This window comes from Telmatherina bonti, assembly GCF_933228915.1.
Source record: "Telmatherina bonti genome assembly, chromosome: 2".
In the NCBI taxonomy this organism is placed as follows: Eukaryota; Metazoa; Chordata; class Actinopteri; order Atheriniformes; family Telmatherinidae; genus Telmatherina; species Telmatherina bonti.
In genome coordinates this window covers 17670169-17738613 of record NC_136620.1, presented here as the reverse complement: position 1 = coordinate 17738613, position 68445 = coordinate 17670169, and the positions used below count along the sequence as shown (strand labels likewise).

Sequence of the window (68445 nt, the reverse complement as noted above, 5' to 3'; positions counted from 1 at the left end):
AGGCAGCTAATCAGTGGAGGGAAAAAAATTATTCTGAAGTAAAAAAATTATTCAGTCATAAAAATAAAACAGATTTTTGTAGGCCTTAATCTGCAGTTGTACTGTTTTTATATAAATTTTTATTTTCAGGCTGCTGTTGTGTCTTTCATGATATATGACAGGTTGTAGCCTTGATAAACAATTGTTTCAACTAAAAAATTAAAATAAAGGTTTTATATTGAAGATTTACCTAAAATATACCATTTTTAAGATGACTATTGTTGTTGCTAATTTCCTCATTGAAATTGCATTGTGACAACCAACCACAAAGTGTGTACGAACCAAGCCCACAATGGGAATGGTTGTCACAAAAGCAGTAATGTATTTGGCAGTTATATCTTTGAAACAGATTTACAATGAGAAATGTAAAGTCCTTTCATTTTGACACTTTAGGCTACGTTGTACATTAAAATGGATCCAGCTGTTGTTACAAGTTTGAAATTAAAGTAAAAATTATGACAACTTACACTGTTCTGCCCACTTACATTTTTAAATTATTATATGTCTAAGTACTTATTACATAATATCTCCTAGATAGACAAACACAAAGACAGACAGTGATGGAAAGACAATTCAAAGCAAAGTAGATAAAAACATATTTACCTTTAGGGCAAATCGTTGCCAACCACTTGGACGTTCATACACCTCTCCACCTCTGTGATAGGTCTCTGTATCTCTCAGGTTGGTAAAATCATAATCAAACCTCTGGTCAAAGAATTCATCTTCATTAATGATGTGATTTTTTGTTGTTCTTGTATCAGATCCAGGAAAATTCAGTGAACAGCTGGCTCTTCCACCTTGCAGTACAGTTCTTAGGTGGGCAAAGTTGTAGCTTGACACCTGGCTTTAAAAGAAACAGGAGATACTTTCAAAGCACAATATTATCAGCTCACTTTCTCATCAGATTTCCACAGAGAGAGACCAAACAAGTTTGCATAAATCTAATCTTTGATCACAATGTATAATAATAATAATAATAATAATAATAATAATAATAATAATAATAATAATAATAATAATAATAATTACCTGGTCTCATCTGCATCCAAGACTGTGGAGATTAAATTCTTGAGCAACAGACGCAGCGGTGATAATCCTCCAACAACAGAACCTCCTGAGCTGCATTTTTGATAAGATGTTACACTGGCATTACAAAGTGTGCTCAGGGCTTCCAATGCGATATCTCTGTCAACCATTGTGAAGCTTATCAGCATTCCACAGCAGGAAGTATATTTATGTTATAGGTGTGGAATGAAACACCTCCCCACCTTTTATCTACTATCTGCTGTCTGATCTTTGACTCATCCCATCGTGGGATTTTTTTTTTTTTTTTTTTTTTTTTTTTTGTCTTTTCCAGCATTTAAGCAGGCAAAATGATTTTCTGGATGCTGTGCTCTGCTGGGCACATTTACTTTGCCAAGGGAAACATTATAGATATAATAATGCTGATAGATATAATGCTCCCCTTGATATTCTGGATTCTTCTTTTATCTTTCTATTTATTTTGCATCATTTTTTGCGTTATAAAGTTTGTACTGCTGGACCTATTGAACAGATTTTTAATTTTTTTTTTTTTACAGTGGATTAAAGAACAGAAAAGGAAAAAGTTTCATTCATATGACCCGTCCTTGAAACTGTTTAGATTTAAAAAAAAGGCTGAGCTGCAGAAATGGACAGACTCTAGGCTTAATTTGGTGACAGTACTAGTTTAGATTTAGATGTTTTATATTGAGTCTTTTTTTACTTCTCAAGCAACTTTTATAGAATATCCCACTGACCAAACGTAACTCTGTCCAAAAGAGGCTACCTAAATAAAGAAGTCAACCACACACACTCTCTCTCCTTCATTACATGAATGAAGAAGGAAGTAACGCTTCTTGTAAATAAATTAATAAAACCAGTTCCGCAGCATCAGCCTTCCAGAGAAATGTTCTGACTTTCCCTTTCATTTCTCACATGAAGCATTTATCTGTTTCATGCTGGGAGTATAAAGTAATATTTACATCAGGATTCATTATAAACACATAAAGTTATAATTAAAGTCATAGAATCAGAGCCTAGATCTATATTTCACCACTACATGGTCAAAAAATGTAACTGCACTTGAAATGACTTTATTTTGATACACAAAACATAAACTCTTTTATACAGTTCATGAATGCAATCAAATGAAATAAAAATACTTTATTAGTTTCAAAGAGAAATTGTGATTTCCATTCATTGTCAAAAGACAAACAAAAATTAATATGAGAGGGAATATCTGATTTGCACTTTTTAAATAAACGAGTGAGTTTGTGTATTTTTGCACTGTTAAATTTCCTTCAGCAGAAAGCCATCATGGCGGATGGCCCATTCCACCATCTCCCACTCATCATTTGCTGATGTACAGGCTGGGATGGGAACCAACCAGTATCTGCTTATTAAACATTATGGCTTTTTTTTTTTAAATTGCTGTCGTGTCCTGTCTTTTCAAAAGCTGTGTGATGATCTGGCTGCTGTCATGTGCTGACTCAAACTTAAAGATACACTACAGAACTTTTGCCATTTTCGAAATCAAAGTGAAACTTCTGCTGCAAAAGTTGTACAGGTTTCTAAGCCTCGGGACGGTAGCAGCGGCTTTAGAAATGTATATTATAGATGTCACTGTGTCATCGAACAAGTCTGAGATGCAAAGTTTTAAGGTCAGACAGTTACGTAATGGGTCTTTAAGCAAATGAAACGTAGTGAATGTTTCACCTTAATACTTGCTTATGGTTATTTCCTTTCCTTGTTGTAAAATTGCATTATTGCTAAATTACATGTCAAAGGTTAACCTGACTGGAGGAACAACAGAAGAGTGAAAATGAGTAGAAGAGAGAAGAAGAAAGTGAAGACAACTAAAAGGAAACAAATGACAGAAAGCAACAGAAAGAACTCAATCAAAACCTGATCAGAAAAGCCAGACAACCAGCTGCTGTAGAGAAATTTCTCAGAAACTAAACAAACATACCACAGATAATAATCAGGAGAACATTCAAGAAGACAAACAACAGTCTGAACAATGACAACACCCAGGGCCTCACAGGTGCAAAACCTGTCAGGAGTCATGCATTCACCAATACAACTCCTATACTGTACACATGTGCTCACATGCCTGCACACAAAGTGGTTAGTCATCAAGTTATTCTGTAGACAGTGGACTGACATTCACATACAACTATTGCTACCCATCCAGTTGTTTTTTCCACTGCTCTCATCAAAACACTCAAAACAGAAGTCAGTACAGGACTCCAATAGTCAATCTCAGTTTTGTAGCCAACCTGGGGGGTGTTTTCTACAAAGGACCCACCATGTATTCCATGCAGTAAAAACACCGAGCACCTGTAAGAACTGAATGACAAGCCACAAAGTCCCAACCGGCTTATCAGGTTTCAGCTCTCCATGTGAAGCATCTGAAGGAGGGTTAGGCTTGGGAGAATCTGTTGTAAATTGGAAACATGGGACTTTTTCTTCAACAGAAAACTCCTGGCATAAGAAGTGGTGGTGAAGACTAATCCAGACGTTGGATTACAGGTTTTGTGAGATAAAAATGAAACAAAAGCAAAGGACCATGTTCAGGACAACATTTGTTTGTTGATCTGATGTGGTGGAAAACCTCCTACTGGAAAATTCAGCACATTAAAACAACAATAAGCTCAAAGCTAAATTTAACAAACTTTTTGGACAAACATAAGTCTTTTTCCAACCTGAGAAGACATGCGTCCCCTCAGCTTTGTATCTCTTTGGAACAACATGTGATCAGCTTTTCTCTAAACTAATTCTGACAAAACATCTTTTCTGCTCAAGACTCCCAGACTCCAACCTGGAAAGTCATCTGTAAGCTGCAAAATCATCTTTTCTAGCTGACCTCAGATCCCTGGGTAAAGAGAAGCAGCTCCATTCAAAATATGGATATGCTGGAGGCAGAAGCTGTTTGCATTCTCAGCACTTTTATCTACTTTCTGTTTCTGCTTGATGCAATTTACAAAGTTGTTTACAGGAAACAAGTTTTTCTTTCACTTTTGCAATAAAAGTTAATTAAAATGACACCAAATATATTTACAAGTAATATTTACAATTTTTTAAATGTTAATTAAATTTAGATTTAACATATGGATGATCACAGTGTATTTAATGGTAGATTTTCCAGTTTTATTTAACATTTTACTCGAACCCAACAACATGAAGCCTTCACAAGAGGCTTGTTGTTGTGTACTCCTGACAGTTCTTCAGGTTGGTCCAAAGTGGAGCTGGATCCTGATGCAGCTCTATTGTGACTTGAAGTCCAGGACCAAATCAGAGGTTTAAAAAGGTGGAAACATTCATTTTTCTCCCAATGAGGGAAGTAAATAGTCTAGTACTACTTGCCATTCTAGACTCCTCAAAAACACAGACAGTAACTTAAACTGTTAGAAAAAAGGTAAATGGCCATTAGGATGTCCCGCCTCCCCCAAGGGTTTAATTCTGAGACCCAACCCGAAGTTTACAAAAAACCTACCAAACATGAACATCATCAATATGTAGATCAGTTTTAGTCAAACTGGGGGTCGGCACCCCGTGTCAAAATTGGTGGTGGTGAACTACCCAAAAAGACATTATCCTCATTATTTATGAAGATTCTATTTTTCCAGCCTCACATTTAGGGGATGACTCATCTGATATATCACACCATTAACCACTCAGTTGATGTGTGTGTGTGTGTGGGGGGGGGTGCAAACACTAACCTATGTCATCTTGGGGTTATGGCTCAAAAAGTTGTAAAACTGCTGTCGTATTGTTCTAGACGCCATGTTGGGCTCTATTTCATTAGAAATTCATTTATATTTAGAATTGAAAAAAAGAAAATAGTGGAATCAGAAAGATTTTTTCTCTGTTGGAAATTAAAACTTTATTTTCAGCTGCTCTTAAGTAAGGTAGGAAGCTTTTATTTTGAAATACATTGTCTTGCATTTGTACATTGATAGTGACGATTGTTTCTATGTATCTATTATTTAGTTAGTTGCATTTGTACTTAACTGTTTTTTCCATGTCATGTACAGCAGTTTGATCGTTATGTACATGAAATGTCCATCCATCCATCCATCCATCTATCCATCCATCCATCCATCTTAACCGCTTGGTCCAATTCAAGGCTGTAGGAAGCTGGAGCGTATCCCAGCAACCACTGAGGAGGAGGTAAGGTACACCCTGGAAAGGCCACCAGTCCATCACAGCGTAAACACAAAAGGACAAACAACCATTCACACTCACTCCTCGGGACAATTTAGAGTAACCAATTAGCCTAACATGCATGTCTTTGGACGGTGGGAGGAAGCCAGAGTACCTGGACAGAATCCACACTTACATGAAGAGAACAACAATCTCCACACATAAAGGCGACTGATCAAACCGCCTCCATGAAGTGTGTTCCACAAATAAACTTGCCTTGGCCTTTTTCAACCAAAATAGGGGTCCCCTCTGCTGGTTGTTGTACAGAATGCAGGTTCAGTGCACTGATAAATGTGTATACTGTACAGACACTCATATAAGCTCTTCCTCATCTACTGTCATTATATACTCGGCATGCGATGGAGATGTGTGACTCCATCACCAAGTATTGTTTTAGAGTTTATGCAGAAGGTATATGATGACAATGAGTAAGCACAGTGATCAATTGTTTATTGAAAATGTACAAAATCAAATGTTGATAGGTATTTGTGAAGGGTTACAGGCCATCCTTCCTCTGTGAAAAGAATTTTAATTAGTATTGTTTGATTGGAAAACTTTTTATACATTTGTTTTTTGTTATAGTTTCAATTGTGTAAATCTAAATGCTCAACAGCTAAAGTTACTACTTACCTCTTGTCTTCTTGGCAGAGCCTGTGTGTATACACACACACACACACACACACACACACGTATATATATATATATATATATATATGTGTGTGTGTTTGTGTGTGTGTGTATGTATATATATATATATATATATATATATATATATATATATATATATATATATATATATATATATATATATATATATATATATATACATATATATATATATTAATATATATATATATATATATATACATATATATATATATATATATATATATATATATATATATATATTTATATATATATGTATATATTTATATATATATATATATATATATATATATATATATATATATATATATATATATATATATATATATATATATATATATATATAGATATATATAGATATATATATATATACATATATATATATATAGATGGATATATATACATATAGATATATATATATATATATATATATATATATATATATATATATATTCTGTCTAATCATTTCATCTCACAATGAACCGTCTCCTACAGTGCAGAATTGTAACATCTGTCTCACTTCAATGATTTAAAAGCCGGACGAAATCCAACTTGACTGTTCAGTTTGATGTCGCTTTGAAAAAGACCAAATGTGTGTCATCCAGCACTACATATGAAAGTCAGCTTTAAAAGATATAAATATGTGATGTTCAGACTGTCTTAAAAAATAAATCATTAGTAGATTATGGGCAATTCAGACAGTCAGATCTGAACAACTTTTGCCTGAAATGCTAACAATGCTTCCATCTTCCTCGCTGGCATTTAATGAGATGCAAAACTTTAGCTCTAGCTGCCCACTCATGTAAGGAGGTGTTCTGGGATTAAAGGGGCCGAAACATTGGGAAAGGGTGACCCCTGGCTGACACTATGAAGCCTGAAGAATAGGCACTGACAGGGGTAGAGATGTCCAGCGGGTCAAACACACTCAGTAAAAAGACAACCGAACTAACAAAGTGCTTCATACAGCAGAGGCTGCTGGAATGTTTGATTTTCTGTTCTTGCTCCCCTAGGCCAGCAATTACTCTCTCTGAACATCATCAAAATAAACTGCTCAAAAAAATAAAGAGAACACTAAAATAACCCTTCGTAGAGCTGAATAAATGAAATATTTTTATTAAATAATTTGTTCTTTCCATAGTTGAATGTGCTCACAACAAAATCACACAAAAATTATCAATGAAATGTATTAACCCATGGAGGTCTGGATTTGGAGTTATACTCAAAATGAAAGTGGAGAAACACATTTCAGGCTGATCCAACTTTGATGTAATGTCCTTTAAACAAGTCAAAATGAGGCTCAGTAGTGTGTATGGCCTCCATGTGCCTGTATAACCTCCCTACAATGCCTGGGCATGCTCCTGATGAGGCGGCGGATGTTCTCCTGAGGGATCTCCTCCCAGACCTGGACTAAAGCATCCACCAGCTCCTGGACAGTCTGTGGTGCAACTTGGCGTTGGCAGATGGAGCGAGACATGATGTCCCAGATGTGCTCAATTGGATTCAGGTCCAGTCCATAACATCAATGCCTTCGTGTTGCAGGAACTGCTGACACACTCCAGCCACATGAGGTCTAGCATTGTCTTGTATTAGGAGGAACCCAGGGCCAACCGCACCAGCATATGGTCCCACAAGGGGTCTGAGGATCTCATCTTGGTACCTAATGGCAGTCAGGCCACCTCTGGCGAGCACATGGAGGGCTGTGTGGCCCTCCAAAGAAATGCCACCCCACACCATTACTGACCCACTGCCAAAGCGGTCATGCTGGATGATGTTTTAGGCAACAGAACGTTCTCCACGGCGTCTCCAGACTGTCACGTCAGTCACATGTGTTCAGTGTGAACCTGCTTTCATCTGTCAAGAGCACAGGGCGCCAGTGGTGAATTTGCCAATCTTGATGTTCTCTGGCAAAAATTCAAACGTCCTGCACGGTGTTGGGCTGTAAGTACAACCCCCACCTGTGGACGTCATGCCCTCATACCACCCTCATGGAGTCTGTTTCTGACTGTTTGAACAGGCACATGCACATTTGTGGCCTGCTGGAGCTCATTTTGCAGGGCTCTGGCAGTGCTCCTCCTGTTCCTCCTTGCACAAAGAAGGAGGTAGCAGTCCTGCTGCTGGGTTGTTGCCCTGGCAAGGCCTCCTCCACATCTCGTGATGTACTGGCCTGTCTCCTGGTAGTGCCTCCATACCACTAGAGTGAAAGCACCGTCAGCATTCAAAAGCGATTTGTCTTTTCCATTTGCACATGTGAACATGTGAAACTGAATGTCAATCAGTGTTGCTTTTTAAGTGGCCAGTTCGATTTCACAGAAGTGTGGTTGACTTGGAGTTATATTGTGTTGTTTAGGTGTTTCCTTTATTTTCTGAGCAGTGTGTGTGTGTGTGTGTGTGTGTGTGTGTGTGTGTGTGTGTGTGTGTGTGTGTGTGTGTGTACATACATATATATATATATATATATATATATATATATATATATATATATATATATATATATATATATATATATATATATATATATATATATACACTGCTAAAAATTTAAAGGAAAAAATGGAATAGACAACAGGTGGAAATTACAAGACACACCCAATAAAGGAGTGGTTCCACTCACTGAAATAAAGAGAACATTAACAATGTGTGTCTTGACCATAACTGCTTTGTAGTGGCCACACCTTTCTTTAAAAAAAAAAAAAAAAAAAAAAAAAGCTATTACAATTGGTGAGAATTAAATGACTTTGGACATTTTTAAACTATTTACTATCAAAATCTACGTCTTGATAGGCCTATGCATAAAATGCTATTAAATAAAATACAAAAATTCAAATTCAAATATTTTTTTATTAAAAATTTAAATATTTTATTATTATATTTAGAAGAAAAAGTAGCCTCAATGAAAAGAAAATGTCCTTAATGTCACTGTTTAAAATTCTCTTAGTGCTCTCAAAGTAGAGTACCCAATATAACCCGAGACCAGAATTTCACAAAATCACACTTTCGAACTGTTAGGTGAGAAGATAAAATCTCAATAAATTACCAAACCTATTTTTGCATCAACACTACCATCCAACATTAATTTGTTTAATAAAATAATAATAATAACAATAATAAACAAAGATTTGTGTTATAACTGAGCACTGGTATCTGTTAAACAAGGGTTTGAGCCTAAATCAAACAGAACAGACTACCAGAAGATTGAGAAATAGGGCATGCTCCAAATATCAATAATAAGAAACACATTAGTTTTTTCTTTTCTATATGAGTCATCAGAGTTCATATTATAACAGATTGTGACATATTACATTTAACTGTCATCTTAAGATTGTCACCATGTTCAGAAAACCAGTAGAGCTCAGATTAAAGTATCCTGTTACTGTAGCATGTCGTGGAACATGTCAGAATCTCATGACGCATCTCATTTGGCTGCAGAAGCTAACTTTAGGGACATAGAACTTCACCTCTCTGGCGGGGAAGGAGGCTGACCTGGTGTGCAAAATTGAGGAATATGCCCACAGCTGCAGGTTAACTAGCAGCTGTGGGGTAGCCTTCCTGTGGCTTCAGGTAGGAGAATGGATCCTGTCTGTTGCTTATGCTTTTGCATCGAACAGCAGTTCAGAGTACCCACCCTCTCTGAAGTGTTTGGATAGAGTGTTGGAGAGCACTCCCTCTGTGGAATCCTTCATTCTGCTGGGAGACTCCATGGGCACTGACAGTGAGACCTGGAGGGGGTGTGATTTGGAGGAATGCATGCCGCATATCTTGGACAGTCTGGTGTAGAGAAGGGCGTAGCTGCCACCTGATCACCACTTAGTGTTGAGTTAGAATATTCTGATCAGACCTGGTAGGCCCAAATGCATTGTGAGGGTCTGCTGGGAACGTCTTTAGGAGTCTTCTGTTAGAGGGAGCTTCGACTATGTGTCAGAGGAGGTGAGCAATATTGCGTCCTAGCAAACTATGTTCCATGCTTCTGTGATTGGGACGGCCACCCGGAGCTGTGGTCATAAAGTTGGTGGCAGGGATTTCAGAACCCATTGGGGGATACTAGCAGTGAGGGATGCCGTCAAGCTAAAGAAGGAGCCCTATCAGGCCCTTTGGGCTGTGGGACTCTGGAGGCAGCTGACAGATATTGGCAGACTAAGCAAAATGTGGCTTTGGGAGTCATTGTGGCAAAAACTCAGGAATGAGAGGAATGTGAAGAGGCCATGGAGAATGCTTTGAGGATATTCTGGTCCACCATCTAGTGGCTCTGAATTGGGAAACAGTGCTTCATCAACGCTATGTACAGTGAGGATGTAGGGCTGCTGATCTTGACAAGGGATGTTGTTGGTCAGTGAAAAGAATACCTCAATGACTTCTCAATCCCACCAACAATTCTTCCGATGATAAAGCAGAGCCAGGGGACTTAGGATGGGTTCTCTTATCTCCAGAGCTGAGATTGCTAAGTTGATTCAAGTTCTGACCCTCCGGGGGCTTTGCCTTTTGGCTCAGCTATTTATTTCCCACAAAACCCCAGGGCTTTGCCTTTTTACCACTTGTCCATGGTCTGGTTGCAGGGGCAGCTGCCCAAGCAGGGAAGCCAAGACTTTCTTCTCTTCCACCACATTCACTGTATTGTCCCGGGGGAGGTATTTCCATGCCAGCTGAGAGATAATCCCTTCATTTCCCATGGTCTCCTCCCAGAGAGACAAACCCTGAACATATCTCCAGGAAGCATCCTGACCAGATGCCTGAGCCACCTCGTCTGGTTCTTCTCGACATGGAGGAGCACTATTACGCTGAGCCTCTCCTGGATGGCTGAGCCCCTCACTCTATCTCTAAGGGAGAGCCCAGCCACCCTACGGAAGAAAATCATTTTACCTGTTTGTATTTGTGATCCCATTCTTTTGTCATCACCCACAGGTTGTAACCATAGATGAGGAATGCAGATCCACTGGTAAACAGTGTTAGGATTCACCAACAAGATAAAGGAAGCTATAATGAGATCATGCTGCACAGATGTATGCAACTAGAACTCCCTGAGAGAAAATGTTTGTAAGGCGGAAGTCCTCCAACACTAATCAATACCTCATCAACTATGTGGTCTCATCTAAATTAGATCTAGTAACACTTTCCTGGAAGATCAGCCTATCAAACAGTCTATCAAGTGCAAAGTGACCCATTAATTTAAAGGCAGCTTAAGACACATCTTTTTAATCTTGCTTTTACTTCTTTTTTTGTTTCTATGTTTTTTCTAAGGTTTCTAAGGTTTTATGTTGTTTTAAAGTTTTTCTGTTTTGTTGTTAAGTGTTTTGTGATTTTTATCTGAAAGGCGCTACATAAATAAATATTTACTTACTTACTTACTTAATTTGAGCAAGTTGTGTTGTACCAGGGACGCATGGAAAACCTGCTGGACTGTGGCCCTTGTGGGTTACATGCATTCTTCTATAGTTATCATATTCTCCCAATAGAGACACAAGTTATCCACTGGCTCCATCTAACAATAGCTTTTGGTCGAGCAAATTTTTTCTGTCATCAGTGTTTAAGCCATTAGACTGCTGAGAAAACAGGAAAGTGGGCTGGATGGTGTTGAAGGCACTGGAGAAATAAAAAAAAAAAAAGAAAAATCCTCCATTTAAAGAATGTTATTGAATTTTTTTAACACCTATCACTTCATCACAACTAAGCTACTTTAAGGTCCTTTAAAAAAATTATGTATCGTGTTTCCTGTACCTTTAAGTTATTAGAATTAATCAGGATTTAAAAGAAACAGTTAAAGTTCCAATTAATGTAATATATTGAAAATCTCAGTGTAACCATGTAGTGTCTTTCTACACTACATGGTTAAAAATGTAACTGAGCTTGAAATAACCTAATTTTGGTCCATGAAACATCAGCTCCGGAAACCTACATCAATTAGAATTATACATTTAATGAGTGGAATTAAATTAAATTAAAAATGTATTTCATCAATCCCAAAGGAAATGGAAATTTACAATCATTGTCAAAAACAGAAATGACAAAAAAAAAGAAAGAAAAAAACCCTTCACCTCAAACAAGAATGGAAAGCAATACAAAGTGATTCTGCAGAATCGGATCAGACCCAAGTATAGACAGAAGCACAACAATGAGAGATACTGGTTGGTTCCAATCCCAGCTTGAACGTCAGATAGAGATGCTCAGGAGATGGTGGAACGGGCCATCCGCCCTTGTGGTCTTGGTTTCCCACTGGTAGACTTCTTTCAGCAGAAGACCAAAAGGGTGGATGGCCTGTTCCACCATCTCCTGCGCATCTCTATCTGACGTTCAAGCTGGGATTGGAACCAACCAGTATCTCTCATTGTTGTGCTTCTGTCTGTACTTGGGTCTGATCCGATTCTGCAGAATCACTTTGTATTGCTTTCCATTCTTGTTTGAGGTGAAGGTTTTTGCATAAAGCATTGCTTCCCGGATGTGTGGAGTAGAATAAATCCCTCTGCCATATGCCTCTCGTGGACCTGGCTGTCAAACAAAACAAAAGGAAGAAAGAATTCCTGGTTATTTATTTAGGTCTGAGTACTATCCAAAGACCCTTGCTCCATTATACAGCACTTCTATGAACCATTACAGCAATAGCATTTCCAAGCCACAGTGCCAATCCATCATTCTGGATGAAGCTTCTTTTAAATACATAATCAAAAGAGGGCATATTATGGGGAAAAAATCATAACAGGTACAGTAATGCAGACTAATTTTAGAGCACACATTATAAGAGTTCAGAGTTCGTTGTCCTGAAACAACTTTGAGAATAACGTTCCATAAACTGTTGGTTTGTGTCACTTTTGTGAAAGATTTAGTTAAGATTCACCTAAAATGTCTTAAATGAGTTTGAAATTAAGTTATTAGTTTGATAGCCTCATTTCTATAACTTCTTGGCAAACGGTGTTGTCACTGTGCAACGGTCAAGGATTTCAGGGATTCTCAGAAAAATAAAAAAATTGTGACTGAAAAGAGAATGAATTCACGGAAATTAGCATGTGTTACACATAGTCATGTTAGCCTTTATTAAATATCCTTTTAATAAATACATTTATTTAATTTTTTTTAACAAAAGATATTCTCCTCATCTAAAATTAAGTGAAATCACTAATACCAAAAGGTATATTAATAGGCACTAGAATCTAAGCAATGAAATATATTACAAAGAAAGTACTGATAGAAACTGACAGCAGTTCCCAATAGTAAAGGGATTCAATTAACACTGAAAATAAAGTATTTATAATTTAACCTTGTAATATCCTTCAATGATGCCTTCAGCTCCTCTCTTTGATGTTCCATGGTAGGACACGGGCCCCTTGCCTCGCACCGACTGTGCAGTACGGAACCTGTTCCCCAGCCAAGCATTTGACTCGTACTTATCCAGAACCTGGGAAAGGCAACTTTAATCTGATATAGCATGATTTTATGTAAAAGTAAAGGCAACCAAAAATAGGATCAAAACAAAAAAACAAAGTTTAAATAAACAAGGAATATAGCTAAATATTTACTCAGGAAACTTCTGATTTTAGCAGATACATGTGAAAGTACTTATTTTAATTATTTCATGTATATATTCAAGACTGACAGACAGATAGATAGATAGATAGATAGATAGATAGATAGATAGATAGATAGATAGATAGATAGATAGATAGATAGATAGATAGATAGATAGATAGATAGATAGATAGATAGATAGTGCTACATCCGAAACCTGTGGGCCAACATCCTTCCCAGTTGGACCCATTTAACATGTTCCATGGTGTTACACTGACCCAAGTCCAACAAGCGCTTGATCAAATTGAAACTTTAGTGACAGCACTGCAACAGGTCTTAAACAGCAAAAACATTATACATTATACAGTATAATAATAATAATAATAACAATAATAATAATAATAATAATAATAATAATAATAATAATAATAATAATAATAATAATAATAAGACTTACTGGTCTCATATGCATCCAAAACTGTGGTGATCAATTTCTTGAGCAACAGACACTGCAGTGATGTTCCTCCAACAACAGAACCTCCTGATCTGCGCTTTTGATAAGATGTTATACTGGCATTACAAAGTGTGCACAGGGGTTCCAATGCAATATCTCTGTTAACCGTTATGAAGAATCCTAAAAGTTGTCTGAAGTGTGTCTGAGGAAGGTTTCGACTTTCTTGACTTGTTTCTGCTTTCAATATGGAAACAAAACTCAAGGAAGTCATGCTTTTATATTTCACTGAAGGTTGAATCAACAAACAAAACCTGTCAGGTTACATTTTGGATCTGTGCATGTAGGCTAGGTGTGGGCGGGACTTTTTGTTTTAATTTAACAAGCAATCATCAGCATTACACAGCAGCAGTATATTTATGTTATAGGTGTGGTATGCCCCTCTCTGAGCCGTCATCTTACCGTGGTGGAGGGGTTTGTGCGTCCCGAAGATCCTAGCAGCTATGTTGTCGGGGGCTTTATGCCCCTGGTAGGGTCACCCATGGCAAACAGGTGTCTAGGGGAGGGACCAGACCAAGCACGGCTCAACCCCTATGATGACAACTGGGCATAAATGTTCCCTTGCCCGGACGCGGGTTACCGGGACCCCCCTCTGGAGCCAGACCTGGAGGTGGGGTATGAGAGCGAGCGTCTTGTGACCGGGCCTTCGCCCATGGGGCCCAGTCAGGCTCAGCCCGAAAGGGTTACATGGGCCCCACCTCCCATGGGCTCACCATCTGCGGGAGGAGCCATAGGGGTTGGGTGCAGTGTGAGCTGGGTGGCAGCAAGGGCCAGGGACCCGGCTGCAGAAGCTGGCTCTAGGGACGTGGAATGTCACCTCTCTGGTGGGGAAGGAGCCTGAGCTTGTGCGCGAGGTTGAGCGGTTCCGGCTAGATATAGTTGGACTCACCTCGACGCATGGCTTGGGCTCTGGAACCAGTACCCTCGAGAGGGGCTGGACTTTCTTCCACTCTGGAGTTGCTCATGGTGAGAGGCGCCGAGCAGGTGTGGGCATTCTCATCGGCCCCCAGCTTGGTGCCTGCACGTTGGGGTTTACCCCGGTGGATGAAAGGGTAGTTTCCCTCCACCTTCGGGTGGGGGGACGGGTCCTGACTGTTGTCTGTGCTTATGCACCGAACAGCAGTTCAGAGTACCCACCCTTTCTGGAGTCCTTGGAGGGAGTGCTGGAGGGTGCTCCTTTTGGGGACTCCATAGTGCTGCTGGGGGACTTCAATGCTCACGTGGGCAATGACAGTGAGACCTGGAGAGGAGTGATTGGGAGGCATGCACCCCCCCCGAACCAAAATGGTGTTTTGTTATTGGATTTCTGTGCTCGTCATGGATTGTCCATAACGAACACCATGTTCCAACATAAGAGTGTCCACCTGGCATCAGGATTCCCTGGGCCGCAGTTCGATGATCGATTTTGTAGTCGTATCGTCGGACCTGCGGCCACATGCCTTGGACACTCGGGTGAAGAGGGGGGTGGAGCTGTCAACTGATCACCACCTGGTGGTGAGTTGGCTCAGATGGTGGGGGAGGAAGCCGACCAGATCTGGCAGACCCAAACATGTTGTGAGGGTCTGCTGGGAACGTTTGGCTGAGTCCCCCGTCACTCCCACCTTCAACAGAGCTTCAACCATGTCCCGAGTGAGGCGGGGGACATTGAGTCCGAATGGGCTGTGTTCCGTGCCTCTATTGCTGAGGCGGCCAGCCGGAGCTGTGGCCGTAAGGTCGTTGGTGCCTGTCGTGGTGGCAATCCCAGGACTCGTTGGTGGACACCAGCAGTGAGGGATGCTGTCAAGCTGAAGAAGAAGTCCTACAGGCCTTCTTGGCCTGTGGGACTCCAGAGGCAGCTGATGGGTACCGACAGGCTAAGCGGCATGCGGCTTCGGCTGTCGCCAAGGCAAAAACTCGGGCATGGGAGGAGTTCGGTGAGGCCATGGAGAAAGACTTCCAGGCGGCTTCGAGGCGATTCTGGTCCACCATCCGGCGGCTCAGGAGGGGGAAGCAGTGCTCCATCAACACTGTGTACAGTGGAGATGGATAGCTGCTGACCTCAACTCGGGACGCTCTGGATGCTGTGGGGCTGTCCTGGCTGACACGCCATTGCAGCATCGCGTGGACATCGGGGGCAGTGCCACTGGATTGGCAGACTGGGGTGGTGGTCCCCTTTTTAAGAAGGGGGACTGGAGGGTGTGTTCCAATTACAGGGGAATCACACTCCTCAGCCTCCCTGGTAAGGTCTATTCAGGGGTCCTGGAGAGGAGGGTCCGCCGGATAGTCAAATCTCGGATTGAGGAGGAGCAGTGCGGTTTTCAACCTGCCCGTGGAACAGTGGACCAGCTCTATACCCTCTTTGGGGTCCTGGAGGGGGCATGGGAGTTTGCCCAACCAGTCTACAAGTGCTTTGTGGACCTGGAGAAGGCGTTCGACCATGTCCCCCGGGGGCTCCTGTGGGGGGTACTCCGGGAGTATGGGGTACCGGACCCTCTTGTGCGAGCTGTCCGGTCCCCGTACGACAGGTGTCAGAGCTTGGTCCGCATTGCCGGTAGTAAGACGGATTCGTTTCCGGTGAGGATTGGACTCCGCCAAGGCTGCCCTTTATCACCGATTCTGTTCACAACTTATATGGACAGAATTTCTAGGCGCAGCCGAGGTGTTGAGGGGATCCGGCTCGGTGGCCTCAGAATTGGGTCTCTGCTTTTTGCGGATGACGTGGTCCTGTTGGCTTCATCTGGTTGTGATCTCCAGCTCTCACTTGAGCGATTCGCTGCCGAGTGTGAAGCGGCCGGGATGGGAATCAGCACCTCCAAATCTGAGACCATGGTCCTCAGCCGGAATAGGGTGGATTGCCCTCTCTGGGTCGGGAGTCAGGTCCTGCCTCAAGTGGAGGAGTTTAAATATCTCAGGGTCTTGTTCATGAGTGAGGGAAGGATGGAGCACGAGATCGACAGACGGATCAGTGCGGCGTCTGCAGTAATGCGGACTCTGCACCAGTCTGTCATGGTGAAGAAGGAGCTGAGCCAGAAGGCGAAGCTCTCGATTTACCAGTCAATCTACGTTCCTACCCTCACCTATGGTCATGAGCTGTGGGTCGTGACCGAAAGAACAAGATCTCATATACAGGCGGCTGAAATGAGTTTCCTCCGCAGGGTGGCTGGGCTCTCCCTTAGAGATAGGGTAAGGAGCTCGGTCATCCGAGAGGGGCTCAGAGTAGAGCCGCTGCTCCTCCGCATCGAGAGGAACCAGTTGAGGTGGCTCGGGCATCTGGTTAGGATGCCTCCTGGACGCCTCCCTGGTGAGGTGATCCGGGCACGTCCCTCTGGGAGGAGACCCCGGGGAAGACCCAGGACACGCTGGAGGGATTATATCTCTCGGCTGGGCTGGGAACGCCTCGGGATCCCCCCCGCAGAGTTGGCAAATGTGGCTGGGGAGAGGGAAGTCTGGGCTTCCCTGCTTAGGCTGCTGCCCCCACGACCCGACCCCGGATAAGAGGCACGAAGACGAGACGAGATGAGATGAGACGAGGTGTGGAATGAACACCTATTATCTATCTACTGTCTGTAGTAAATGCATCTTCCTTGAAAAGCAATCTAGATAAAATAAGGCTGAGCTGCACAAGTGGACAGACTTGAGACAGTACTAGTTTAAATTTTGACGTTTTATAATAAGTCTGTCCTTCTTTAGAGACTTTCATGGAATATCCCACTGACCAAACTTAACTGTAGCACTCTGAGCAGGGGCAGAACTCTGGAGACCTCTCGCCAGCAACATCTGTACATGGTCAATAAATTGAATAGAAAACAGTTGAGTTATAGATTTATTTCTCATCGGACAAATTCCACGACAATGCGTAATTATAAGGGGGCATATTATGGAAAAGATAATGGTGTAGTAAATCAGTGTTTCTTGAGCGACTTTAATAGAATTCCCTGCTGCTGGCCACACTTAACTCTGTCCATAAGAGACTACCTTAACATGGGATGCCTCCCATCTGCTGTGTAGGGCCTTTCATGTTCTTGCATTAATGGTTAGGTAGACAGGCAAACCACATCTTGTGTATTGAAATGTTGCATCATTCTCTTTTTTTCTTTGACAATCAACGTGTCTCATATATTTTGTGTGTTAGAGACAAATAAACCAATGACAACATGTCCAAAGTTTAATTTCCATGCAGCTATAAAACATGATGAATGAACCAAAACATAGGCTGTGCAACCCTTTTATGTAAAGAAAAAAAGGAAGTACAGTAATGTTTCTTGTAAGTAAATGAATAAATCCAGTTCTGCAGCATCAGCTTTCCAGATAAATGATCTGACGTTCTGTTTCATTTCTCACATGAAGCCTGTATGTGTTTCTTGCTTTTTTATGCAGAATGTTGGAAAAAAAAAAGAGCCCATTAAAGAACACAGTTTGATATAAAATTGAAATTATTACATGAAACACTTGAATCACCAACACATTTGGTCGGTTGACAGATTTCTTGCCACACTGTAACTCTTCTTCATACAGTTCCATTTGACTAGCTTTTGATGCACTGATCAGACAAACGGTGCTCTCATTTTGCTTTATTGTGCCTCATGTCATCATCTTTTCATTCATCCATTAATTTGGTCTTGTTGAATATCGGGGTCTGTAGTAAATGCATCTCAGGCTGAGCTGCACAAGTGGACAGACTTGAAACTTAATTTAGTGACAGTACCTGTTTAAATTTTGACATTTTACAATAAGTCTGTCCTTCTTTAGAGACTTTCATGGAATATCCCACTGACCAAATTTAACTCTGTAAGAGACTACCTTAACAAAGGAGTTAAAATGTTGCACCATTCTCCCTTTACTCTCAGTCCCTAACTGCTTTGGTAATCAACGTCTCTCATTTTTTGTGTTTAATAGATCATTTTAACCAATGAATGTGTCCAATGTTTAATTTCCATGCAGCTATAAGACACAACAAATGAAACAAAACATGGTCTGTGCCCCTCTTTTATGTGAAGGAAGAAGGAAGTACAGTAATGTTTCTTGTAAGTAAATAAATAAATCCAGTTCTGCAGCATCAGCCTTCCACAGAAATGATTGGACTTTTTGTTTCATTTCTCACATGAAGCATTTATCGGTTTCTTGCCAGAGTATAAAGTGTAACTACATCAGGATTTATAATAAATACATAATGTTCTAATTAGTCATACAATCTGAGTCTTAGATTTATATTCACGACTACATGTTTTAAAAACATGATTTCAGCAGAGGGCCGTAAGGGTGGATGGCCCGTTTCACCATCTCCTGCTCATCTTTATCTGACATATAAGCCAGAAGTGGATCCAACCAGTATTTCTCATTGTTCTGCTTCTGACTGAACTCAGAGCTGATTCTGCAGAATCACTTTGTATTGCTTTCCATTCTTGTGTGAGGGGAATGTTTTTGCATAAAGCATTGCTTCAGAGATGAATGAAATAGAATAAATCCCTCTGCTTAATGCTTCGCGTGGACCTGGCTGTTAAACAAAACAAAAAGAAGAAAAAATTCCTGGTTATTTATTTTGGACTCATTGATATCCAATGACTTAAAGACCGGGATGAAAAGAAAGGAATTGAGCCCTAAATTGAAAACTGCACGCAAAAAAGGTGACATAGCCTACTTCAGATATGACAAACTGGTCATTCGACCTCGGACCAGCACCCCAAGACAAAACCCCCCCCCAGAAATTAAATGACGGCATGTTTTCCCTGATTGTATGATAATGACATCCAAATACAAGCATTTTAAGAAAGGATTTAGTATTGCACATATCAACATAAATAGTTTAAGAAACAAAACAAATGAAATATCTGACCTGTTACTCGAACATAAGCTTAATGTACTTGCTATCTCTGAGACTCATTTGGACTCATCCTTTGAAGATATGGAACTAAACATAAAAGGTTATAACATCTACAGAAAGGACAGAGATAAATATGGTCGCGGAGTAGCTTTTTATGTTCAGGATCATTTACCGGTGAAAACATGCACAGATATGATGCAGTATAGTATTGAAATTCTGTGGTTACAAGTTCATCTACCTCACAAGAACCCTATTCTACTAGGTTGCGGTTACAGACCACCAAATTCTAATAGTGAATATGTAGATAAAATCTGTGAAATGTTAGATAAAAATACAATCGTGGGTTTGGATATCTGTCTGATGGGAGATTTTAACATAAACTGGTTTACTCAAAATTGTCCATTGAAGAATAAGATGCAAACAGTAACAAATGCATGTGAACTTATGCAAATTATAAATGAGCCAACAAGGATATGTGTAAGACAAGATGGTACAAGAACAGATACATGTATTGATCATTTTTTCACAAATTCATCTGAGACATGTTATAGGATGTCATCTATTCCAGTTGGCTGTCGTGACCATAATCTGATCAAAGTAATGAGAAACATTAAAGTAGGTAAACCAGGCCCCACAATCCTTTTAAAGAGATCGTACACGTTCTTCAATACTGATTCTTTAATTAATGATGTGAGGAAAATATATTGGGCTGAAGTGTTTACAGCAAGAACTAAGTTCAATGATTTAATTTTACCCGTGGTAGATAAATATGCACCTTTGAGGAAGTTTACTGTCAGGAAGTCAACAACACCCTGGTTGGATAAAGAAATAAAAGAAGCAATAAAGAGGAGAGACCAAATGAAAAAAAAAACACGATTATAACTGGAAATAGAGAAGACTGGGATCACTACAGGAAAGCAAAGAACACTGTGACTAAATGAAATAGAAAAAGGAAAGAGTTATTATGAGAATAGAGTGAAAGAGGCGGGACATGATGCTAAAAAAAATGTGGAATATAGTAAATGATTTGAATGGTAGGAAAAATAAAATGTATCCACTATTTTTAGAGAATTTAGAGAATAATTATTTCATAACCACATTAGGAAAAGAGGAGAAAATATGCTTAACCTAAGTAATGAAATATCTTACCTATTAATAGTGAATGAAATAATGAAGGGGAAAAGGTCCAGTTTCAAATTGGAAAGTGTCAACTCAATGAAGGTAAAGGAATATTTGAAAAATTGCAAAGATAAACCACCGGGTGTTGATGGGCTGGACAGTAGGCTTCTTAAATTGGTTGCAGATTAAATTTCTCCAGCAATTAACCAAATAATTCATTTTCCTGGCTTGCGGACAAACAGACATTGTCTGTTTGTCCGCAAGCCAGGAAAATGGCAAAAATAATCCCATTACCAAAAAATAAGAAAGCCTCTTTCTCTAGCTCAAATAGTCGTCCTATAAGTCTATTACCTGTGCTAGGGAAAATAATAGAGACCATAGTATATGAACAAGTCATTAACTATCTAGCAACCAATAACATAATCTGTCACTCTCAGCATGCGCACAGAAAAACTCACTCTACAACAACAGCGCTAAGAAGTATGGCCGATGACTGGCTTACAAGTATTGAAATGAAGAAGCTGGTAGGGATTGTTTTCTTAGACTTCTCAGCTGCGTTTCATTTGATTGACCACCATCTACTACTTGAAAAACTTGCCTGTTATGGCTTTGAACAATCTGCACTTACGTGGTTTTACAGTTATCTAACATACCGAACACAAACAGTATACTTTAATGGCTGTTTTTCAGAAAATCTAATTGTACAATGTGGTGTACCCCAAGGGAGCTGTCTAGGTCCTCTTTTATTCTCAATTTTCACATATGATTTACCTTACTTACTCGAAAGAGCTAAGATAGTTATGTATGCAGATGACTCAACCAAATATATATCAGCAAGAACAAAAATGAATTAGAAAGTATTATGAAAAAAGAACTAATAGGAGTGGTTAAATGGGTGAAAGCAAATAAGGTGGTATTAAATATACTTTAAAAACACAGCACGATTGTAGGGTCGATGCGTAAGTTAAAAAGTAACCTTGTTTTAAACATTAACATCAACAATTCTCCCATTAACAATGTGCAGGAGACCAAACTTCTGTGAATGACAGTTGATAACAAATTATCATGGAGAAAACACATAAATAGTATGATTCCAAAAATGGGTAGGGGTATCTCAATTATAAGAAGACAGGCAACTTTTATGACGCAAAACATGCTCAAAACCAAAATTCATAATTGATAATTGATAATGTGGATAGAGGTGTACTAGAAGATTTGTATTATAGATAGTCAAATATATAGGTTGATATCCAATCGTAAGTAAGCATATTTTTGGTAAATTAATAGTTTACATGATAGGATGTAATATGAATGGACATTACATGCATGCATTTACTTCTGAATAAAAAGGATGTACAGAGATGATTTTGAATATGTAAATACCTTGTATTCCAGGATTGAACTGAAATGTTGATGTATTGTCTAACCTTTTACAAGTTTTTGTTTTTGTTATTATAATTGTGCCAGACCCCAGGAAGAATATCTGTAGCTTGCTACAACTAAAATGGATCCTTAATAAACTAAACTAAACTAAACTTATGCTCTATTATACAGCACTTCTATTAAACCAATAAACAATGCTAGTTTCAAGCCACAGTGTCAATGCATCATTCTGGATGAAGCTTCTTTTAAATACTGTGGTGGAATTTATGCGTAGAGTGTAGTTTTAATATGTTACGCATTTATTAAGTTCCTTTTAGGAAGTACAAGATATATATTCTGCATAGTTATAGTTCAGTAAGCTTGCTTTAGTAGATTCATGCATAAAACTAAGTGTTCTGTTCAAGGCCTGTTTCAACTTCGACTGTTATCTTCAAGCTAGCAGTTGTTTTGACTAGTGCTGCCAGGGGAAGGTTGTTTGTGTATGCCTGAAGATCGCTGTAGCACTCTGAGCAGGGGCAGAGCTCTGGAGACCTCTCACCCGCAACATCTGTACATGGTCAATAAATTGAACAGAAAACAGTTGAGTTATAGATTTATTTCTCATCGGATAAATTCCATGACAATGCGTAATTATAAGGGGGCATATTATGGAAAAGATAATGGTGTAGTAAATCAGTGTTTCTTGAGCGACTTTCATAGAATACCCTGCTGCTGGCCACACTTAACTCTGTCCATAAGAGACTACCTTAACATGGGATGCCTCCCATCTGCTGTGTAGGGCCTTTCATGTTCTTGCATTAATGGTTAGGTAGACAGGGCAAACCACATCTTGTGTATTGAAATGTTGCATCATTCTCTTTTTTTCTTTGACAATCAACATGTCTCATATATTTTGTGTGTTAGAGACAAATAAACCAATGACAACATGTCCAAAGTTTAATTTCCATGCAGCTATAAAACATGATGAATGAACCAAAACATAGGCTGTGCAACCCTTTTATGTAAAGAAAAAAAGGAAGTACAGTAATGTTTCTTGTAAGTAAATGAATAAATCCAGTTCTGCAGCATCAGCTTTCCAGATAAATGATCTGACGTTCTGTTTCATTTCTCACATGAAGCATGTATGTGTTTCTTGCTTTTTTATGCAGAATGTTGGAAAAAAAAAAGAGCCCATTAAAGAACACAGTTTGATATAAAATTGAAATTATTACATGAAACACTTGAATCACCAACACATTTGGTCGGTTGACAGATTTCTTGCCACACTGTAACTCTTCTTCATACAGTTCCATTTGACTAGCTTTTGATGCACTGATCAGACAAACGGTGCTCTCATTTTGCTTTATTGTGCCTCATGTCATCATCTTTTCATTCATCCATTAATTTGGTCTTGTTGAATATCGGGGTCTGTAGTAAATGCATCTCAGGCTGAGCTGCACAAGTGGACAGACTTGGAACTTAATTTAGTGACAGTACCTGTTTAAATTTTGACGTTTTACAATAAGTCTGTCCTTCTTTAGAGACTTTCATGGAATATCCCACTGACCAAATTTAACTCTGTAAGAGACTACCTTAACAAAGGAGTTAAAATGTTGCACCATTCTCCCTTTACTCTCAGTCCCTAACTGCTTTGGTAATCAACGTCTCTCATTTTTTGTGTTTAATAGATCATTTTAACCAATGAATGTGTCCAGTGTTTAATTTCCATGCAGCTATAAGACACAACAAATGAAACAAAACATGGTCTGTGCCCCTCTTTTATGTGAAGGAAGAAGGAAGTACAGTAATGTTTCTTGTAAGTAAATGAATAAATCCAGTTCTGCAGCATCAGCTTTCCAGATAAATGATCTGACGTTCTGTTTCATTTCTCACATGAAGCATGTATGTGTTTCTTGCTTTTTTATGCAGAATGTTGGGAAAAAAAAGAGCCCATTAAAGAACACAGTTTGATATAAAATTGAAATTATTACATGAAACACTTGAATCACCAACACATTTGGTCGGTTGACAGATTTCTTGCCACACTGTAACTCTTCTTCATACAGTTCCATTTGACTAGCTTTTGATGCACTGATCAGACAAACGGTGCTCTCATTTTGCTTTATTGTGCCTCATGTCATCATCTTTTCATTCATCCATTAATTTGGTCTTGTTGAATATCGGGGTCTGTAGTAAATGCATCTCAGGCTGAGCTGCACAAGTGGACAGACTTGAAACTTAATTTAGTGACAGTACCTGTTTAAATTTTGACGTTTTACAATAAGTCTGTCCTTCTTTAGAGACTTTCATGGAATATCCCACTGACCAAATTTAACTCTGTAAGAGACTACCTTAACAAAGGAGTTAAAATGTTGCATCATTCTCCCTTTACTCTCAGTCCCTAACTGCTTTGGTAATCAACGTCTCTCATTTTTTGTGTTTAATAGATCATTTTAACCAATGAATGTGTCCAATGTTTAATTTCCATGCAGCTACAAGACACAACGAATTAAACAAAACATGGTCTGTGCCCCTCTTTTATGTGAAGGAAGAAGGAAGTACAGTAATGTTTCTTGTAAGTAAATAAATAAATCCAGTTCTGCAGCATCAGCCTTCCACAGAAATGATTGGACTTTTTGTTTCATTTCTCACATGAAGCATTTATCGGTTTCTTGCCAGAGTATAAAGTGTAACTACATCAGGATTTATAATAAATACTTTGTAGATTAAAAATAAAACAAAATAATGTACAAAACTTTTTTTTGCTCGGTTTTTTGTTTTTTTTGTTTTTTTTCAATTAGGAAAAAGCAGGTGACAGACCATCATTTTGCTGCTATAATGTCCAAGAAGACAAGTAAATAGGTCAACAAAAACAATAAAAATGACAAAAAATTTATAATGGATTATTTTTATTCATTTAAAAAATATATATACTTTAACAAAAAAAATATTTTAAAATTGTGAAGCAAAAAAATCCCAATATTAGATTTTTCGATTCGATTTTCCCACCCCTAACCACTACATGATAAAAAAAAAATGTAATTGCACTTGAAATGACCACAATTTGATACATACATCCTCTTATTAAAAATTGAGTTATTGCTAAATTAGTGGTTAATGGTTAACCTGACTGGAGGAACAACAGATGGGTGAAAATGAATAGAGGAGAGAAGAAGAAAATGAACACAACAGAAAGGAAACGGATGACTTAAAGCAACAGAAACAACTCAATCAAAACCTGATCAGAAAAGCCAGACAACCAGCTGCTGTGAGAAATTTCTCATAAACGAAATAAAGGAAAAACCACAGATAATAATCAGAGAACATTCAAGAAGACAAACAACAGTCTGAACAATGACAACAACTAGGGCCTCACAGGTGCAAAACCTGTCAGGAGTCACACATTCACCACCCCAACTAATACTGTACACATGTGCTCACATGCCTCCACGCAAAGTGGTTGGTAATCGAATAGTCTAGTACGACTTGCCATTCTAGACTCCTTAGAAATATTGTAACACAGACAGATTTAACTTTAAACTGTATAAAAAAAAGGTAAATGGCCATTAGGATGTCCCGCCTCCCCCATTTTCTGAGACCTGTCCTGAAGTTTACATGAAACCTATCAAACATGATCATCAACATGCAGATCAGTTTTAGTCAAACTGGGGGTTGGCATCCCTGTGGGGGTCATCAGATCATTTTAGGGGTTTGCCATATATTTGTAAAAAAAAAAACAAAAACAAAAAAAGAAGAAGCATTCAGCCTCCAATTAGAAAATAAATTTGAGATTTTTACCAAGGCTGTCAAAATTGCACCAGTAATGGACAGAAAAATCTGTGAAATTAGCATCTAATTTTTAACTCATGCCACATTAAAAATCTGAATTCGGCATCATTTTATTGAGAGAAGCTTATTTTGGGGATGTAGGTGCCTTGTCATGGTGGCGAACTACCCAAAATCACATTATCTTCATCATTTATGAAGATTCTGCTATTTTTCCAGCCTCACATTTAGGGGATGAATGCAGGATGACTCATCTGATATATCACACCATTAACCACTCAGTTGATGTGTGGGGGTGGGGGGTGCAAACACTAACCTATGTCATCTTGGGGTCGTGGCTCAAAAAGTTTGAAAACTGCTGATGTACATTGTTGTAGACGCCATGTAGGGCTCTATTTCCTTATAAATTCATATATATTCAGAATTGTAAAAAAAGGAAATCGTGGAGTCATAATTTTGTCAGAAAGATTTTTTTTTCTGTTGGAAATTAAAACTTTATTTGCAGCTGCTGTTGACTAAGGTAGGAAGCTTTTATTTTGAAATACATTTTCTTGCACATTAATAGTGATGATTGTTTCTATGTATCTATTATTTAGTTAGTTGCATTTATACTTAACTGTTTTTACCATTTTATGTAAAGCATTTTTAGTTGCTATGTACATGAAATGTCCATCAATCCATCCATCCATCCATCTTAACCGCTTGGTCCAACTCAAGGCTATAGGAAGCTAGAGCATATCCCAGCAATCACTGGGCAGGAGGCAGGGTACACCCTGGAAAAGCCACCAATCCATCACAGCGTAAACACAAAAGGACAAACAACTATTCACACTCACTCCTCGGGACAATTTAGAGTAACCAATTAGCCTAACATGCATGTCTTTGGACGGTGGGAGGAAGCCAGAGTACCTGGACAGAATCCACACTTACATGAAGAGAACAACAATCTCCACACATAAAGGCGACTGATCAAACCGCCTCCATGAAGTGTGTTCCACAAATAAACTTGCCTTGGCCTTTTTCAACCAAAATAGGGGTCCCCTCTGCTGGTTGTTGTACAGAATGCAGGTTCAATGCACTGATAAATGTGTTTGTATACTGTACAGACACTCATATAAGCTCTTCCTCATCTACTCTCGTTATATAATCGGCACTCTATGTGGGAGTAATTTCTACACCATAATCACAATAGTCCGAGATTTAACAGAGAAAAAGGGGATATACAAACAATTTGGGAAGTAAAATGAAACTGCAGACTAGAAGCAGAACACAAATGAGGCTTTACAGCAACCAAGGGCCAGCAGAGACTTTACTTCCACAGAGTGCTCCAGAGGATCAGAATCAGCAGCTCTCTTACTGCATCTCTGTGTTATTCATGCTGCTCAGCTGCAAAGAAAAAGGTTCTGAAAACAGTCGTGAAGGATGCATTTATGCCAGGATAGTCTGGGGGAGTTGGATTTGTTTAGGCAGGTAATTCATAAATCAAATCAAAGATACTTTATTCATCCCCGAGGGGAAATTCAGAGTTCAAGCCAGCTCGTCCAAGGTTTGACATCAAGACATGTAACATTAATGACAAAAGAGTAATACAGAACCAAGCTTAAGCTTAGGCCCTGCCGCAGCCAGTTTACCGGCGCCGCCTTATAACAGATAAGAACAGAGATACATTAGGATAAAATGTTTCTTTCTTTGGTTTGGTTTCACTCTGAGCTTTACTCAGAACAGCCACCTGGATGGTTACAGTTACAACTGCTTAGGGGCAGTATTTCCCCAAATGACCACAGAGCAACAAGAAAGAAGATAAAATCCAGCATTTTGATTGGCTAGGACTGAAAGTGACTAAATCCCCACAAGTATATAGTAGAGCAACACACGCATTTCTGGTTTTACTTCAGTGTTCAAATCCGACTCAGTTTTCAGAAGAACCTGTCGATCTATCAAGCATTATACTCTATGGCAATTTCTCTTTTGGTTCACCGGACGGCCCGTTTGCTTTCAGACTGCATGCAAACTACACCAGAGTTTGAATGTCAATTCACCCAAAAACGAACCATAAACTCCATGGAAATACATTTGGGTTAGATTAAATCAGATCAAACAGCACCAGTGTGAACATGTTTTAAATCTTAAGAAAAAGATTATCTGATCCATCTTAGACCACTATCTTACCAAATGACAAAATAACATTAAAGGTGTGTGTGAGGGTTACAGTGGTGCAGTGGCTTGTCCAGTGGAGCGGTTTATCCAGTAACTGGTGGTTTGAATCTCTATGGCAAGTCGTTTGTGTATTTATTACATATCTCACTTCCCCTAACAACAGATCGCTGAAGTCTTGGGCACAAAGCCTCGTGCTGGATCGTATGGAGGTGGCCAGTGACTGGTTGCCTCAAGTCCTTCAGTCTGTCCCATTGGAGTTGTGGCCACACATGGAGCATGTTATCACCAAGCAGCCTGAATGATCAATGGATTCAATTTAATGCTTTTTGTGTGTTTTGAAATCTAATAAAGTAAACCTTATAAATAATCTAATAAAGTTTTGAAATCTAAATCTTTTCTAAATCTAATCTACTAATTACAGCATAGAAATTTCTTCAAATACCAAGACAGTTATTAAAGGATAGCAACCAAAATAAATAAATGTTTTCAACCGAGTGGATCCAGTTGCAGCGATGACTGCTCTGCAGGTAACATTATGAACATGTGTGCTGTCTTCTTCCATGTGTCTTTATGCCTCCTAAATGGTGCTTGAACATCAATAAGTCAGTCAGAGGATTCTCACTTTACATACAGATGTTTTTCTGCAGATGCTACACAGCAAAAATGATTCAACAAATATATGTATGTGAACCTATTGCAAAGAGAGATGTCCAGCACCTCCTTGAACTGCTACCCTCAGGTAGAGGTTACAGCAAGTTGCCAAATCACGGACCCCAAGGCACAGCCAGAAATTTGAGGTTGACGAATCAGACCAATCAAAAACCAACAGTTGTGACATCACCACCACCACAACGATGAAATATGAAAAAAAACAAAACAAAAAAAAAAAAAGGTCTCCAAGCAGAAATTGTAGAATTTGTTCCATTTATAAAGAAGGTTTATTTAATTTTTATCTTTTACATTGTATGGCCACTGTGGTCCTTTATTGTTCAGCAAGTAGATGAGATGGGAGGTCGGAGACGCTGAACCTGGACTGACGGCTGCTGTGCTAGATGAAATAATGAGACTTGACTCTTGTCCACAAAAAAAAATCCCAGGAAGAAATTAAGCGCACATTAACTGGGAATTCTAAGTGTTGAAACTGCAGATCCAGCTGTGTCCTCCAGTTATACAGCAGTGTAACAGCTGTACCAATATAACTAGTGGAGGTGTGTTTTAGTGGAAATAGATGTGGTAGTAAGTTGATGTGGACGAAAATGAGAAAAATGCAGCTTATATACGTCATTGTTCATAAAAACAGGCCTAAGCGTTCATATTTTTGCAAACTGCAGCACATAAAAACACAAGTGATGAATGTTTACACTAATAAAACATTTATTAAGACAATAAAAACATAAATGGAGACAAAATTACATTCAGACATGGAAAACTAAAGTAGTCTGATTATTTCTACCACTTAGAACATAATACTTTGCTTCAGTAATTAAATCACTGATAACGAATCAATAATTTAAAAGGTTATTTTTGAGTTTTTGATGAATAAAACGGGACTTTTGATTTCACAGAACTGCAGAGACCCAGGACTTCAGGAGGATGTGGATCAGAAAGACAGGTTGATGAGCGGAGCGTTGTTCTCTCTCTTATCATCTGGACTCCATTTGATCAGAGGGGAGCTCAGGTCAATCAGCTGCTACAATCACATAAAGCAGTTAAATGTACTGGTATATGTAAAGATAAATACATACATACTGTATATATACACTGCTAAAAAAAAAAAAAAAAAAAAAAATCAAAAGGAACCCAAACACATCTTATATATTGAGGAATGAAATATTTCAGTTGAAAATCTTGATTTTACAGTGAAATTATAATAATCAAAAACCAGTGAATCCAGAATTATACTAAAATTAAAGTGGAAAGATCAGATCATAGGCTGATCTGCTGAGAGATCTTCCCCCAGACCTGGATCAGAGCATCAGTCAACCTCTGGATAGTCTGTGGTGCGATGGAACGAGACATGATGTCCCAGAGGTGCTTCATGTCTGGTGAACCATCTACAGCATTAATGCTTTCATAATGCAGGAACTGTTGACACACTCCATGCATCAGAGGGAACCCAGGTCTCACTGCAGCGGCATTTTGGTTTGACAGTGGGTCTGAGGATCTCGTCCCAGTATTGGCAGTCAGGGTACTGTTGGCCAACATGTGCATGTCTGTGTAACCCTCCAAGGGTATGCCTCCCCCTAGGCCGCTTAGACCTAGTAATTATTCTATGTTCCTTTATTTATTTTTTGTTACATTTCAAATGAACATTTTTATTAGATCCAACACATCTATTTTTACCTCAGCCAAGGTGCAGGTCATGGATTTGTCAGCGTTAGTTTGTTATCTGTCTGTTAGCAATGAACTGATCTCGACTCTATTTTCAGAAAATGTCAGAAATTAAATAAAGAAAAAGTTAGAAGATTTGGGGGCGACTGGATCTCTGCCTGGATTCAAGATAAATAAAAAGATCCGTTACTGTGAGGAAATAAACACACTAATGACTAAATTAGCCCCAACTCAAAATAATGCCCCCAACCTCTGGCAAAAGAAAAAACAAAAATCAACAACAACAAAAAAAAAGTTCATTTACATGTGACTTAAATCAAACTTCAGTGTGAAGCATCTATGGCCTTGAAATGATCCGCTTGCGCTGAGGAAGACATCAAATCCCACATGGCACATTGTGTTTACACTGAATTAATAATACTGTTCTGTCTAATAATTCAATCTCATAATGAACCGTCTCCTACAGTGCAGAATTGTAACATCTGTCTCACTTCAATGATGTAAAAGTCGGATGAAATGCAACTTGACTGTTCAGTTTAATGTCGCTTTGAAAAAGACCAAATGTGTGTCATCCAGCACTACATATGAAAGTCAGCTTTAAAAGATATAAATATGTGATGTTCAGACTGTCATAAAAAATAACTCATGAGTGGCTGATGGGCAATTCAGACAGTCAGATCTGAACAACTTTTGCCTGAAATGCTAACAATGCTTCCATCTTCTTCGCTGACATTTAATGAGATGCAAAACTTTAGCTCCAGCTGCCCACTGATGTGCGGAGGTGTTCTGGGATTAAAGGGGACGAAACATTAGGAAAGGGTGACCCCTGGCTGACACTGTGACACCTGGAGAGAAGGCACTGACAGGGGTAGAGATGTCCCGCAGGTGCATCTCACTCAGTAAACAAACAACCAAACTAATAAAGTGCTTCATACAGCAGAGGCTGCTGGAATGTTTAGCTTTAAAATATCCTGATTTTCTGTTCTCGCTCACCCATGCCAGCAATTACCCCCACTAAATATCATTAAAATATAAAAATCAACATTAATGCATAGTTACTGTTCAAACAAAGCTGAAGAACTTTGGCTCCAGCAGGAACATTGTTTAAAACAGCGTAACTAACATGGTTTAGGTAGAAGGTGGAGGTCAGTTACCTGAGTAGTAGTGCAGTCCTTATTACTGGTGCGGATCAAGTCGGGGGTGTTGGTCAGGTCGATGAGCAGCTTCTCCTGTGGCTGTGGTGTTGGAACAGGAAGATCTAGGAGGAGAACCTGAAGGGAGACGAGACAAACGGTCAGAATGATGAAGATCTTCAGGTTTTCCTGAAGGACTCAACCAGTCACACAGAAATGGAGGAACACGATGAATCTGCTACATGCTGTAAATACAGCAAATACAGAATACATCTCTTTAAGACGACCATGAATCAGCACTTTAACAAAACACAATTCCTCAAATTTTATGTGGTGTCCATTTCTAAAATAAATCCGAAACCGATTAAACTGACACAGCTTTGTTTACTTTATTATAATTTTACATTGTACAAGTGAAAGGGAAACACACACACACACACACGCACACACGCACACACACACACGCACCTCGTAACTCAGGCTTTTAAGAGCCCTGATGACAAGTGTGTAAAATTTAACTCAAGTGAACTGAAATTAAAACAAACAAACAAACAAAAAAAACAAAAAAAAACAATCAAAAACAAACAACAGTAATTTAAATATTTCTGTTCATATGACCCCTGACCTCTTGTGTCTTGCTCATGGTCTCCTCGGTAGCCTCCACTTTGACCGGGCTTGTAGTGGGCACACACTTGTTTTCTGCCAAGGCTTCATGATCCGTGTTTTCTGTTTGAGTGGGTTGAGTGACTGTGGGTGGGACGGTGAGGGGCTCCTCTTCTTCCAGAGAAAAGGGCTGAATGTGAGGTGGATCAACAAGCTGCTCCTCCTTTGTTTCTTTTGGAATTGGGCTAAAAAATAAAGATAAATGTTAGCAGTGCAGTGATATGAATGCATGTTACGGTGGAAGAGAGGTGGTCTCCAGCAGAAATACCCCCATCCTACCAACAAGGGTTTAAAAAGTCTCTTACCTATAGCTGTGCAGCTTCCGTGCTGACGTGGGGGTAGGAGAGGCGCTGGGGTCCATAACTGCTGGAGGCTGGATAGTTTGGCTTGTGGGAGCAGTGAAAGTGGACATCCTACGCTTAACTGGGGTAGGGAGGGCAGAGGGGCGACGGGCCTTCACCTCCAGTGACTTGCAGCTGCCTATAGAGGGCGTCAGAGGACCAGCAGATGCCTTCTGAGGAAGACTGAGAAAGAAATGTATGGAATCAGATTTGTTTCAGAATCTCCTAGTAAAACTTTTAAAAATTCAAGCAAAAAAAACAACAATTAAAACTTTCTAAAACCAAAGACTGTATAGTGCAACCAAAATAGAGAGGAGAGAGAAAGAAGAAGAGGAAACTACAAACAAAACTACTCAATTTAACCAAATAAAAGCCTAATAGTTTTCATGATGATTGATCATTTTTGATTTTGAGATCAATTATTTTACTTACGTTTTAGAAAGTTTTGGTTTTAATTGTTGTTTTTTTTTTTGCTTGAGTTTGAAAAAGTTTTGCTTGGAGATTCTGAAACAAATCTGATTCCATAGTAACGCAACAAAAAAATGATTTCAAATGCACACTGTGTGTTAACCTTCTTCGTATCAAAATAAATCAAACACTTGTGAATTTTCATCATAGATGGAAGCAACCGCACGGATTACAATGTTAAAATAACAAGATGAGGCATAGTTTCAACAAAAATTCTCTCTGCAGACATTACTTTTCCATGTTGTTGTACACAAGCAGCATGCAAGAAATGGATGAACGGAAAATCTACAAAAAGCCTCAGGAGTCATTAAATGTTCAGCTATATTCACCTCAGTCAAGCTGCTTTAAATCATATTTTTTAAAAGGTTTCTTTTTTTCTACTTGACATTCCTGGTTCAAATAAAAACATTTTAAACCTCATTATTGTTCACAATAACTTAAATAAGCAATATTGTCTGTGTAATGATGGAAAAAAAATCCCTAACGACACCTTACGTAGCTTTCTGACTTTAAAACTCCACGTCCTCTGATTGTACGATGACACAGTGGCATCTATCACGTGCATTTCTACAGCCGCTGCTGCCCAGCAGCGTCCCCAGGCTGCAAAACCGCACTATACAACTTCTACATCCGGGATGCGATGTGACGTTGCAGCTGAGTTTCGCTTCACGGTAAAATAAGGAACTGGATGTTTTGAACTCATAATGTCACTGATTCAGCAAAGAAACGCAAGAAGATTAAAAGAGAGACAAAACAAGAGACATCGTAAGAGCCTCTGCTGGCTGGAGGGAACAGGCAGGTCAGGTAGGGTGCAAGATGGATACAGAATTAGCAGTCAATAAGAGATGCGTGACGAGGAAAACGGCAAAAAAAAAAAAAAAAAGTTTTGTGGTGCGTCTTTAAAATGTAGTCAAATAAACTGCTGAAAAAAATCTGACAAAAATTGGAGAGCACTTAAATTTTTTAAGTTTGTGAAAAATATGGCAGTACCAGTGCAACTAGTGCTAAAAGTTAGTTTGGAGCCCTGCAAAGCCTGATGAAACTACAAGCTTTGTGCTTGGAGTCTGTGTATGCGCTGTTGGGTGAACAGCTACGGCCATAATATGTACTTCCATCCTGTTTTGCAGACTTTTGTTATCTTAACTGTGTTGTAAGACGGTCATACAAATGGTTTTAATGAACTTTTTAGAGGCATTTTGTGCTTTCAGTGGACACCAGACATGTCTGCGTGTGCATATCAGAACTGATGTTACACCCTGTAAAACTTGACATGAACCCTATCGCCCCTGGTAACAGGGATGTTGGGGTTTAAGACTAATAATGAATGTAGAATCTAACCCCTGCTTTAGACAGATCCGATTCAATATTGGCTGAAGACTTTCATATATATGGATGTAAAAACAAGCGAAGTGATGCAATGACGTTGCAGTGTACAGGTGAGGAGGGACATTATCTACCTGTCTGTGCTGCCAGCTGACATGAGCCTCTTTGGCTTCAGAACCTTTGAAACATCTGAAAGACAGAAAAACCAGCATGAAACCCATATGCAGAAGTAAAACCCGGTAGAAAAATGTAAAACTTGTTTGAGGTTTCCTACCGTTTGCATGGTGAACTCTCTTCCCTACAGTGCTGGGTGTTGGAAGGACCAGAGCCTCAGGTTTGGGTTTGACCGTCAGTCCACTCTGCAGCCGGCCTGAGGCTGCGGTGGAGACAGTCCTCTCCATCACTCTCTTTGTGGGAGTTGGTTGAAGGGGCGTGGCTTCAACTTTCCTCAGTGGCGTAGATTTACTGGATTTGAGCCGCTCTGTTTCAAGCGGCTTCTTGGCTTGAATGGATATCGAGCGTCGACCTGAAATAGAGGACACCATCTCTGTGGAGGTGTAGGCAGTGGAGCGGCGAGATCGGCTGGGATTGGCGGATCTGCTAACGTTGCTGGGGGTGGGTCCCGTGGAGGTGCTGAGACTCCGGTTCACAGAGGAGTTCATGTTACCTGAGTGGAGACATAAAACCAGAATTATTGCAGGTCATGCATGAATGATGGCAGCAGAAAATACCTCCTGAGTCACATTCATCACCAGTTAGCTCTCCAGTTACCAGTCGGGCTGTGATGATGTGCTTTCATCCTGATTCGATTCTGATTTTTTTGGGTGCCAATTTGATTCAAATTGCGATTTTTACAATTCTTCGATATTGTTGATTTTTGTAGATTAAAAACAAAAAAAATGTAAAAAACGTTTTTTTGCACGTCATTTTTCTTAATTTCAATTAGGAAAAAACAACACAGTAGCCAAACCACCATTCTGCTGCTATAATGCCCAAGAAGACAAGTAAAAAGATCAATAAAAACTATAAAAATGAGAAAAACTTTGTGATGCATTATTTGTATTTATTTGAAAAAGATTTTTTTTTTTTAAACCAAAAAAAAAAATCTATTTTAAAATTGTGTAGCAAAAAGTAGTCCTCAGCCGTCTGATTTGCTGGTCAGTTACCAGTCTGCTGAGTGTAAAATCAGAGGAACCCAAGTCCATCTGGTTGTTATAGATATGCAGCCGTTTCTACAAAAGTTCCCCTTTTGTACTGAAAAAGAACCACTGCAACCTTAAAACCAAGGTAAGTTTCAAACCATGATTTGGCGTGCCGTTACACCCCTAAATATACTGCTGTACACACACCTTTACAGTTCCTATTCATCATCCAGAAGCTAAAACTGAGGTACTGGCATTTGAAGTTTTGCTAAATTAAGCTTGATCTTTTTTAGCTGGTTCTATCTGCCTGAATAGATGCAAAATATATATAAATACTAGGGGTGGGACTTTAACGTGTTAATCACGAATTATTTACAGAAAAGGCGTTTAATCTCTCAATGCATTTGTCAATGATATAAAGAACTTCCTGGTACACAGATTAAATGCAGACGGTAGACCTGGAATTTTTCACATCTCTGTTTTAAAGAAAAAGTGACCACCATCAATGCTAGCAACTTTCTCTTGTGATATTGGAGACTTTTTGTGACTAACGTGAAAGCACGTATCGTTTGATCTTTTCCATTAGCAGCAGAAGCAGCTGCTGTGGAAGCCCCTCCCCTGTCCAGAAGAACACACAAGAGGCTTGGTCCTCGCAGCATCCAGCTGCTGTCAGAGCAGGAGGTGATCACCTCGGCTGCATGACCGGGCTAAAGATGCCACTGGTTAAACCCGCCCTGGTTTGCTGTCAGATGTTAAAGCCTTTTAGTGACAAGTGTGGACGAAAACATGAAAAAGTTAAAATAACTAACATGATGTAGACTGTTAATAAGAATAACTGCAGCTGTTAGTTAAAGTTAAAATGACAATAAATGCATGTCTGTTCAGATCAGGGATATTTTCTATTTCACTTTTACTATTTTACAATTAAAAGCTTTTTTTTTTTGCTTTTTTTTTTTTTTTTTGATATTACTGAAGCTTTACTTCAATATATTCATATCTGTGTTTATTATTTCATTTAGTCATCCACTAAAATAGATTTAAATGAAAAACAGTAGCTTTTTGAGGCAATTATTCTTGTGTGATTAAAATGCGATTAATCAAGATTGATTCATTACAAAGCCTGTAATTCATTTTTTTATTGAGTCTCACCTCTAATAAATGTATAAATACATATTCAAGAAAACAAAGCAAAAAAATATATTTATTCATTGAATAATCATTTAAATACACTGAAAGTTCCTTAAGTGAACATGAAAATCTTTCTCTAAAACGGTTTTATCTGCCATACTTTGACATTAGAGGAAAATCTGTGTTAAATTGAAAAAATAACATAAGTAAAATAATATTAGATTTACACACAGGAGAAAATGAGAATGAAAATAAATACATGGAAATATTTGTGATTGCTCTGAACCTGTTCTTGGTTAGCATACCTTTAGCAGGGGATTGAGATATGCTGGAGTTGAAGCTGGACACTGATGATGAAGATGAGGATGTGTTCTTCCTGTCAGTCATCCTCCTGTTCTGAAGGGGTGCAGCTTTAGCACCTGAAACATTCCTCACTCCAACACTCTGTTGGATAAAAAGATCATATCCGCACCGTGTCGGGTGATCATAATGGAGAACACAAGAAATTACTACTAACAATCATTTGACACGCACCGAACCAAAGCAAACATTTCTTTGAGGGCAGAAGTGATAAATCTACATTATAAACTATGAAATCAGTTTAATGTCATATATCATAAACAATTAGTGGCATTTTGGTGAAGTGCCAATGCAGTTCGTGAAATAACTGATTTGTGATTTCTGATTGGTTTGGTGTGTACTGAAGCTCCTGTCAGTTTCAGACCATCCATGTGTTGCAGAATTTATCTGATGAAAAACAAATCTAGAAATCAACTGTGTTCTGTCCAGTTTACAGACAATGCACAGTTGTTGCAAACGAGAGGTCTCGACAGCGTTATTTAGGCATACACAAACAACCTTCGCCTGGCAGCACGCATCAAAACAACTGCTAGCAGGAGATGATAATAATCAAAGCTGAAACAGGCCTTGAAACAGAACATCAGTTTTTGCATGAACTTACTTTCTGAACTACTTTAAACTATGCAGAATATATTTTGTACTATATAAAATAACTTTAAGAAGTAACACATTAAAAATATGCTATGTGTATAATTTCCACTACACATGTAAGAAGCTTTTCACATGACTAAACAATGGATTTATCATCACTTAAAAAAAAAAAAGAAGCAGCTCTGTCTTTGAAGTAGATGCACTCTGTGAGTTTGTTACAACCAAAAGACTCCATTGTGGAAATTTACCAACATGAACAGCAAATTCTAAAAGATTTACTGGAGCAAAGGAACATGTTTAAACTAATTCTTAAAGAGGTGATGTGACAGCTGACAGAAATCCACAAGCAAAGAGACTCTACTGCTTCACATAAGTTGTGTGTTGGTGTTCAGAGAACCGCGTTACCTTGGTGGGTGGAGCCAGAGAGCGTTTTCCTATCAGGCTGGAGTTCAGGGAGGAGTCACTGATGTCAGAGGCCACGCTTGCTGAGTCAGACAGTAAATCCTCGCAGGACTTTGTTCTGCTGGAGGGTCGAGAGGATGGACTCGGCCTCAAAACACCAGTCGCCTGGGAGATGAAGGGTGGAATAGTAAAAATCAACATTTCTTTGTTGGTTTTAACAAAAATAAAAAACAAGTATCTTCATACTTTGCTCAGTGGTTGCAGTCTGGTTTTGTTCGCTCCGCTCTTGCTGGCTGAGCAGGAAGATGCTGGAGCGATCGGTTTGCTCGGCAACACGGTAACAACACCCAACACCGCTTTCCCCCGCAGTGACATCCTCGGCTGAACTCTGGCTCCAGCCACAGGGCTGGAGGTACTGAGTCTGGCTGTGGGAGTGGGGCGGGTGGATGAAGCTGTGCTGGGTCTGCGTCCTCTAAGCAGGTGGCGCTGGACAGCAGGAGGCAGCTGCTTCATGGGACTGTCCTGCACACAGAAGGTCTGTCGTTTGATGGGGCTGAGTGTGCTTGCGGTCTGACCCAGCATATCCAGTTTGGCTCCATTGTCCTGTACAAACTCCTCTTTTGGGATGTCAGTGGTGGTGTGGGTGTTGTTGGCCTCCTCACTGTGTGACTCTTCACTGTGTGACTCTCCACTCTGCAGCTGATTGGCTAGCCTGTGGGCTTCCTGACACACAGCGTCCAGCTGATCCCCAGTCAAAAGGCTCCAGCTCACCTGCACACCCTCACAATGTTCTTCTACCTGAGAGGCTACATTAACGGAAACTATCTTCTCTTTATTGCTGACTGGACCCACAAACACCTCATCTTCATCTTCTTCACCTTTGGAGCTGGAAAAAAAAAACAGACATCTTCAGTGATGTCATGGCTGAGAGGAACACACACGCATTAAAAAATATATATATATATATTCTTTCTGTATTCCCTTACAGCAGAGGAGCTACATGAAGCCCTCAAACATATGCCATGTAAAAAAGCCCCAGGACCGGATGGCTTCCCAGCAGAGTTCTGTCAAGTATTCTGGACAATACTGGCCCCTACGTTTTTCAAAATGGTGACACAAATAAAGGAAAATGGCTACTTACCCCAAAACATGAATTCTGCCAGCATAATTGTACTGTTAAAACCAGGCAAAGACTCCACACTTCCATCTAGCTACAGACCCATATCACTGATAAATGCAGACCTTAAAATAATCTGCAAAGCTTTAGCTGCAAGGTTAGAGAAAGTAACTCCACTCATTATACACCCTGATCAAACAGGCTTAATAAAAGGCAGATATTCCTCTGTTAACATGCGCAGGCTAATCAATATAATAGATTACTCTACCATCAATAACCTGGAAACAACAATAGTTTCTCTGGATGCAGAGAAGGCTTTTGATAGAGTAAATTGGAAATTCTTATTGGCTACTTTAAATAGATTTGGCTTTGGACCTTCCTTTCTTGACTGGATCAAAATCTTATACAGCTCCCCTAATGCGAGAGTCACGACGAACGATCAAACCTCTCCAAGTTTATAAAGGGCATCCAGTCCAAAAAGATAATTCATAAAATAAGCCTTTATGCCAATGATATTTTACTATTCCTCCAAAACTCACAAACATCATTATCTGAAACAATATCACTAATTAATAAATTCTCATCACTATCTGACTACTCTATTAATTGGTCTAAGAGCACAGTCCTACCAATTAACTGCAGGTTTCGAAATCCATCCAACACTAATTTACAATCAGGTAACATTAGATACTTAGGCATAAATATTCCCCTCAGGCTCTCAGAACTGATAAAATGTAATTACACTAACCTTAAGACAATAGAAGATGATCTCACTCGCTGGAAGTCACTCCCCATTTCACTTATGGGGAGAGTTGCTACGATAAAAATGATGGTTCTACCCAAAATCAATTACCTGTTCTCCATGATTCCTATGAAACCTCCCTCCACCTGGTTCAAATCACTAGAATCATACACTTCCCAATTTCTCTGGAAGAATAAACCACCCCGGATTAGTTTAAAAACATTACAAAAACCTAAAGATCGGGGAGGCTTAGACTTGCCTAACTTTCAACATTATTTCTTAGCAAATAGGCTGCAATATATCTTAAAATGGCTTAAACCGAGTCCATTAGATGAACCATGGATAGACTTAGAACAAACATTCTGTGACAATGTGGAAATCTCTAATCTTCCATTCTTCAGCTTCAGTGTAAAAAAGTTAAAGTGCTTCAAAAGCGTCAACATTAGCGCCGCTCTGACAGCTTTGTGGGAATTTCTTAAAAAACCCAATTCATCAATAATCCCATGTAAACTCACACCTATCTGGAACAACCCTGACATTCTTCTAAACAAAAATATGATCAACTTTAAACAATGGATTAATAAAGGAATTAATTATTTAGAGCATATTATCCTTAACAGAAGAATTTTATCTTTTAACACTCTATCATCACAATATGGAAATAATAGTAGCAGATTTCTAGAATATCAGCAACTCAAATCCATTATACTTACGAAATCCCCCCTTCATCAAATAGACTTTGAACTTCCTCCCACAGTAGCAGAATTTATGGAACTTCGTAGCCCAAAGTTACTTTCAAAAATATACAGGTCGATGTCAAAAATAGATGATTCAAATTCCTTGCCAACTTCCAAATGGGAGGCAGACCTATCTATCAGTCTCAGTCAACCTTTTTGGCTGCAAATATGTCTAAATGCTTTTAATATGACAGACAATTCAAATCTACAACTCATCCAATACAAAATTCTTCATAGAACACATTACACAGGACAAACAATGTTCAAGATGGGTCTAAATCACTCAGAGATCTGCACACAGTGCACATACAACGCAGTAGATAATTATTTACATGCTCTATGGCTCTGTGCACCTGTTCAAAATTTTTGGAATAAGGTTTGTGGGGAATTATCAACATGGCTCAGATGCAGCATTCCTGCATGCCCCAAGCTTTGCTTACTGGGAGACCTTAGTGACATCAACATGGACCCCAACAACACACACATTATCCTTGTGGCCCTATGTATAGCAAAAAAAAAAAAACTATCCTATTAAACTGGAAGTCCAAAAGAAGTCTAAGTATTAATCACTACAAAAATCTCCTGGTGGAACACATAAGTCTCGAGATCACATCTGCTTCCATCAAAAATGAATCGCCCACTGCTCGCTCTCCCTGGACCCTGCTAATTAATCACATCACTTAGTGGGAAGGGGGGCTGGGACCTTGGCGGCTCTGGGGGGTGGATTGGGGGGGCTTGGGGTCCTCGGAGCGGGGCGGCTCTCGGGCCGGGGTCTGGGCAGGTCATTGCTTTGGGCGCTGCTCGCCTGGCCGGCTTGGAGCTCTGTTGGCCCGGGGGCTGGGGTTGCTTGGGGGCGGGCCGGGGGGCAGTCGGGAGTTCGGGGCGGTCGGGGGTTGGCCTGGGCTGGGTGGCCGGGTTGCTGTGGTGCAGGCTGCATGGGGGGCCGGGTCCCCCGGGTTTCGGGGCTGCCTCCCGTGCAGGCCAGGCCCGTGATGGGGGGGCGGAGGGGATCCTCCCTCTGGCTCTGTCTCCTCCGTCGGCAGCAGTCTTGGCGTTGCTGGTGGCACCGGGCCCCGGACCTGGATGGATGTCTGGGTGGGAACCGGGGACTCTCCGGCCCCTGGAGTGTTGGCGCTGGGCCGCCAGGGATGGGGGGACAACCGGGTTGCTGCCTCCTGCGACGCCTGGTGGGCTGGGACTTGCCCTTCTGCCCTGGGGCTGTCCCGGTGAGGTGGGGGCACCTACTGCGGCCAGCTGAGGAGTTGGTCGCCCAGGGGAGGAGTCCTTCTCCCATGGTTGTGCCCCTCCCCATGCCCCCCTCCTCTTCCGCCACCCGACATCATACATACAGCATATAGGGCACGGTGGGGCGGGTGAAGTCGGTGGTCCCGGGAACCCCTAGGGGCATTTTCCAATGGACCCCGGCGGCCACCTGCCCCACTAAATGTTAATTGCAACATAGACACCAATATACATTTAGGGTTTCGAGGAGACAGGCGCCTTGGCCATGGGGGGTGGACAGGAGCTACAGCGGTGGCCCTTGCCCATCCCCTCCCATTTACTCACAACTTAGACACTATTACATTTACACAAGCAGCACACACACTTAACACACACACACAGACACTCACATAAACAAGGGAATGCTGGGGAGGGTGGGTCTGGTTGTCTGGCAGCAGCTGGTCCCACCACCCCAGGGCCACCCCTTTTTTTACTTGCACTACAACCACGACCCACCCATGCACACACTACAGGGGCGGGCGGATGGGGGGGGCAGGGGTCTTCCTATGCCCCCTCTTCGTGGGGAGCACTCGGGGTACGGGGGTGGGCCTGGTGCTGGGGACGGGGTGCTGCGGGGGGCCCTCTGTCCTGGGCGATGCCTGGGCCGCATGAGGGGGCAGGCAGGGTCTCTGGTTGGCTGCATAAGTGTGTGTGTGTGTGTGTGTGTGTGTGTGTGTGTGTGTGTGTGTGAGAATGTGGAGAGTTCAGGTCTGGGGCCTGCAGTCCTCCGGCTCCAGCTGTCGCTGGGGTGGGGGGGGGGATTTGGAGGGAGAGGGAGGGTTGAATGGGAGGAGATGTGTGGGAGGGAGGGAGAGGGGTGTGTGGATTGGGAGGGAGGGGTGGGGTGGGAGTGTTGGGGACAGTAGGGCTTGGGAGGGAGAGGGATGGGGAGGGTGCTGGTGAGGGGGAATAAGAAGCAGCGGGAGGGTTGTGGGGAGGAATTGTTGGGGGGATGGTCTACGGACGTGTCCTTGTCCTTGGGGATCCCGCCCATGGTATCGATGGTTTTGCTCTGGGCGGGCGGGGCCAGCTGGGTCTTGGCCAGGGGGAACGGGTGGTCCTGGGGGCTGTGGGCTGCCGGCTCTCTGTGCGGCCCGCGCTTCAGCGCCCGCCGGGCCGGCTTGCCATCGCCCTGTGCTACCCGGTGCCCCTGCCTCGTTGCGCCGGGTGGCGCCTGCCTGGAGGCTTCCACTGCTCTGGGCTCGGCAGACGGAGGCTCTCTCTGCTTTGCCTGCCCGGGCTCTGTGCACGGTGGGCTTGCCGGGCCCTGGGGGCCTTGGCTTCCTCCCCTACGCCTCGGGTCGTGGTCGTGCTCCCCTACAAGCACTCAGCTGATCTTTGATTGCATGATCACAGGTTGAACACTCACACGTGCACGCCCACAAAGCGCTCATCTTCCCATCTGCTTTCTACTAAATGTTGCTGATGACTCTCTGTAGGTATGTTTAATAACGGTTGGTATTGTAATTGTTATTTTATTAATTCATTTACTTTTTTTTACTTTTATTTTTCATTTTTTGTCTGTTTTTGAATATTGTCACTATCTTACTTTTGTCTTGTATTTTTTTTAGTACTTTATATTGTTTTGCAAATACTGTAACTTTAGCAGCTTAGACACACCTTTCTTTTCTGTCTCTCTTTTTCCTCCTTTCATTTCCTCTTTTTTTTCCCTCTTTCCCTGCCAGGTCCAGCTTGGCCATATCAAGAATGACGATGATTGCAAAATGATAAAAGAAAAAAATAAAAATAAAATAATTATCATAATAAAAATATTCAGATTATCAAGGGCAGCTATATACATGAGATGTCTCCCTTGACAGAGTAAATCTGTCTGGCAAAAATATGGCACGCAGATTGCTGTTCTGTATGCTGAGATGCTGGACAGGACAGGTTAAAAAAGAAAAAAAAAAATTCAAACTTTTGTACAAACTTTTGAGCCAGCTGTTGTGAATACATGTCTGTAAATCTCAATGAGACCTGTACACCTGTTCACATGTATTTTGACTCTTCAGGAGTATAAACCAGTTGCCACAGGTTTATAGGTCCCATCCCACACCCCCCACACACAGTACACAGTACACAGTAAAGAGCACAGTAAATAGTCATATATATGGATATTAGTACTGTTTTAAATATGTAAATCACAATGTAGGCAAGTATATAGGATAAACAACCCTGTTTTGTTTAAAAAAAAAAAAAAAAAAAAAAAAAAAAAAAAGCTGAATTCAAAGTTGAGTAGGATAACCCTTTATCCATCTAATCGCCTCAAAATAAACAGATTCAAGTTACCATTGTTTAATTCCATGTGAATGTTTTAATTCTGCAGTCACTGGGCCATAGATCAGTAATTTATACAGATTTGATCTTTTAGTTTCAACCAAGTAAAGGTGGGAAAACGTGCACCATTAATGCTTGATTCAGTTGATATTATAATGTTATAATTCTGCTTTAAAACACACAGTAAAATGAGGACCAATTAAGCCTTAATAAAGATTTTGGCATTTAATTCTTGATGGGAACTCGAACTGACAAGTGGAAGGACAGAAGCTCATGAATGGCTGTTTTTATCTGATCAATTACATTTTAAATGCCAGACTGCAGAGACAGCTTGGCATTAGATGAAGAATCACTGTTGTTGTCAATTATTATTCCTGCGCTGATAGGTTTGGTAAACAATCACGCAAGTTTTACCTGGCAGGTGAAAGCGAAACATCGAAGTCAAACTTCTCATCTTGCAGAAAGAACAGATCTGCACAAGAACAAAACGACACAAGCATATTTTATAAACCACTGAACAGAAACATGACGACAAGGTATCATTGCAAAATGGTGCTACATAAATTTACCACTGTTAGCTTGTGAATCCATCCCGGAATTTGCTTCTCTCTCTGGGAAGAAACAGACCGATCCCGATCAGATCTGCAACAATAAATAAATAAATAATAATAATAATAATAAATTATGATAAAAACACTTAACATAAACACAAGAGTTGGAATTTTGCCTCCGATGTAACAACCTCAACAATTGTAACCCTGGTGATGACTTTATACACCATGCTAACTACGTGTTAGCCGACTAACCCGTTATCATTCCAGCTACGTCGAACCGTAGCGGACACGTGCTTTAAATCAATAAACTAATACAACACTTAACAAAAGCTAGACTATTATTAAGTCTTTACTTAATGGCACAAACCTTTAGCTCTTTTCAAATCTAATTTCAGCCCTGCATTCAGAGTGTGAAACGAACACACACCTCACAAACAATTCAAATCTGCTGCAGTGATGGTCATGTGACCGAAATTCAACCAGCGATTGGATGAAAGTCTGTCACGCCGCTCACGCCTTGTTTCGTTGGTAGATTTATGGGATTTGTAGTCCAAATCAAGTCCAAACGCCTTGCTTATGTTGCTTTGAATTTAAAAAATGAACATTTTTAAAGCATTATCCTTAACAATTATTGAAGTTCATGGTTGTGTTACTTAGAGACCAATAACTGCTGATTTAAATTGATGACATAAAATGAAAATATGGTATTATATTTAAACATTCAGTACTGCATTACAGACTGGGGACAAGATGCCCAAAATGTAAAGTTCATAGAATGTACCTGAAAATTATTGAGTCTGACCATGATTGCATGAAAGCTGGGACATTCTCCAGCTCCTTTCTAACCTTGATCATAACAAAGTGCAGCTAGCATCTGGCCCATAAGCACATTTCTTTCAGTATTATGGAAAAATGCAACGATTGTTGCACTTTTATTTCTTCCTGTCAAAGCAGATGCTCCAAACATCCTTAATTGTGCAGTTTCCTGTTTAGCCAGTTCTTTATAATGTCATGTGGTGCTCATCCTCTTTCTTTGTGCTTCTAACTGTTAACCAGTATACTGTAAGTATTGTTTAATTCTCACTTTTATGAATGAGGTTCTGATAATTCAATGTCATAAAACAGGAGAACTGAATTCAGCGTGTACAGGTATATTTTGGGTTATTAGAATCTTGTTTCAGATCACACACTGACATGTTTCCACTAAAGTGGCTTCTGAGTCTTCTGTTCCTGCCAGCAGTTTCAACTTTAGCTGAAAAAGAGGTAAAACACACATTTGAGTTATATAAAATGACATTAAAAATAGAATGAAAAGATAATCAATTCTGTAGCAAACGGCAATGACAGTGTTATTATAAACTTGTTTGATCTCTTTTATGTGTTTTGTTCCTTTAAGTAGAAAGACACCGCATTTTGACTGTTTTGGAGAAAAATCTGTTTTTCTTTCTCCAATTTGTCTTTTTATGCAAAAAAAAGTAGTAAGTTTACAATTTTTTAAGCCAATAAAATTGATAGTGCTTGACATTTTTTAATGAACAAACAATAATGTAAATCAATTATTATGCCAGATCACAATAAAAATCAACTTTTCATTGGTAAGTTATCTCGTCTAAATATTACTAATAACTCAACATTTCTATTAAAGATCTTAGCAGCAAATGTGGACAAAGATTCACAACTAATTTTATCAGGCAAATATTTAATATGTTGCCGGGTCTATTTTGTGTGCAATTAAACAAAAGTCAAATTTAATGACAGCATTGTGGCATAATGGTTAGCACTGTGGCCTCACAGCCTGGAGGTTGCTGGTTCAATCCTTGGCTGTGGGGGGGGCTCAGTCTGTGGCCTTTCCATGTGGAGTATGCATGTTCTCTATAGAAACTCTGGCTTCTTGGTTAAATGAAGTGTGAGGTTGTTTGTCTCTCTGTGTGGTCCTGTGACAACCCTGTGCCTCATTCAGAGGCAGCTGGGATAGAAGCACCCTCAATTGGGCCAAGTGGTAAGAAAAATGAATGTACATCAAAGTAACTGTTCAGAACTAAGTATATAAGTTTTAAAAAAAAATTATTCCCTCCTGGACAAATTAATAAGGATTAGAATGAGAATTAATAAGACTTTGACAACTTTAAAGAGGACTGAAGGAATCAACAAAGATATAGATAAGATATTTTGGTTGTGTATGTGTATTTAAGCAGTCTCAGCAGGTGTGTTGGAGCAGGGATACACTGAAAGCCTGTAGGACTCCGGCACCCTCTGGGACTGAGTTGAATAGCCCTGCCTTACTGAAACAGTACATGACTCCAGGACTACGGTGGGCCTGCAAAAACTGCTTAGAAAGGAAAAGTTTGTTAACTTTTTCCAGTACTGATACTAAATGCATCTGTGGAAAACAAACCCACAATGATCCCACAGAGCTGATCTTTGTCCAGGGGTTCTGACTTGTCAGAGCTCTTTAAAGGGCAAGAAAAGTACCCCCAGTCACAATGGATTATTTCTGTATTTCCAACATGGCTTAAGTCACACCTGCTGATGTGCAGCTGCATTTTTTAAAATAATCACCTTACTTTATTTAAAGTGTTAATAAAATCATGTTACAGTTTGACAAAAAAATGTTTAAAAAAGAACAGATTTCCTGAACACACACGAGAGGGATGATATATTTGGTCCACAGAAAACGTGCCAGTATTCTGATTAATAATTAATCAACAAGTCGTTTATCTTCATCTCGATCACTGTAGAAGTGCATCGGCTGTGATTCACTCCAGATTGTCGATGGGATAAAATCATCTCAGCTCTGCAGCTCTGCCATCATGATTACAGGTGGGAAAGCGAAGTTGCACCAGCGTTCGTGCCGCCGTACAGGTTCTCCCTCAGAAAGATTAACACCTTCCTCCAGGAGTCCTCCTGCGCAAGAGCATGTTCAGGTGTCTGCCCGCCCCACAAAGCCATCACTGCAAACAACAGTAGAAGAACAGTTTAGGCGTCTGTGCCGGAGATTTAACGTCTAAACATCCCAAAAATGCTTCTGAGAGAGTTTTATAGTCTGGAAGTGATTGTACCCTTCTGACGTGTGTAGAGTGTTCTGTAAGAGCTGGCCCGGGCATGCGGTGTGTACGGGGGCTCAATCAGGTGGCCTGCTTTTGGGTATGACAGGATGGTCAGCAGGTGGCTGTTTCCTGCTCGCTCCATCATCTCTTTCATCTGGAAAACAGAGACAATCGTCAGACATTTTCATGGTAAGACGCCTTCAGGGTGGAGTCTCTCCATCAGTTATCAGTCTTTAAGTAGAAAAATGGACCCAAAGGATTTCAGAGCAATGTCACAGGGACTGCTATGGTTGTCATTTAACCTCAATATTTCCAAAACACCTGAGAGGATTCAGTAATATAAACTGCTGAAATATAAGCAATAAAGACTGATATCCTGCTGTCATTCAAAGCTCAGAGCTTTCGGTACATATTGACATGAAGCATCACACAGTTGCTGCTAGGGTGACCAGATCTTCTCTAACTAAATGTGGGACAAAGACTGAAAATGTGGGACAATGTGAGATTCCACTCTGCCATAACAAAGTTAAAAAAAAAAGCGTTCTATTCGGATCTTTGGTAATAAAATTACTATTCAAACATAACAAATCTGTGATTATAAACAATCCCTCTAAGTAGCGCGTTTTTTGTGACGCAGATTTTTTGTGCCATTTCACGTCATATTCCCCACCGTGTGACACGGAAAAATTACTTTGACAAACACTCTCACAGTCTCCTCCAACAGGTTTAACCTAGGAATATATGCTTTCCCAGTATTTGTTATAACAACACGTTCTGTTCTTCTTCACTGCGGTCGTCTCCCTGTCCTCCATGATCAATCAGTGCTTTTTTTTTTTGCTTTTTTTTTCCGTTAGTGGGTACACCGGCCCATCCTTGATGTGCATTAAGTCCCGCCTCCTAGTTTGATTTACATGAGTGTAACTCAAATCAGCAGGTGGTGTGATGTGAAAGCCGTCAAATCTTTTACCACACACAATTAGTAAAAGGCAGTTTTGTTTTGTTTAGTTTTCTTTTCGTTCACAAAAGTGAAGACTGGTCGTAACAATGCGGGACAGCGCCCCGTTTTGTAGGACGTGTGAAAATAGAAACGCGGGACTATCCCGCACAACGCATGACATCTGGTCAACCTAGTTGCTGCAGATTTATCGGCTGCACATTCATGATGAGAATCATGAATGTCGCTCCACCATATCTCAAATGTGCTCTGGTGGATTGATCTGGTGACTGTGGAGGCCACTGGAGTACAGTGGCCGCTTTCTTCAACATAACAATGTTGAAGAACATTATGTTCGAGATATTTGAGCTCCGTGACATGGTGCATTATCCTGCAGAAGATGCTGCACTGTGCTCATAAAGAGATGGACATGGTCAGCAATACTCAGGCAGACTGTGAAGTTTAAACCATGCCATGCTGGTACTAAGAGGCCTAAAATGTACCAAGAAAATATCCCCTACATCATTACACTACTAGCAGCCTGAACTGTTAAAACAAGAAATAAGCTATATCTGTGGAAAACATGGGAAAATTGAGAGATGGTTAGGGGTATCTCCCCTGTAAGGTGGAGTATAAGTAGGACTGTATTAGATACCTGAGACATAAAACTGCAAGATGCAATGCCTTCTTTAAAGCAGAACCCAAACAAGTCTCGCAAACAAAGGAGGACTGTCTTCCAGCAGTTTGTGGTCTTTCTACTTGGTGTGTATCTTTTTCTCACCAGAATAAGATGGGTCTTGTTTGAATGGAGGCTTCTGGCTGCAAAGAAAATCACAGCAAAAGGCCATTCCTGCTTTGTATTTATGCCAGGTTGCACTTAAAATGTCATTTTAATTACAACCGATCGAAGGATTGGAGTGTGTAAAGCTCCATCCTTTTTGGTCAGATTGGTTAGATTTGTACCCCAAAAGAATACCCCAAAAATATTAGAATAGGACCAGTCAGATATTAGGGTGTCCTTCCCAGTTTTTGAGTGTAGAACACAAAAAAAATCTGTCACCTTTTGGTAGAAATTAGGCTTAATTGTCAAGTAATCTGTGTTTTTCTCTCTACTGTATCGGATGTGTGTTTTTTTACATTTACTCTGTTATTTTGATGCGATCATATCTGTTTAAGAATGTGATGTTCTGGACTCTGTCCTTGACTGTCATGATGGCCTGATAAGGCCTGACTTTGTATATATCAGGCAGCATTCCATCAGGTCTGCAGAGGACTCCTCAGGACTGCTGTGTGGCTCCTACTGACCGCCGCAATTTACATCTGAATGAAAAACTTGTTTGCAACTTTTACTTGACTTCTCATGGTGGTGGACTGTGTTTGCAGATCAGCTCAATTTTCAGGGTTCACGTGCAGACTGGACTCTCCTCTCAGTTCTATGTAAGACCTGCAATTTCATATTAATTTATCTAGTTAAGTGAAGCCTGGACAGCTTGTCAGTCTAGGGCAGGGCAATTTTAGAAACATATATTTTGATATTAACTAAAAAGTAAAAATAATTTAAAAAAAAAAGAAAAAAGCAATGCAATATTTTTTAAATACAGTATTTTAACTCTACAAACATTTGCTATGATTCCTTTTGTGTTTATTGGTGATATTTTGAATTTATCATGATTTATGATTTATTTTAATGTATTCCATAAATCATTAATAAAATATATAATCATAATTATTTTATGTAAATCTTCTAGAAAACATAGCTTTATCGGTTTCTTTTCCTATTTATCGCAAAGGCAAACTTGCGTAATTACATTATGTTCAATTATATCATATATTTATTTATTCTCCAGTGAGTGGAAACGTATTGGATGACTCACTAAAATTCACTGAAGTGGTGTTTTAACAAAAATACCGTCCTCATTCATGCATATGCAAGAAAAGCTTAAAGGGGTCCTATTATGGTATTTGGAGTTCTCTGAGCTTTCTACAGTTTTTCTACAGTTTCTACTGTTTTTATCACCTAAACGCATGTTTGAGTTTGAGTTCCAGCACGCTCTCCGTTCGGTTTCCATGGCGACGAAAAACGCGTTGTTTTAGAGAGTTTTTTCTACTTGGAAATCCTTGTGACGTCCCGGGGGATAAGGTTCGGTGATTGGTTACCTTCTACTGGTTAACAAGGGCATGTACAAATACATCAGGCGGGTGGAAAACGTCGGATAAAGTTATTTCCAACGATGGCTGGTGAGTTTACCAAAGAGAGACATCCTGCTGCATTCGTTGCTGTGGGTTGTGGGGGAGGCGGAGCTTAATGCGGAAGAGTCTCAATCCACTCGTTTTGCCCACAGGCTGATCTGACAGCCTACGGAGAGGGTCGGTCTGAAGTAAATAAAGCAATTTGTGACAATAACTCGATCAATCCCAGTCCTTCTGGTCTCAGAAATTAAAATAATTTAGCCTGAAATGCACATAATAGTTCCACTTTAATGGTTTAGGCTTAACACCATATTTCTCTTATTCTTTTTAATAAACATAAAGACTGTTTGAGTTCATTTAAAGTTCTGGTCAGTCTGACCTGATAATTAGGGAGCAGATTCCCCGTCATCCACAGTTTGTTTTTTCTTGGCTTCCCAGAAAGGATCTTCAGTGACAACAGAGTGCTAAATTTCTCTCCTAGTCTAAACACAGAGCTTCACAGGCCAATGTGATGTTTTAAGCAGCTGCAGTCGGTATTCTCCAGCACATTCAGTGAACTCACATCCATTGCAGACTCGTAGGTACACCAGTTCTGATCGTCTTCTCCCACGACTAGAAGCAGCGGACACTGGAGACGTCCCACCTGCAGACACATACAGTCAGCATCATCACCTGTTGCTGCTTCAAATATTGACCAATAAAACTCAAATTCATTATAATTCTATTTTTATCCACCGTTTCTTTTCTCTTTAATGTAAAAATCCATGTAGGTTCAGTCGGCACCCAGGCATTATGTTTTAGAAAAGCCTCAGCTACATGATTGTGAGTCTCAAATAAAATAAAAATGGATGTATTAATAGATATATCAACATGAGAGAAAAGAAACCAAAACAGAATTTATGACGATCAGTTTTTTAAAGCAATAACACACAGATCAACAGCGACAAAACCTTTTTGCATCTGCATATCAGTCTCCCAAGTCTTGGCTTACAAGAGGAAAAATATTGGCGTTGTCTACGGATACATGAAGTTTTGAAATTCGGAATTAATAAATTGGAATTAAATAATTTGAAGGATAGTATTCTGCTTTGGGTTTACATGAAAATAATTCCAAATTGACAAAAAACCAAACGTTTATTCGTCTTTACTTAATTCCACTTTAGATTTGGAGGTTGGGAAGGGTTCTGATTGGACACAAGATCGAATGTGACATACTTGCGTCTACAGAAAATAAGCAAAGTATAAAAAAATGACCGGAGATGGGAGGCAGAACATCATGCATAACGTGTGTCGTCAGGACAGGATGAGGTAATGAGCATTTGCAGAACGACTGGAATTAACTTAGAGCAGACTGAGGATTTACATGGTAGAGGAATTAACCCAAACAGATCTAAAAATGGGAATAAACCAGTCACTGACTTCAGAAGTTTAATTAGGAATTATCATTTACATTTGTTTAAATGGTCATTTTTCATCTGTTTAAATTTATTCAGAATTAAAAGTCAGATGTAAATGTGGCCACTCAAACATACCCACAACAGAAACTAGTGTCATATTTACACATTTCTTCTGGGTTTTTTTGGTTGTTTAAAATGTCTGGTTGGTTGAAGGTTTGACAGGAAGTGGCTTCATCAGGGTCAAAATCCTTCTGTCACCCTGAACTTCAAGCTGGGGCCTCGTCATTTTCATTAAGTTTACTTCTTTGCTTTTTCACATGAAATATATGACTGATCAGTTATTGAAAGTCAAATATTTTTGGATTCAATCCTTTTTGACACATTCTCTCTAAATGGAGATGATGCATTTAAACTACTGTAGAACAAAATGCTTTTAAAACTGTGATTACAAAGAAAAAAGAAAAACAAAACTAAAATTAAAAACAACTTTTGCTCTGATTGTACTCACATCCACTTTGGTAGAGGGGTCAGAGGGAATGGGAAGCAGCAGATCTCGCCAAATCATCTCGTTTTCATCAGAGAAGCGAGTCTTCCCAGAGTTTCTGCTGGACAATAAAAAAATCAAATTAAAAAGGCAACAAAAAGTCAGCAGTGGTCTATGCATTTACAAGACAAGATTACTTTAAAACCTTTGAGAGGTTTTTCGGTTTTAAACCATGCCACTGCACTTTTAAGGGTTTGAAATAATCTTCTAACTCTGGCATTTCTGCTGCTCTCTACCAGCAAGCCGACTGACCGCAGAGGCAACATGTCTGCCATGTAAGCGGTGGAAAAAGGCAGAAATGTTGGTGCTTGTTGCAGTTTTGTGTGTTGTTTTCATCATTTAGTTTTCTTCATTAAAACTGACTGAATGTTTGGTGGTTCTGAGCAAGTCTGCAGCTGTTTAATGACCAAGCTCTGTCGTACTGAGAAGCAGCTTATTTCTGCTCGAGGTGACAGTAAGTTGATCCACACTTAGACAAAACTAAAAGTGTTTCTGTTAAAGGTCCCGGACTCTGGACGGGTCTGAAGATACATGTAGCACAGACTGAATCAAGACATTTATTTCTTTCCATGCATTGGAATTTGTTTTACACTGGTTTTTATCTGTTTTATGTGTTTATTTTAGTATGTAAAGCATTTGGGCTGCATAAGGAGCTGGAAATGTCCCATATGATTAAACTTGTTTTCAACCTTGATCCTTTCTTATTCTGACTGATGACTCAACTCTGACTTCCTCAAAACAAATTCATCTCCTCCTCCCCTCATCTCTCTAATCACATTTTTAGGGATTTGTGATTCACTTCAGCTTCATGAGAAAAGAATTTAACTGAAAACAGATCATCTCACGTATTAAAGTAACCCAGTATTTGTTCCAAAGATCCGTCAATGGGCTGCACGTGACTCCCGCTGATACAGATAGCACATCTGAGCTGGAAACACATGAAACACAAAACATTTTAGACACTGATCAACAGAGAGATAAAAAAAAAAAACAATCTTATCAAGTGTCACCCTGGTTAAAAGACTCCTAGACTAAACTAGAATAGAATAGAATAACTACCCAAAACTCAGAACCAGCAAGCAAATGTACAAATATCCACAAATGTCCTACTTTCTTTAAAAAAAAAAAAAAAGAAGTAGTAAACAGTGTGTGTTACCTTCACTACTTCTGAATAGACCGCCATTTTGAGGGTTATGCTGGTGCCTAAAGAAAGACCCAACATGCCGATCCTGCTGCCGATGACCTGAGGATGCTTCTCCAGGCATTTGTAGGCTGACTGTTGGACAAAAAAAAAAAAAAAAACATGCCAGAAAACAAATTACACAATATCTGATGTGATGTAAATGAGACACCAGCCTATTTAAATCTGAAAATAATTTACAAAACACAGCCGTTCCTCCATTGTTAACTTCCTCTGGATTTTGTATGACTGAGAGATTGTAAGATTTTCTTTGTTCACTGAAACTTTAACAACCTTTCACATTAGTAAGATTAGCCAGCCTTTCTTTCATTCAAACATTCAAACAGTGGCTTTTCCAATCTGTTGCCCGTATCGTTGAGCTGCTGCAGGAGATGTCTGCAAATGTATTCATTTTTAACACATTTTTAATGTTTATTCTGCACTTTTCTTTCATTTTTAACATAAAGCACTTTGAGTTGTTTTGTACATTTCACATTTTCTGTTTAGAGATAAAAGCATACTGAGACTAAAGCAACAGAAAACACTTTATGGTCTGAGCGAACCAGGATCAACCAGGGTGAATAAATCTCTGAACCATTTTTATGGGTTTACAGACACATAATAACATACACTCATAGTTATAAACTTAGAGTCTCACATTAACTGGTTAACATTTAATCATGAATTTATCTATATTTTCTAGTCAAGAATCATATGCGGTCTTGATTTCAGGCTAAATATTTAGCATTTAAACAGTTTAATCATCATTTCCATTCTGATGAAATGTGCTTTTGCCCCTCTCTAATGTCAACAGCCATTTTTGTAAAGTCCTTTTCAGGATGTTTTCCGTTAATGATAAAAAGGTAAAAAGTTAGTTTTAAGGTCAAACTTCAGCTTTCCTTACAATATCCAATCTAAAATAATGCAGCCTATTCTAAGCATAAAGCCAATGATCCACATGCTACTCATCTCTTCACTGTTATTACTGTTGTTATAACACTTGTTAGAAGTGCAATAATGCACCAACTTGAGACGAGTATCTCTGATGGAATTAGACTTCACAACTTTCTGGTATCTATATACATGGATATCTAAAAATATGGATGTATTTTTTCAAATTTCTTTTACATGATTTTAACAATTTTAAGCTCAATCTACAGGATGTAGCACGACTGAGCTCAGGTAGAAAATATGAATATTTAGTTGCTTTTTGTGGTTTGCTATAAACAGAAGTGATTGTGTATTGTGATATAATTTATCCACTGAACTGACACTATCATCATCATCAGAGCAAACCACACAAACAATATGTCATCACTGTGGGACAAAAACTCTGGGAGCGAGCAAAGAGCACCAAAGAGAAAAAAATTGTAAATCGTGTTTTACTTTTGCTCATTTGTGGTAAAATTTTAATGCCAGCTCTTAAAAAACTTGATGTGTTTTCTTCTGACTCTGCCTTTGTTTGACATGAATCAGGAAGTTCCTGCAAGTTTCCATGGAGACGAGGGAGGTTTTATAGTGAAGGGTTCCCTCTTCCTATGACTGGCTTCATGTCTTCTGGATCCTCCTCCTGAACCCTCGAGGCTTCTGACTCACCACTGATAGAGGTTTTGAACATTGACATGAGCCGATGGCTTTCAGAGAAATTTACTGCCTAACACCTCAATTAAACATCAGTAAAACTTCTTTAACTTTTTTAACTCTTTAACTTTAACATTTTCTATTGTGTTTCAAGTGAAATTACTATGACAGAGTAACATATTTCTTCATTCAGATATTTTTGTATCTCACATGTCGCAGCTTTCCTTTCAGACTAAGATTACACATCCAGCCCATGCAGTTGGGAAGATATATTTTATTTTAGGGATTTCATTTCAGGCAGGAGACATAAAGAAGTGGTAACTTTAATCAATGTTAATAGCAAATCTACTAAATTATGACTGGTTAGAAGCTCTGCTCCATCACTACAGCTTATTTTCTTTTAGCCTGTAAATAAATTTATTTGATTTCAAGCCAAAAAGGAGTCACTAAGACACTAATTAACAAGTGGATCGCATTCACCTCAAAGTATTGGTTTCCCACCACCTTCCCGGTTTCCAGGGTAAATTTACAGGTCAGGTAGTCGAGGGCCATGGTGGCGATTCCATGAGAAGCCAGCAGCGCCGCGCGGTACTCCACCAACTGTCCTCCACCCCCCCACAGGTCCAGGAGACCAGGGAACGGTCCAGGTCCTTTAAAGAAGTCATTACAACAAAAACCAGCTTTACATTTTCATGATAATATTCGGTGGCTCAGCTTTCACACTTTTCTCAGAAAACCTCGATGTGTTTCTGACAACCGTCGCTTGTAGCTCAAAGCGTATTATCTTAAAAATATATACTGTATATAAAGGACTTAAGGTTTACAAATACAAGCCTGTTTATTTGTTTATAGCATTAATTCTAGCTTTAGTTTCTTTTGTCACAAATTTTCCAGTGGTTCCCTCTGTTCATTCTCCCTAATTAAACATTTGCTCTGTCAGATTTCTCCTTTTGCTTTAGCAGATTGTTGGTTTGCATCTCAGAAAGAACAACCAATCAAAAGGTACGAAGTAGAAGCAGCTCTGGCAAAAACATCTCAGGAAAGAGGATTTTTTTGGCTGGTGCTTCTTTCCCTTTTAGGCTCAGCGTCCTGATCGGTGATTTAACTCTGAGCAGCACCAACACTGAGCTTGCAGTGTTACTGGATTCCAACAAGATGAAAATAATTCATCACTGATTAGAGATTTGTTCTTCACCGAGAAAAATAGGCTTTACGTTGTAAAATAGCATTTTATCGGTACCCTTCCTGGACTGGTCTTCCTCTGTTTTCCCCGTATGACCCCATCGCTCCTCAACAACTTGGTCCTCCCCTCCTCAGAGAGTTAAATGACTTTGTTTTACCTTTCTAAAATGACTCAAATTTAAAGAATTTAATTACACTTCTATGAGAGCAATTTATAAAATTTTAGCACCATATCGATTCTGCATCAGACAGCAGTTTAATTTATCACTGCATAAATGTAGTAACATGGTCAGGAGTGTGATCCAAAACAGTCCCTCATTTACCAACGCTGAACCCTACTTATGCACAGATTCATTTGTTGGAACATTTTCACATATTTTCTTCATCTGAAATATGTTCAAACCACCATTAAAATTAGAGATTTTAATTGTTTTTTATTGTTTCTGGAAGCTCCATTCCAAGTAGCTTTTAGCTTCAAAAGTTAAACCTATTACGTAACAATAAAACCTTTGTGTATTTATTGTGCTTTAAGTCTAGATTTCTGTTTGCTTTGACAATATGCTCTGTTGTTATCAGTTTAAGAACAGGCTTTAAGATGTAAGCTAGTTGTTAGATGATGTGATGTGGATTTATAGCTACTGTGTCTTTCTTTTCCTACATTTCCACTGTGTTGCTTTGCTCCATGTTAAACTAGTAATGGGTTTGCTTTGCTGGTTTAAGGCCTACTGAAGCCTCGCTGTTTAGCATGTTTATGCTTAAAACCTGTTGTAACACACAAAACAAATCAGGGCTGACAGTCAGTTAGCCTTGATTACACTTGCTCAGCCATTAGTCAACACAGATAACAAGTTAACCACTGTGACCTGATTAAATTAAGTTTGTGTTTTGAGTACATTTATATCAAAGCTTTTTGTCACTGCTGCCCCAAGTCCACCTAAACAAACCTGGAAGGTCCACAAAAGATGATGAAAGCCAGAGCAAAGGTCAGGTCAGTGAGGATGCAATAAAGGGAACGGATTGTAAAAAAAAAAAAAAAAAAAAAAAAAAAAAAAAAAGGATATATGGTCAAACAAATAAAAGAGGAAAGACTTCTACCATCAGATTCCAGAGTCTGAGATGATAAGTCTGTCTTCAGATAAGTCTTAGACAAAGACACCACTTCATTTGACCTTTTAACTAAGATGTCATCAGCTCCATACATACCTGGACACAAGTTTCCTTCATTTTAGCTGACTGCTAAGAGACCAAAAGTAGTTTGGCAATTGACTTTAAAGATATTTTCCTGGGCTTCATGAGCTTTCCGCCCATGCAGCAATCATGCAGACCACTCTGTTTCATAGTCACTAATCTGCCATAATGGCTCCTAAACCAGTAGTTTTTCATAAGGACTTGACCTCATGTGGTCAAGGTTCCTCAAAAAGAAAACAGTGGAATTGCCGTTTGTATATACAACTAATTGGAAACCAACATCACCAACATGAGGCTTTCATCTCAAAACATTTCCTACATCCATGCTCAGTACCTGTGTTTCCCTCGTGCCACGTTACGGACAACAAAAGTTGCGTTACTCTCATATCATTTGTAGATTAACTCAACTGACTGTAAAAATCAACACACACGTCAAAAAGTTATTTAATAATCTCACTTTTTTTTCTCCCACTACAAACACTCTGCACGCCGAAGAGCCAGCGTGATACCAGAAGCTTTTTAAGTCCAGTAGTCCAGAACTGCAGCATCTTAGCTACAGAACCACAAAGTAAACAGATGAATCTTTTCAAAAACATCTAATATTTCGTCATCTCTGAGGATGAGGATGAGCTCACACTGCCACAGCCTCTAATTTGTGCGATAAAAAAGAAAATGTGTCCGCAAACTATAAAGTTTTGCTTTTAGAATTTATTTTCTGAGATTTTTAACTTTTTGTTGTATATTTTAACAACTCTCCTCGGCATGCTGCCTACATGGCTGATCATCTGTTTCTGCTTTTCAACACATAAATGCAGCCGAACTCAGTAACAGGAGAGTAATCCCAACCCAACTGGAAGGCCACTCCTCATTTTTTCTAATGTCATATCATATTTGAAATTTATTGAGAGGATAGCCCGTTGAGATGCAACATCTCGTTTTCGAGGGGGTCCTCAACACAGACAGACAGATACAGATAACCATACAATCCTTACTTAGACAAAACCACAGAATTCACACTAGACAAAAGCTCCAAGGAAAGTCCAGGGAGTCCATATCTCCCTGGACTTTCCTCTAGCTCTACCTGGGGGCAGAAAGAGGGTTGCAGTGAGTCCGTCTTCTGTTACAGGGATCCTGCGGACGCCGGGAGCCATGTACCAACGCTCCACCATCACACTGGCCAGCAGAACCTGATCAACAAATCCCTCTGTGAGGTGACCCTGGTACACAGAGACCACCACCACCATAGGAGTCTGGACGTTCTTCTTCCTCATCCTGCGGACAATGGGAGGATTAGCTGTGATAATATCAGACCATACTGACTGGTAGCGGCACAACTGACTGACCTGAGTCCAGGTTTGCTGCCTGGAACTGGCTTTAGGCTCCACAGTAAACCCATCGGTTCAACTCCTGAGTATGATCCACCAACACTGCAGTCTTCTGACACTGAAAAGCAGAGAACATAAACATCCCAACGCAGCACGACTTTCCCTTTCCACATCCCGGTTCTGACATGCGTACCATTTACGGTCCCGGTGGCATCAGCAGTGTAGTGAGCGAAGGACTGCCACTTGTGGCCATCTTCACACTCATGGAAGGCATGGACAGTCAGCTGTAGACCGGGAAGAGCGTTCTGGACCAGAACCAAAAACTTCTCATCCATTAGTCCTCTGGATGGCCGGACCGACAGCTTCACACAACAGTGCTTCCTGTCCATCCTGAACTGTTGCAGGATGAAATACAAGAATCATAAACATGTCCATACACAGTATTCATATAGCTTCTGCTACAATCTCTGAGGTTCAGCATCCTCTGTCTAATTCAAAACAGTCCTGTTGTGTAATATGGATAAAGTCTAGTTAATCTAATCAATTAAATTATCATTTTCTCATGTATTTGTTTTTTCTCAGCAAGCCAAGATCCTTACACACTGTGTCACACTGGAGATAAATCCAATACGGACACAAACTGTAACTTGATACTTGTAGACTCTTTATAATGACGAACATTTCTTTGGTAAACTACAAACTTCAGTCATTACACCGAGACACGTACGATTACTTCTTCACTGACTCTACCTGTTTACATGCTAACGGTATATTTACTACAAATACAGCCCATGTAAAGTTAATAACATGTACAACACGACATGCAATTTGCTAAAAGTTCACTATTCCTTGCAGTACGCGGATATGTACCTCAGACAGCAGAACTTCTCTGATTTAGACAATCAGTAGAATTAATAGAAAATCGGTCTTTGTCTCCAGCGGTGTTAAACTCTGCAGAAAAGTCGTGAGTCCAGAGCAGCAGAGGTTACAGGACAGCGGAACATGGCTAACCTTCACATCATAAGGTCCGAAGTCCAGCCGTGAGCCTCGTAGGTTTCCTCCTTATGGTGGTTTCCTTCCAAATACAAGTCACCTTCCTGGACCGGACATAAGGTGGCGCCATCCGGCCACGAGAACGTCATACGTCAGCGCGAGGGACGTATTTATCTTTTTATTTTATTTTATTTTATTTATTTATTTATTTATTTATTTATTTATTTATTTATTTTAAGTTGAATGTAATTTTATTTTGACCAGTTATATAGAAATAAAATGGCAACAATTTTCATTTTCTTCAAGCATTTTAATTAACAGGAGCACGTAGACAAGTAAAGAGAAATAGAGAATATTAAACTAGTAAATATAGATACATACTATGCGGGCTATGCTATATATACACATGTACATAAAAGAAAAAAGAAAGAAAAACAATAGTTAGGGCTTAAGTTGTAAATTACATATCAAATAACTTGAAAAGACCTGAACTTACTTTTCATCATGTTTAGGGCTGTGATGTGGGAGAGGAGCTCGTTATGAAACATGTTAAATTTGGGTTTCACCTTCATATATCAGCATTTGTGTGTAAAAATCAAATAAGCATTGATTAAAGGCTTCCCTTTTATTTATTGGATTAAATCTTTACAGATTAAATAAATCTATTTACTTCTATAATTAAATGTATTCATAAATAAATGGATTAATTTGGATTTACAAATAAATAAATAGAATAAAATAAAATAAAACATGTATGTCACTGCAGTTAACATTAGCCCTGAAACAAACAAACAAAAACAATTGGGAAAAACAAACAAACAAACAAGAAAAAGCCCAAATTACTTAAAACTTGAACTGGTTTATCTTATATTTTCATGTAAATTATTTAACAAAAACATCAAACAGAAGCACTAAAAGACCTCCTTTAAAAGAAATGATTAATCTTTTCCCGATAAAATCGTTTATTCTTTTTTTATTTTTCTTTTGAATAAATGTCCATCAGTCTCTGATGTCTCCTTGTCATGTTTGACTTTTCCATTAAAAATTTCTGACAAAAGTACTAACTGCCTGTCTAACTGCCTGCAACACAGCATAACTTTTTACTTTAAAACTCTGTTTCTGACTCTTTTTAATGGTATGTTGTTGTTCATCATGCCGTTGTTGCCCAGAAGGGTCCAGAGGCTAAAAAAAAACAACACACTGGTTATTTTGCATGTATTCTGTGTCTGTTGCATCAATGAAATGCAAGAGGAGACAATCAGAGAAGTGAAAATAAAGAGGGTCAAAAGGAACTATCAGACTGGCTTTTATTTTGTGGAAGGAGGTGAGAGACTAAACAAAAAGCAATGTTACTTGTCTCTGTTAGGGGGTGCCACAGTGAGAAAATCAGTCACAGTTCAGAAATGGGACTTCATAATTAATGAGAGACACATTTTTTCCCTGGTATAAAATGATCTATGCAGAAGAACTTGAAGAGAAGCCAAAAAATAAACTTTTAATATATACAAATATGAACTGATAAAATGTTCACAGTGCTCTCTGAGTTGTAAAAGCCAAATGTTTGAACACATGATAAAGGAAGTTGAGGTAAAATCAAACCTTAATTATGAAGATATCATCAGGTGATCAAGCAACCATCCTCATCTGTGGTTTGAACTTAATTTGAGCTACATTTTGATTGTACACCAGTTATGCTGCTGACACCAGTTAAAAAAGCCAGATATGACCCAAATTTACATGAGCTGGACCTAATTTTGGTTATGACATTTGTTCATTACATCACTTTAGATACATTAACGTGGATTATGGTAAGCATTGTTAAGAGCCTGTGGTCTGAAGGAAGTGCAAATGTGGACAGCGTCTTGTAGACATGTGACTTTGTGACATTATAATCCTGGGTAAGCCATGTCATCCAAGGCCGAATTGGAGTCAACTGCAGGTGTAGGCCATGTTTGTCCAACGTCTTCTTTGCTATCCAGACAGGAACAACAAGTATAAAGGAAGATGCATAAAAAAATCTAAAGAAACAGTTCTGGAGAACATTTTATTTTGAAAGAAAATAGGATAATAAACACTGCATACTTCAGCAGCCAGCATCCACTTAAAGTTGTCATTTAATAGGGAATAAATCTGTGCAGATGTTCTGCTGATGTCAATGACTGCAGTCTGTTTTACGTCACCAGATGACCCCATGCACCATTTGACCTTTGGCCTCTGAAGAGAATAGGGAGGGGTAGATGGTTGTTGTTATCCAACTGAGTGCACACCAACAAAGTGTCGTCGTCTGGTTGTCAGCCAGCATCAAACCATCCATCTGTCCCCTGGGCTCCTTGACGAGGAGCCTTTATGTGGTTTCTGATTTGATTCTTGTGGCTTTTCTGTAACATCGTCGAAATGTTGTGTTGATACTATCATTTGATAGCACGTTGTTATAGAATAATGTTCATTATACCTGCTGTACTAAAGCAAATTTAGCATAAAACTTATTATAATTTACTCTTCCAGTCATCTGGTTTGTGCTGCTCCCTTGTCACCGTATATACACTGAACCAGGAGTAAAGATACTTCTGTGCTTGCATGCATCTTAATACAAGCAGGGTTCCATTACTACCTTACAGCTAACTGGGATTCATCAGTTGGTTTATTTCTACAGTGGATTTTTGGCTTTATGTGATTTATGAACACAAATCTTCTTGTATATATTTAATGTTTGAAGAAGGTCCAAAATATACCCCAAAGTAATTTTTATGTTGGTTAAAAAAAAAGTTGTAATGACATGCTTACATCGGGTTTATAAGGTCATCCAGAAAGTGTTCAGTTGTTATTCAGTCCCAGATCAAATGACTCCACATCAGCCGTGGTTATTAATCTCCAGTTGGCATTGATGGTAATGTTACACTACACCTGGAAACATGCTAATCTTTAATGAGACCACTGTGGCTTTGGGCTGTGATTCAACACAGCTTGAAGGATTCAGTATAATACCAGTCCTTCATACTGAACTTACAAAAACAGATTTTGCAAGCTAATGTGCTTCTGGTGAACAAATTGGAGGTCAAATAAATCAAAATGGTCTTTTTTTTATTTTATTTTATTTTTTTTTTATAGAAAATGCAAGCTATTTTTATCTTTTTATGGTTTGTGTGTTTAAAATCTGACTTTATGCAACAGAAACCTAAAAAAAAAATTGAGTCAAAGGAATGAAATATATCCTTATATTTTATCCAAGAAAGATAGAAGTTCAGGTCCTCAACATCCTGAGCTATCCGGTACTTCAGTCAAGCTTCTGCACAGCCAAGGACGTGATAACATGGAAAGGTTTGGAAGTCTGTAAGACCCTTCATGATAAATTGTTTCATGTAAATATCCATTTTCACATTTTCATGTTGCTGTAAAAGTAAAGTAATTTGTGAATCTCTAAGGTTTTGTGTTTTCAAAAAGACTTTCCTTCTTTCATGTTCTCAACAAACTTCAGGAACAAATACCAAAATGAACATTAAACTTTTATAATGGTAAAATAGTTTCCACTCTGAATGCAGATTTTACGTGAAAAGGTGACCATTTAAGAACTTTTATACAGACTGAACAAATACAATGTTAAATTTTGCGCAGCACAGATAATCATTTAAAAAAAAAGAGATATCTGAAATAACTCTTCCTCATGATATCTATAAATAAGTCATTCAGTCAGTTAATTATTAAACGCCACACTACCTCATGATCAAACCCTCCAAAGGATGCTGCAGACCTAACTGTGTTTGAGACATTGTATGGTGACAACAAACATATTGTGAGGAATTAAGAGATCAATTATTAGCTGTTCCCCGTCCAATGAGACACATGACGCTTTGCTGCATTAACATCAATCTTTAGTCACCATAAGGACTGCTGGTCCTGAAAACTTTTTTTTTTTTTTTTCAGAAAAAGTCCTAATGGTGCAATGGTGACTGGTAAGAGGGAGGAAGACATTTGCTTCACAATAGACTAATACATTTAATATTCATGGGGGGGGGGGGTTGAATGTCATTGTGTTTATATGCAGATGGGAACGATGAAGGTCTGATTCATGGCCAAAGAACACAAAAGAGGAGACACCCGTTACCATATGGGTTGAAGGTTTTGTTTTGTTTTTGTTTTGTTTTTTTTGTGAAAGGGGTGGCAGGACTGAAAATCAGCTCGAGTGTGGAGTTATGACTGAACTTTAAAAGATGTTGGTTTAATAACTCATTTTCACAAAAGAAAAAGTGTGTGTTGCTGCTGTTTGCTCCCCTCCACATGCCAAAAACATCCTCACTAATCATATTAAAGTTCCAACCTGATTTATTTATATTCCACCTGTATGTAAACATATATGATTCAAGAAGAAATACTCAGACATTTTTGTGTCCGAACTTATGTATAGTCCAAATTTTCTTGCTTCTTCTTCCAACTTACTAATGATAAAAAGGATCAAACTATCTAACAACAGATAAACTGTTAAAAAAAATGAAGCAGCAGCAACTCTTGTGGACTGATTTGACCAGCACAGAGTGCAGGCTAGTATGGAACTGGTGAGGTCGTAAGGTGAGACAGCTGTGCAGAGCATTAGACAATACCCACTTAAGTCACAGCAAAGCTCTCCTGACATCTGGCAAGCGATGGAAAAGAATCAGCTGACATGACATCTGACTCCAGAACAGTTTCATGCATCAGGATGCTTTACTGATGAACAACATAGCAGAACATTCAGGTACAAAACTGGATAAGAGAATTTTTAGGGTGATTTGAGTCATTTGATGTCAAAGACAACACAGGCTTCCCACTTGCCTCATTTAGAACTACATTTCAACACTTGTAGTCCATTTTCTTATTTGTGTTATCTCAGTCAGAGTTAACCTGTTTAAGGGGGAAATTAATGCAAAATGAAGGTCTTGCATTTAATCTTCTCAAAATCCGATTTGAAGTGATGGCATTTAGCTCAACCAGTCAAGCAGGCTCCCCATGCATGCAGGCTGTAGGTCCAAAGCAAACTCTTGTCTTTCTCTGTTTTTCTCCTTTTTTTCTCTTTTCCTCTAATAATGTATTGTTGCATTTCTTTGCTAAACGAGTCATGGTTTGAATTCAGAATGGTGTGCTTATTAAATTAAAGTCCACTACTAAATATACCTTCTGATTTCTGGCGTGGGTTGTGGAAGTCAGTGACAAAGGTCCTTAGAAGCTATTTGAATCTATAAGAATAAGAGAGACTGTAAATGACGACCTCTGACTTACTGATGTAAACTTAAGACAGTTATTAACCATTACAAATTTTACCTCCTAAAGGCAGGTATGATATAGGATATGTGTATAATATGCATTTCAATTAAATTAAATGTTCCTACATGAAATGTAACCCAAGGACAGAACTGGCTTGAAGCACAAGATAACTAAACAGTTGCTTGGGACCCAACAACACTTTTATGATGGTTTTATCAGTTTCAGTTGCAGGTCTGCACCTCCTTCTTATGGTCCAACTCTACAATTTTAACTTTTGCATGTTTTTGCTTCAGTTAACTCTTTAACACCTGACGGATCAATTTGATGCAAATACTTTGAGACCTTTTGCAACACTTTCTAGTACAAACGTTGCCCCTTGTCTTGTTTTGCACTTCAATATTTCATGTCACACAGTAATAAGTTGCACATTCTGTCCACACCATGTTGCGTCTGTACATCATAATAATGTACCCTAAGCAGCACATGTACAGGTGAAAACTCTGAGGCTTTACCTAACCAAGGCCAGGGTGACTGGGATGAAAAATGTAGCCCTGAAACATATCTGGAAGCAATGAAGGTCCAACTAGTGCTATAAACATTGATAATGATGGCTGGGTTTGAAAAATGAGGCATCAGAGGCAGATCAGATGGCTTGATGAGACGACTGGGTATTTTGGAAACTAAGATTTGATCAAATATTAAACCTACTGATTGCACATATATGTACATATAGTCATAGTTTATGATGATGTTTTAATGCCATAATATAAAACTGTGTGAATAACTTTACTGCTATTGTAAACTCTCAATTTTGTTTTCTCATTCACAGTATGTCTTAAAAACTTTAAAACCTCTAGCACCTGAAGGGTTAACTTTTAATCCATTTTCTTCAAGATGAATCCAATTATAATTCTAAAATTCTTTATATTAAACATTTTTATTGCTGCCAAGAAAACCAGGTCAATGCTATTCTGGTTCTCTGGTGTAAAACTAAAAAAAAAACTGATGTCAGTCAAGGAGGAACAAGATTCTCAATGGATCAGTTCTCCTCATTGGTCTGAAGACCACAGTGCTGCTGTGTCCTGCATGTACACAGTCAAAGTTTGCTTTTAAATGTCACAGTAGATTTGCTTTTCACTGCATGAAAACAAATGGACGGATGGAGAGTTAATTGCATGAATCTTACACCCACTGAACATATCACAACATAAGGCTGTAATAAAAAAAAATATTTTGTCATTCAGGGCTTGTCATTAAATTTAGCTTAAATGTTGCCTGGTTAATTTAGTTGGGGGTTTTTTTGTGTTTTTTTTTACTTGCCTTATTGCTCTTCATATAAAAAAAATAATCCATTAAACTCCTTATCCATGATTATTGGGTTACAGTGGTGCAGATGGTTGATCATGCATGTCTTAATATGGGGCACGCACGCACTGGAAGTAAAAACAAACCAACCATGCTGTCACGGCTGGTAAACATTTAACAAATTCTTGTTTCACTGTGACTGAAGCATAGTACGATGCTGAATTTGACTGAATGCCAGTCAGGGGTCATTGTCGGGGTAAACTTTACCATGACAACAGTGACATCACCGCTTCAGACCATCTGTCGTGCGTGCATGTGTATAAAGCTGCATTTAGAGTGACCCAGTTCCTCTTGAGTAGCTGGATAACACCACATGTTTGCAAACACGGAGATCAGAAGGCGCGTGTCATCGCTCTGACCTCAGCCTGCAGCCAAAACAAATACTCATCCAACGGTTATGAGCACCATTGCTGTTTTCACAAACAGGACTTATCCTTGTGTTTTCTGAAAAGATGTTTCTTGCTTGATTTCAGATGCTTTTTTTTTTCCAGAGCAGAAATGGAAGAACCAAACAGTACAAACACTTCTTGTTTGAGGATCAAAGCTTAACTTAAGCAATAAATATTATTGTTATAAAATCTGTTATTATTTATATTATTTTTACACCATAGCAAGCATGCCATTGTTATCACTCTTATGTTCCAGATACAATAAGAAGTGGCTCAAAATGATGAAAAAAGCTCTAGAAACTAGAGCTTTTAAAGGGTCTGAGTCGAAATATAAATTTGAGGCGAGGGAGGGGAGTTTTAAATTACATTTCATTAAAAGTCCCAAAATCTGTGTTTTTATTGTTATAATAGTGTTGAATGAAGAAAACATAACAAGCATAATGTTTAAAATGCTCTGATTGAAAAAAGGAAGCATTTAATAAAAAACACAAGTTTATTTGGAATTTGATAACAACACATGTCTAAAAAGCTGAATAGGGTGATGTCTACTATTGTGTAGAGTAAATGTCTGGGAAGTGAGGAAACCAGCTGTTGGATTTTTAGGAGAGGTTTTTAAATGCTCCAAAAATGTTTTCTGGTGGCGAAAGGTCTGCACTGCAGGCAGGCCATTTCAGCACAGCGACTCTTCTCCTGCAAGTCGTGAGGCTGTGATGGATGTAGCATGTGGTTAAACTCTGTCTTGCTGAAATCTGCAAGGCCTTCCACAAAAAGAGAACTTTTGAGACATCTCTTTATTTTGGTCCCATTTGGCTTCTTCTTTGCTCGATGGAGCTTTAACCTCCATTTGTAGATTTTATGGTGATCTTTGTCCAAAGACAGTGATTTTTTTGGAAACCTTTCAGACAGATTCCCTGTTTCTTATGCAGTCCTTTTCAGAATCTTTTGAGCATGTTATACAATATTGACATTTTTCATAGTGTATGTCAAGTGTATACTGAGAATCTAAATGGCTGTTCTCTAAGGCCCCCAGTGCTGCCACCTAAATATGCACACAATTACTTAAAAGTAAAACACATCAAGCAAACAAGAAGCTAAAAATACAAAATGAAAAAAAAATATATAAGACACTGCTTGTAGCTTGACGATAG

The 68445-nt window shown here is 39.3% G+C and overlaps 2 protein-coding genes across 3 annotated transcripts; both read right to left on the bottom strand.

The window, feature by feature from the left end:
• Nucleotides 1-29757: 29757 nt before the first annotated feature.
• On the bottom strand, nt 29758-45956 carry gtse1 (G-2 and S-phase expressed 1; the record flags this gene model as incomplete). The annotated part of the gene is made up of 12 exons (XM_079256576.1): nt 45942-45956; nt 44763-44835; nt 44608-44665; nt 38286-38925; nt 38043-38204; nt 36992-37130; nt 34691-35083; nt 34551-34605; nt 32590-32808; nt 32247-32469; nt 31643-31759; nt 29758-29847 (listed from the first exon to the last, which is right to left on the bottom strand). Exons 2-12 carry the CDS (start codon nt 44782-44784, stop codon nt 29758-29760), a joined length of 2118 nt encoding a protein of 705 aa, XP_079112702.1. The 5' UTR covers nt 44785-44835; nt 45942-45956.
• On the bottom strand, nt 45894-60325 carry LOC306762653 (peroxisomal succinyl-coenzyme A thioesterase-like). Of its 2 annotated transcripts, XR_013771506.1 has the most exons (12): nt 60186-60325; nt 59509-59710; nt 59334-59433; nt 59072-59262; nt 56101-56270; nt 54016-54135; nt 53705-53787; nt 52824-52917; nt 51481-51561; nt 47807-47948; nt 47508-47698; nt 45894-45999 (listed from the first exon to the last, which is right to left on the bottom strand). XR_013771506.1 is itself a non-coding variant. In XM_079249218.1 (11 exons), exons 2-11 carry the CDS (start codon nt 59702-59704, stop codon nt 47562-47564), a joined length of 1314 nt encoding a protein of 437 aa, XP_079105344.1. In that variant the 5' UTR covers nt 59705-59710; nt 60186-60325; the 3' UTR covers nt 46891-47561. The 2 variants fall into 2 exon arrangements, 1 of the variants encoding a protein (XP_079105344.1); XM_079249218.1 differs by lacking the exon at nt 45894-45999 and having other exon boundaries at nt 46891-47698.
• Between the last annotated feature and the right edge of the window lie 8120 nt (nt 60326-68445).

Coding starts and splice junctions, on each gene's coding strand:
- LOC306762653 (XM_079249218.1), bottom strand. CDS start 59,704: ATGGACAGGAAGCACTGTTGTGTGAAGCTGTCGGTCCGGCCATCCAGA. Junction 59,263..59,333: donor GGCAGCAAACCTGGACTCAG/GTCAGTCAGTTG, acceptor CATTGTCCGCAG/GATGAGGAAGAAGAACGTCC. Junction 56,271..59,071: donor AACCCTCTTTCTGCCCCCAG/GTAGAGCTAGAG, acceptor ACTTCTTTAAAG/GACCTGGACCGTTCCCTGGT.